The sequence below is a fragment of the Acomys minous genome (assembly GCF_964271855.1).
Source record: "Acomys minous genome assembly, chromosome: 1".
Classification (NCBI taxonomy): Eukaryota; Metazoa; Chordata; class Mammalia; order Rodentia; family Muridae; genus Acomys; species Acomys minous.
In genome coordinates, this window is record NC_140483.1 from 83,097,757 (window position 1) to 83,165,168 (window position 67,412).

The 67,412-nt window shown below is 37.7% G+C and overlaps 1 protein-coding gene across 4 annotated transcripts; it reads left to right on the plus strand.

The window, feature by feature from the left end:
- The first annotated feature begins 5,045 nt into the window (after positions 1 to 5,045).
- SERPINB7 (serpin family B member 7) lies at positions 5,046 to 56,893 on the plus strand. 4 transcript variants are annotated; one of them, XM_084794893.1, is made up of 9 exons: positions 5,083 to 5,142; positions 26,221 to 26,285; positions 30,390 to 30,575; positions 35,896 to 35,946; positions 36,507 to 36,623; positions 47,556 to 47,673; positions 49,550 to 49,692; positions 53,662 to 53,808; positions 55,353 to 56,893. In XM_084794893.1, the coding sequence occupies exons 3-9, from the start codon at positions 30,408 to 30,410 to the stop codon at positions 55,749 to 55,751; spliced, it is 1,143 nt and encodes a 380-aa protein (XP_084651019.1). In that variant the 5' UTR covers positions 5,083 to 5,142; positions 26,221 to 26,285; positions 30,390 to 30,407; the 3' UTR covers positions 55,752 to 56,893. The 4 variants fall into 4 exon arrangements, with proteins under 4 accessions (XP_084651018.1, XP_084651019.1, XP_084651020.1 ...); XM_084794892.1 differs by lacking the exon at positions 26,221 to 26,285 and having other exon boundaries at positions 5,046 to 5,142; positions 55,353 to 56,892; XM_084794894.1 differs by lacking the exons at positions 5,083 to 5,142; positions 26,221 to 26,285 and adding an exon at positions 11,893 to 11,912.
- Positions 56,894 to 67,412: the final 10,519 nt, after the last annotated feature.

Consider the following 67,412-nt stretch of genomic DNA (forward strand, 5'->3'; position numbering starts at 1 on the left):
TAAACACCTTCAGCAAATTGGCTGGATACAAAATTAACTCAAAAAAGTCTGTAGCCTTCCTATACACAAATGACAATCTTGCAGAGGAAGAAATTAGGAAAACTACATCCTTCACATTAGCCACAAGCAATATAAAGTACTTAGGAGTTACTCTAACTAAGCAAGTGAAGGACTTGTTTGAAAAAAATTTCTAAACTCTAAAGAAAGAGATTGAAGATGACATGAGAAGATGGAAGGATCTTCTTTGCTCATGGATCAGGAGAATTAACATAGTAAAAATGGCCATCCTACCAAAAGCAATCTACAGATTCAATGCAATCCCTATGAAAATACCTACACAATTTTTTAAAGACATTGAAAGTTCAATTCTGAACTTCATATGGAAAAACAAAAAACCCAAAATAGCTTAAACAATCTTGTACAATAAAAGGTGCTCCAGAGGAGTCTCCATACCTGATCTCAAACTGTACTATAAAGCAATAGTAATTAAAACAGCATGGTACTGGCACAGCAACAGGCTGGTTGATCAGTGGAATCAAATCGAAGACCCAGATATGAATCCACACACATATGGTTATTTGATTTTCAACAAAGAAGCCAAATCCATTCGATGGAAAAGGGATAGCATCTTCAACAAATGGTGCTGGTCTAACTGGATGTCTATGTGTAAAAAATGCAACTGGACCCATATTTGTCATCTTGTACAAACCTCAAATCCAAGTGGATTAAAGACCTCAACATAAAACCAGAGACACTAAGTCACTTAGAAAAAAAAATGGGAAAGAGCCTGGAACATATTGGCACAGGAGACAACTTCCTGAACAGAACACCAACAGCCCAGGCATTAATGTCAACAATTAATAAATGGGACCTCATGAGGCTGAGAAGATTCTGTAAGGCAGGAGACACTGTCAAGAGAACAAAGTGACAGCCTACAGACTGGGAAAAGATCTTCACCAACCCCACATCTGACAGAGGTCTAATATCCAAAATATATAAAGAACTCAAGAAATTAAACACCACCAAACCAAATAACCCAATTGAAAAATGGGGCATGGAACTAAACAGAGAATTCTCAACAGAGGAATATCAAATGGCTGAGAAACACTTAAAGAAATGCTCAACCTCCTTAATCATCAGGGAAATGCAAATCAAAACAACTCTGAGATTCTATCTTACACAATGGCTAAGATCAAAAATTCAAGCGACACCACATGCTGGCGAGGATGTGGGGAGAGAGCAACACTCCTTCATTGCTGGTGGGAATGCAAACTAGTACAACCACTTTGGAAATCTATCTGGTGCTATCTCAGAAAGCTGGGAATAGGGCTTCCTCAAGACCCAGCTATTCCACTCCTTAGAATATACCCAGAAGATGTTCCAGCACACAGCAAGAAAATTTGCTCAACCATGTTCATAGCAGCCTTATTCATAATAGCCAGAACATGGAAACAGCCTAAGTGTCCCTCAATAGAAGAATGGATAAGGAAACTGTGGTACATATACACTATGGAATACTATTCAGCTATTAAAAACAAGGAATTCCCGAAATTTGTGGATAAATGGATTGAGCTAGAAATGATCATAATGAGTGATTTAACCCAGAAACAGAAAGACTCAAATGGTATATACTCACTTATATCTGCATATTAGCCCAAGGGGCATGTCCTATGAAAGCCTTCACTTACCAGGAAACTGAGACAGAGGGGAGGACATTCTAGTGGGACTCTAGATGAGAGAAGCATGGGAGAATGGCAAAGTAGAAGGATCCAGAGGGTCCTAGAAGCCTACAAGTAGAACATCATGATAGGCAGATTTCGGCACAGGGGTCCCGCTCAAACTAAGGCACCAGCCAAGAACAATACAGGTAGTAAACCTTAAACCCCTACCCAGATCTAGACAATGGACAGAACACTCTCCACAGTAGAGAGGAGAGTAGGATATTACTTTCTCACATACTCTGGTGCCTCACCTTTGACCATGTCCCCTGGAGGGGGAGACCTGGTGGCACTCAGAGGAAGGACAGCAGGTTACCAAGAAGAGACTTGATACCCTATGAGCATATACAGGGGGAGGTAATCCCCCTCAGGAACAGTCATAGGGGAGGGGAATAAGGGGAAAATGGGAGGGAGGGAAGAATGGGAGGATACAAGGGATGGGATAACCATTGAGATGTAACAAGAATAAATTAATAAAGGAGAAAAAAAGAACAACAACAACAACATCAACAACAACAACAACAACAACAAAACCCTGTTGAACAAGTAGTACCAAGCCAGGGGGAGAGCCTGCCAATTCTTATCTCCTCACTATATGGACAGTTACAGTGAAAAAAAGGCTCAGGAAGTGGTCAGGTTCCAGAATCGTAGGCTCATTCCTGAAGCCCAAGAGAACACCAGTTGTACTCTTATCTCAAGGACTAGCAGTCCTGAAAGAATGACAACTGTCCTGGTCCTTGTATAAAGGTGCTTACAGAGATATGCCCATTAGAAATAAGACCGCAATAAACGTGGCAGAAAGATAAATGGGAGAGTCATAACAATAGGTGACCATAGCAAGTGACTTACAATCAGTGCTTAAATTCCTTATTAAACCAGAAGCTAAAGAAAGCAAGAAAAACATGGTTCCTTAAACATAAATAAATAAGCAACAATACACTGAAATATTGGAAGGGATATATGGGGTTTCCTAATACTTACCAACAATATTTAGTCTCTGTATCTTGATTAGGGTCAGTTCTTTATAGTCCTTTCTTCTCAGGCCAAGCCAAGAAAATGGATGATATGAAGAAACACGTTTTCAAGTTTAAAAAATGGAAGCTCAGAAAGATTAATCAACTTTCCCTGGTCACACAAGAGGGAAGTATCATAGCCTTAGCAGTTCCTGTTTCTGTTATTGCTGCTTCATGTTAGAGTGTCTTCTTATTCAGTGGCTTAATGACGCGCATGGGTGGCAGCTCTCCTTTCTATCAGCAGATGGCAGCCATGATCTCAGGAAGGAGATCATTGGCCGGTCCTGTCTTGAATCCTCATGATAAAATAGGTTATGTGTAGTTTCAACTCAATATTACTGATTTCAATTAGAATTATACTAAAATTTAATTAGCTTCAGTTTTTCTCTTGATTTTTTCGTGAACCCAAAATTTGTTAATGGCTTCTTGGCTAGCTGTAGGGAAGCTGGCTGTCTCCCTTTTGAACAGTATCTGGAGTACAGTAGGGCTCTATCTTTAAAACCAGGCTCTATTTTGAAGAATTTCAATTTTCTAGAAGCCCTTTGAAAGTTGCAGATATTAGCTGGCCGTGGTGGCACACACCTTTAATCCCTGCACTCAGGAGGCAGAGGCAGGTGGATCACTGTGAGTTTGAGGCCAGCCTGGTCTACAGCATGAGTTCAGGACAGCCAAGGCTACACAGAGAGACCCTGTCTTGAAAAATAAAAAAGTTGCAAATATTTATGCAGACAATTGTGATGTGTTGGTGCATGCAAACATTGTGTGATGAACAAATAAAGCAGGTAGCATGCCTACCACTTTAAATCCCTGTCATTGCTTTGAGGTAAGGACATTCAAAATCTTCTACTTTTGTTTTTTAAAAATATTTGATAGTTTGAAAGTTAGGCATAGCAAAAGACTGTGTAATTTACTCTGCATAGGTATGTTGAAAACAATAGTGATCTTTAAGTATGAGATGGAAGTTACTTAGGATGAGAACTTAAAGTTATTTATAACAAGTGGGAAACTGAGGAATTTACATGATGAAAGATTAAAGAAATCAGGGGCTCAAGAGATGACTCAGTTTTCAGTAACACTTGCTGCACTTGCTGATGACCTGAAGTAGCTTCTTAGCACCTATATTGGGCAGCTCACAACTTCCTGTAATTCAATATCCAAAAGCTCTGACACCCTCCTCTGGAGTCTGTGGATATCAGCACAAATGTGCACCTATAAACAAATAATACACACACACACACACACACACACACACACACACACACGCGCGCCAAAAAAAATTTAAAGAAATTGTTGTGGTTTTATACTAGTAGAGAATACATTGGAAGTTATGAGACTTGAAGTAGTCACAGAGTAGTATTTTATATAAAGAGGCATGTTAGAAGTGGGATGTTTACATATTTTGGAATTTCCAAGACTGTCTCAACCTATTATTATACTAATAGCAACATTCCCTAAGTGCTTAGTCTGCATGAATTACTTTACATATTAATTATAATCATTTCAGCCATAAAGCTACTAAAATTCTCTACATTTTTCAAATAAAGCACAATGTAAAGTCATAAAATAACTTGATCAAAGTCACATGGGATCAAGGTGAGTGGCTGGAGTTTGAACCCAGATATTATAGCTCATGTTTTGTGATCGAGATCACTCTTCAGGGAAATGTGTACTAATATTTGGCTGAGAATATATGGTCTTTGCTTTGAGTGTGAGGTAGTTATCTCTCTTCTTAGTTGCATATTTGTTACTTATTACTGCCAAAATCTATCCAGATGTTGCAAGCTTATCTTGGTATCTGGGATTTGAGTCATTTAAGCTTTCAGGAAACCATATCAACTTGAGCTAACGACAGCTCTTGAAATGAATAAAACCCAGATACCTGGTTTTAGTCCTGAGTAGAGGACCAGCTTCTCTCAATTTGTCTCTTTGTAGAGCCTGTTCTTCTGGCTGTCATTGCTGGTTTAACTTGTAGTCTTCCCTATGCCCAACTACACATGGCTTAGATGGGCTTGTTTAAGCACAACTCTTAGAAAATTTTGCTTCTCTGGTTTGTTGAGTTTACTTCCCAAGATCAGTGGAAGGAGAAACTATGTGACACCATACCCTGAGATAAGGTTCCTGTGTGGCAGGACAGGGAAGCCCATATTGAACTGCTCCTTCGTATCCCTTCTATGAACATGGTTTTCCTCTCAGTGTAGTCTGGGAAAGAGGAGGGACTTCATTCATTTCTGTCATGGCTGTGAGGTTCTTGTAGCCAGCCTCTCCCTTGGGAGTTGAGCCAATGGGAAGTCTGGTGAATCTTCCCAGTGCCTTGGCAGAAGTGTGCAGGGAGGAGCTGAGAGTCTTAGGAGGAAGGAGGCAGGAGGAACTGGAAGCCAGCAGTGAAGGCCCCAGAGCTGCAGTGGGAGGAGGTGAGTGACACTCTTATGATGCTCGCTTATTCTAGGCTTCTAAGTATGAGTGGCTCGTGCTCAAGACTCTGTATGTTAGGAGTATTCATCTATTGCCCAAGTGACAGCTGAGTGTCTAAGACCTGGCAGTCATACACTCCATTGCTCTAAGACAATTATCCCCTTCACTCTCCTGAGGGTGTCTTAAGATCCCCTATCCCAATCCTGTGGTAGAGTGATCTTCAGGACAATGACAGTGGACGGCAATATCTGCTATACCGATCAATAAGCCCTACTTAGAAGAAGCACCTTTATTCTTTACTTTGTAAGAGTAAAAGCCCACCACTGCTGACTACTCCTGAAGTTTATAAAAGAAAGCCTGCACAAGAAAGGTAGTGGATATTCAAATACCAACATCTAGGTTTTCTCTCTCTGAGAATTATGGCAATATAGAGTAAATATCTGTGAATGAATAAATTAATGAAAGGTTACTTTTACGATACTCATTTCTACCTCTTTTCCTAAATCAATAGGTTAAAAATCCTACCATAAGTTACATGCCAATGTCAGGTCCACAGGCCACAACACAACAATAATAACTAGCTTAAAAGTCTGCTAAGAGTTGGGTAGTCCATATTGAATATATTTTTGTTCTATATAAACAAACATCCAGCACCTTTTGATGGTATAATGTATGACTTTTATTTAAAAATATAAAAAATGCTTTTGAGTTCTTGATTTCTCCAAAAGACCCAAAGCAGATGCAGTGAGCTTTGAAATACTTCTGAGCTACAGTTGTCTTCTATGATTAGTAGACTCAGCACCTCTGCTCTTGTTTTGCCACAATAAAACCAGCTCAAGACATGCTGTTCATGTGGGGAAAAAGCATTAAATTTTTTTTTATTAGTGAGGTCCTAATATCTATGGTGATTAAGACACTAACAACAAGAAATCTTGTATTTGTTCATGGTCATATCTGAAAGATTGGGATTCCATGTTTATAACAGAATTTTAGGTGTTAATCCATGTTCACATTTAAGTAATATTAAATCATCTATAGGGATTTAGCAAAACTGTTCAATTATTCTGAAAAAAACAGTGTCAAATTTTCAGTTTGTCTGCAGATTGCTTTAGAGACCAGCAGATGGCAGACACAGGAAGAAATAAATCGCACACCAGGAGATTACACAGTGTTATCTCTGCTTGATGAGCAAAGCTAGGTTTATTTAGGGTGAGTTTGTTTCTGAGGAAAAGCAGATTTCCTAGTTTGTTCTCTGAGAACAAAATGGTGTGTGCTTTCCTTTATGAAATAGGTTGTGCTGCTCCTGGATCTGCTAAGTGGAATATAACCAGAGGAACATTCCTTCATAAGTGACACTTAGTAGATACAAGACCTGGAGCCTCATCATTTTCCTTGGGGGAATAAAAGATGGCCACATTGGTCTTCAAGGCAGTCCAGAGAGAGGTTGGAGTGATGAGGACAACAGCTGGGTGGCCCCTAGTCCGGAAAACAGCTCTAGCTTCCCTTCTTTAGGCCCAACTTCTGTTCAGGAGTGTTGTACAGTGCCTCCTTACTGCCTGTGCTGTTGTCCAACTTCTAGATTAAATTACAGCTCACACACCACTGGGCGTGGGGGAATGTATGCCGTCTTACAGGTTTCTTGGTACTGATAATGCCTTAGCTGGACGTATTAGATTAGTGGAGAGTGGGATATGACTTTCTCACATACTCTGGTGCCTTACCTTTGACCATGTCCCCTGGAGGGGGAGACCTGGTGGCACTCAGAGGAAGGACAGCAGGTTACCAAGAAGAGACTTGATACCCTATGAACATATACAGGGCGAGGTAATCCCCCTCAGGAACAGTCATAGGGGAGGGGAATAAGGGGGAAATGGGAGGGAGGGAAGAATGGGAGGATACAAGGGATGGGATAACCATTGAGATGTAACAAGAATAAATTAATAAAAGAGAAAAAAATAAAAAAAATACAAATGGTAAAACAAACAAACAAACAAACAAACAAACAAACAAAAAGTTCTTAATTTTTAGGAGCATTTAATCCAGGCCATAGAAGATTTAAATTGCTTTTTCCAATTTTTTTCTGAAATAGTGAAATACTTCTGCTGCTTTTCTTCTCATCTTCCCTGCTTTATAACTGTATTTTCCCTGTAAGAAGCTGATAGAAACCTAGGAGCTGCAGATGGCATTAAAAAGACAAATTAAATGAATCCTACTTTTCCCAAGAACTAAGGAAACCTATTATATATCAGAGGATGGTGGAGATCAGGGATGCGCTGAACAAAACTCACTAGGAAAGCATTCTATCAGATGGGTAAAAGGCAAACTGTGGCTAATGAGCAAGCCTGCATCTTGAAAAGCATCTGGAACACCACTTGAACAGTTTACAACAACCATATCACTCTATGAATAAAAGTGTAAGTTCCTCTTGATAAAGCCATTAACTATCCTGTTGCTATTGATCATGAAAGGCAAAACTAATAGCAATAGTGTTTTTATACCAAGTTTGTCACCTACATCTATAGGTTCCACTCATCCAACAACAGATCCAAAATATTCACTGAGGAAAACAAGACTATACTGAACACAAACATAACATTACTTTTCTTGTCATTGTTCTGTACAAGTATAAAACAGCAATTATTTTTGCATAGTGAACATTGCATTGGATATTTTAAGTGATCTAAAAATAATTTAACTTTCAGAGAAGAATGTGGGTAGATTATATACAAATCCTACTTTATGGAGGGGAACTTCAACAGCTAAAACTTACTAGAACCCATGCCAGTGAATTTGGTAGGTTGTTATGTACATTTAAGGTTTTAACATGAATGACTTCTGAAGTCTTAAAGTAAGATGCTTTTGTTCCCAAAAGTATGTAACAAGAACATGCCCTAAGGCACACAAAGTGAAAACCAGAAATATGTTCTGCAGTGTGCTTTTTTTTTTTTGTTTCAGTGACATATCCTCAGTTCTACAGTAGGAGGTCACGTGGAACTACCACACTACATGGTTGTGTGAAACATTTGGGAAAACTGGCTTAGAGAGGTCGCTCTGTATTAGGTAGGCAACTGTCAGGCTGACCTGTAAGACTCAACAGGGGATCTTGAAACACATTCCTGTCGCTCTGGGCTCAGATAGGTTACCTATGAAAGGGCTTTTAAAACTGTGCGAAAATCTCTTCCCAGGGACATAGTGGCCTGTGTCCCACTTCATTCATAGCAATTAGGGTGGAGACTCAGAACTCTCCTCTTTGTGAGTGTTGGGTCTTGAAGTCTCAGTGAAGAGGATGAATGCCTTGAAATATGAACTATTAAATATGTATCCAGGCTAGACAAGGCTGCTGCTGACTTCTTTCCAAGCATCTGTCCTATATTTTGGTTTAGCCAGTGGAAATAGGAGCCCAATCAGCTTCAAAGAGAAAATTTGCAATTTTATTAGTTTTGTAAAGTCAGAAACTATGTACCAACTGTGTTTCATGTTTACTACACAAGGAAATTATTGAATAGCTTGAAAATTTCAATTATCTTCTGACAAATGGGAATCACAGTCATAAACCAAGTAGCAGCAGTGATGCTGTCAATGCCTGTGAGGGTCAAATGATATCTTAAATTACAAGATCAAAGCATGGAGGCATTTTTATGGGTAAATCTAGGTACATGTCTATCAAGAATTGACTCTGTGGTTCGTCAAATATTTTAGACCATATTTGACTTCCAAGGGGTATTTAAGACTTTATGGTAGGTTTGGCAAACTCTGGCCCTTGGTCCAAATCTCCCTCAACATCTGATTTTGTAAATACAGTTTCGATGGATTAGAGCCATGCTTTATTTTCTTGTTCTCTGCTCGTTTAGACATCACAACTGAAAAACTTAGTGGCTACAGGTGACTTCCTTGATCACATGTCTTTATGAACCGGAGGACCAATTATCTAATGGTGAATGAAACAAAACGCTACAAGGCCATTTCTTAAAGATGCTCCCCAGTTCATTGTGATGCACAGGATCTAGCTGGGTCTAGAAACTCAATGAAGATAACAGTGATATGTATATTTTTAGCCTTTTTCTGATCTGTGTCTGGACTATGGAGAGGCAATATCTGATGCTAGAAAGGTGTTGCAGGGTCAGAGGTATGGAAAGATTTCTCAGGACCTGCTCCTCAGTGCCCTGTCCCTCACATCACCCAGGTCTCTGAGGTCTATTACTTGAAGAACAAACTCATGGTATTCCTGGTGACTGTGTGTCACTAGCCCACACACTTCTAGCCCTTCATCTTCTCACCAGGAAGAGCAAAAATGATGAGAGTTTCAGTCTCTGTTTGGCAGAAAGCCAAACTCTCTATCAATGTCTTCATGGAATGCAAGCACATCAAGGAGTGAGGACCAGAACTCCCTATGTGGCTGGTGTCCACTTGTTGAAAAAGCACAGATCTCTAAATATTTAAGAAAAATTTAAAGGGTTGTCAAGACTTCACTGAGTCATCATTGAACGTGGAACCAGGTCTTGGGTGGTGGCTATTAAGTAACTTGACTCATGACTTTCAACAACATTGTAATTGTATGTGTGAATATTCATTTACAAAACAATTTGTTCCCTTACTGATAGCACGCTTGAAGATCTATTGTACTGTATCTTTCCATTCAGATCTGTCTATCCCATGCCATCCCACCTCCCCCACGCTGTCCCACCCCCCCCACGCCGCCCCCCCCCCACGCCGCCCCACCCCCCCCACGCCGCCCCACCCCCCCACGCCGCCCCCCCACGCCGCCCCCCCCACGCCGCCCCCCCCACGCCGCCCCACCCCCCCCACGCCGCCCCACCCCTCCACGCCGCCCCACCCCCCCACGCCGTCCCACGCCCCCCACGCCGTCCCACCTCCCCCACGCCGCCCCACGCCCCCCCACGCCGCCCCACGCCGCCCCACGCCCCCCCACGCCGCCCCACGCCCCCCCACGCAGCCCCCCCCACGCCGCCCCACCCCCCCCACGCCGCCCCACCCCCCCCACGCCGTCCCACGCCCCCCACGCCGTCCCACCTCCCCCACGCCGCCCCACGCCCCCCACGCCGCCCCACCCCCCCACGCAGCCCCCCCCACGCCGCCCCACCCCCCCACGCCGTCCCACGCCCCCCACGCCGTCCCACCTCCCCCACGCCGCCCCACCCCCCCACGCCGCCGCCCCCCCCCCGCGCCGCCCCACCCCCCACCCGCGCCGCCCCACCTCCCCCGCGCCGCCCCACCTCCCCCACGCCATCCAATCCCATCTATCACATGTCATTTCACCCATCCCATCCCACATTACCCATCTTCTCCCATCCTGTCCTGCCCACCTTACCCCATTTTGTCTAGTCATATTAACTGTATTTCCTTGTTTTTAAATGTTGATGTTCATCACTAAATGTATTTTATTTTCCCCAGTGAACCACAATCTACAGTTTGAAAATCAATGCTGTATATAATAGTAGCATTATTGATTTTTGCTTAACTAAACATGATATTAGGGAAACACTGTCCAGTATCCTTTACACAGAACCATGAAATAATCCAGAGCGTAAGGAAGAGAACTCAAGCCTTTCTGGGTACATACATTTTTTAATTTTAAAATAATTTAAATATTTATTTTATGATATTATATTACTTTGTTTCCTTTTCTTTACATTGTCCTCTACTCTGTCCTTTTTGAAAAATTTATTTTTATTTTTATTTTTTTACTTTTACTTTTTTTTCACTCTGTCCTTTTTTCTCCATGTCTAGACACCTTCCTGAGACTCCAGTCTCAGTTTGCTTCTACTTGTTCCTCAGGTTCAAGTTTTTGCAGAACTACTTCTCTTTTTTTCCCCTCTTTATTGAAAATAGATAGTTTTCTACTGTGAGACAGAAGTGGACAGATCTAGTTAGGAGGGGAGCTGGAGAGGATCTGGGAAGACTGTAATTAGGATATTTTATGTGAAGAAAACAAACAGGAAACACTTCTTCCTTCTATCACTCCTGATTACTCCTACTTGCCTGGTTTTGACTAACATCTCTTTGTGACACTTCTCATCTTTCCCCATCAATTCTTGTCACTTGTCTGTTAGTAGATTTGGGCCCAGAATGTGTCATTACGCTCAGTGTATCTATAACATGGACAAGGCCCAACTTCTCCCATGGTAATACTGAAAAAATGTCCAAATAATAGGTAGACGGGAGAAAGGCTAGTAGACAAATGATGTAAATGACCAAATTTATTAAGATAATTTTACTATAGTTTATACTTATTTTTGGTTCTATTGGAGATTGAACCCAGTGCCTAGAACTGTCCAGGCAAGTGTGTTCCTACTGAGTGATGCCCTTTGTCACATTTTTTTTTAGTTTATATAAAAATTATATAACAATGCCAAACTGTCTATAGGATTTCCTAAATAAGAAACAAGATTGTAAAATAAGATTGTGTATTTTTCTCATCTCTTGAATTCTAGTGTTTGTGTGATAATTCAAATTTCACTTGACAAGATTTTTTCATTTTACTGACTTTGATTCTGGGAAATAATGAAATATCTTAGAAATATATAAAAGTTAATAGGAAATGGTAAAAGATTTTGTATATTAAGAATCCAGCTGTACACACACATGTACACACACACACACACACACACACACACACACACACACACATATACACACACACCTATAGCAACAACAAAACCAAATATGCTCCCAACACACACATATATATATTTCCGGGACAGCAAGAGGGAAATGAAAGTGTCATGAGGCTCACATTCATGAAGATCGGGTAAGAATCCTGGTTGGATTGTTTCTTTTTATAGGTTCTTATGATTATATTCTGTCCCTTTCATCTGCCTCTGTCTGTGTCTCTCTGTCTGTCTCTATTTCTATTTCGTCAGGACACTTGCGTTGCATTTAGACTCTACTTGAGTATTTCATGATGATCTTATTTCCTTGCCAAAGCCTTGTTTTTATTGAGGCTACTCAGACTTCACACTCAAAGAACTAGCAGAACAGAAATACCCTTTCCTGCAATGAAGACATATGGGAGAGAAAGATTAGGAAATTTACACATTTCTGCTTTAATTTAAGAAGTTTAAGACTCCTATGGGACCTCAAGGGGCTTGCACGTGTGTTGTTACTAGTGACAATGCTAACAGTGAAAAGGCTAGTGATTGGCAGAGTTGGACCGGGATGAATACAAAATACAAGGGGGTGTTCAGATAATTAATAAAGTCTACATTGTAATAATAAAAAAAGAATTACTGAAAAATCTCAACGTAAAATCATTTCATGTTTAAGTTGGTCTAAATACTTTAATATTTAAACAATTAGCAATTAATCTACTTTGTGTGTGAGAAGACACAAACTGCATTTGTTAGTTTTAAGATAACCCTGATGAGTTGTGTCATGACCTGATACCTTATGTAATGAGCTCTAAATTCCTGAGACATTTGACCTGCAGGAGACTCACTGGCCCAAAATGTTCTCTGAAGAACTATTTTAGGTATTAAAAAGCCAGAGGAGGAGAGTGGGAGGCACCTTCCTTTAAAGCTGTGGACTGTTTTCAGCAAAGCAGAAGGCACTGCCACCGGGTGGTGTGCTTTCTTCTGCTTCATCTCTATTACTCTGTACTTCGAGATTTCAGAGGCATTCCCTACGGGATAATCCTTCTCATTATGCACTTATTTCAGTAAGTCAAGCGACCATTTCTTGACATTTTGAACCCTCACATTTCACACGTCATATTTTGTGAATTCCGTAAACTGGGAACAAGTATATTCTAAGCTGTGGAATGCAAGAGAACAAGATTGACGCGTGTTGCTAACTAGGTCACTGTCGAGATTGTCTCTGCAATCTCCCTGCTGTTGAGTAGTTTCCCCATGTTGTGAAAGCAGAAACTGACCGTGCCACTGTGGCCTTTGAGCTAAGTTGGCAGCTGTCTCTAGAATGAAACTTAACCTGTTCTCATTGGGAAAAATGTCTCCCAGGATATAGGTTCTGAGGAGTGTTGGTTGGCATGGTATGCTTGGATGACATTGTACCGGTCATTTACAGCCTTGGTTCTGAATCTCTGAGGCAGAGTGACAGGGTGCATGGGATGGTAGTGTGGCTAAATCTCCCAGGAGGAGCATTGCCACTCTGCTGCAGAACTATGACACTGAAGGTTTCGATGACAAATTTGCTTTTGGACTGAAAGAAAGGGGGTTAATTTGTATCCTTTCTTTTCTGTCTTTTCTAAGCTACAGTGTAGCATATGATCATTTAAACATGTATATATTTCTAGATTTCTTATTTTTACTTGATTTTTTCAACGTAATGTCATTGTGTGTCCATGTTTATGTGTGAGAGTAATGCCGCTGCTTGTGTAGAAGACAGAGGAAACTTTCAGGAGTCAGGTTTTTTGGTTTGCTTTTGTTTTTGTTGTTGTTTGTTGTTGTTTTGCACTGAGAGATATGGGGATCCAACTTGGATCATTCAACTTGCATGACAAGAGCATTTCCTGGTTAAGTGATCAAGCCTGACTTTTGTATTTTTAAATCAGCACAAAATTGATATATTTTATTATGGAACTTTCATACATGCTTTTGCTGTTACAATCTTTTCATTCCCTCCTTCCCCACTGCAGTGCCCCTCACCAATGCCTATTCATTTCCTTCTTCCATCAACCCTCTTTCCACTTTCATGGCATACGTGTTTTCTCTCCTCCACCACATAAACACTGGCACTCACAGGGGCTGTAGTGTGTAAAGTGTAAAGGTGAAAGGATACGTGTGAGAGTTCTTCTCCTTTTACCAGGTTCCAGGAATTGAACTCAGGTCCTGAGGTTCAGTCAGACAAACACTTTTACCTGGTGAGCTCTCATCTAGGTAGAGGTCATCTCAATATTTTTCAGGATCAATAATATCTATCACATTTTATTGTGATGCAGTGTTGGTTGTCTGAGAAACACCACAATTACCCCCTGAACTATATCCTCTTCCAAGGGACATTTAATCTCCATAATCTCTATTGAGGCAAAACCTTTTGAACAGTAATTGAGCAATACTGTCTTTATATCTTCAAGTTTTGTTCATTTTTCTACCTTTCCCATTGCATCCAAAATACATTGCTATGGTCCTCACTTACCTATAGTCATGCACAATAGATATTTCTCAGTTTCTATGTTCCCAGGACTGCCCTTCCACCTTCATCAGTCTCCATGGGCCACCATTGATAACTCCACAATTTCCCAATGATCAGTGGTACCACAGACCCTGTCTTAGTCTGCTCTCTGATTTCAGTACTGTGACTTTCCAAGAGTGTTCTCTTTTCTTTCCCAGCACTCACAACCATGGATTCAGCTCTTACATGAGCTGACAGGCATGTCAGACACAGATCCCCAAAACTCAGCATCTTTTACAGAAATGTACATCTTAGTATTGTGAACACTTGTTTAGTTGTTATTCAAAATTCCAAAAGATATCTTCTTTCATGTTCTTTCCTTCCTCTCTCAAATCCATCCCATCCATTTGCCCTGAAGGTTGATCAGGTTCTATTTAGGACTATACATGTACATATATGCTTGCAACAACAATTAATAAACAAAGAGGCCATGGAATTGAAAGAGAGCAAGGAAGGGCAGATAGGAGGATTTTGTACTCTTACCTCCTACACACATTTGAGTTTTACTCTTACCTTTTAGACCAGATTTTGGATGTTTCTATTTCCTGGGGGGAAAACATCCCTTGGTAATACAATGTAAATGAATTATTATCATTTCATTATATTGTTTCCAGGATTCTGTGGGTTTTTCTTTATTACTCATCAATAATTAATATGAATATTTTATGTGCATATTTAATGTGTTAAATATAACTTGAAACTAATTTGAGAAGTTCCATACAACTGAGAAATAACCTTTAGTCTTGAGAAATAACCTTTAGTCTTTTGTATAGCGGTTCAGTTCGGTAAGTGAATGGTTGATGGCATTTCACTAGGAGGCTCAAAGTTACTAGGACACATGCCTCTGACCCTTTCATTCTTTCTTTGAGAATTCTCTCTTGAACACAAGGAGGCTTCTCTGTATCCCCAGCATGCAGGCATGCCATCATCACCTGCAAAAGGAAGAAAAAAAAAGACATAAGACTGACATATAACAAAGGAGTCAGCAGTGTTTTTAAAGCTTCTCAGAAGCTCCTTCAAGGGTCCTGCTGGAAGGACTCTCAGGAAGTCCTAGATACATAATCTTTCCTATCAGCACAGGACATGAGAAATGGATTTTTAATGGAAGAAAAATGGTTCCACTCCAAATTAATTTCATTTTGAATAAAGATAGAAAATGAATATTGAGTAGGTTATTTAGAAATTGTCTACTGCATGAATGTTAGTTTAATGCTTATTTTCCTTGCCAGGCCCCAAGTTCCTTAAGGAAGAACTATGTTTTATTCTTCAATAAATGGAAACATTCAATAAATTGTGGAGTCAGTGAACCTTTCTGGTAGTTGTGGGGTAGAATTTTCTGAACACTCCAGTTTAATCATAGTGTTTTATCACATAAATATAATAGTAACTAAAATATGATCAAAATTTATTTATGAATTATGAAATTCTCAAAGATTTAATAAAATGTATTGTAAAAGGCTGGTGAGATGGCTCAGTGGTCAAGAGCATTTGCTGCTATTGCAGAAGACCTGGATTCTTTTACCACAACTCAACACGGAAGATCACAACTGTCTGCCACTCTAGTTCAGGAGATCCAATGTCCTCTTCTGGCCTTGTAGGCATCAGGCACATACATGGTGCACAAACATACATATGGGGTAATATTTCATATATTAAAAATAATAAAGTTTCCCTACATTTCTCTGAATTTTAATTTCACTCTTCTCTTTCCTTCTTCTAAACTTTTCCCTACCTTCTCTCCTTCAAGCTTATGGCCCTTTCTTTCATATATATATGGATACATATATATATATATGTATATATATATATATATGGATACATATATATGGATATATATATATATATACATACATATTACAGATATGGATATATATGGATATTACTAGAAACAACCTGCTCTCTCAATATAGTGTTACTCATATGTATGTTTTCAAGCCTGAGCATACAGACAAACCAATTGCTGTGCTCTTTCCTGGGAGATGATCTTTATTATCTTGATTTGTGCTCCTATATACTCATACCTGTGGGACCATCCACTAGAGCATGGTACCTACTGGAAATGGTACTGTCCCTCCATCAGAAGCTATCTACTGCCCAAGGATACTCAGGGGTGGGGCCTCATGAGTCTTTTCATTCTTTGTGTTAGAAAGCTCACTAGTTTGAACTTGTGCAGGCAGCCATAGTGGCAATGAATTCATGAGTGCAACAGTTCTGTGATACTCAGAAGACACTTTCACCTCAGGGCCTCTGGCCCTTAGAAACTTTCTTACCTGTCTTTATTGTGGTCCCTGAGCCTTGAGCGAGGCAGTGTTATATAGATATGCCTCTTATAGCACTGCAGAGACACTTATTCTCTGGACTTTCACTCATTGGGAGTTTCAACATTAACCTTCATTCCTCATCCTCCTTAATTGTTATGCATCCCTCTTTCATTTTTCTTTGTTTTTAACTTTTTAATTTCCTTCACTGGTTTTGAAACAGGTAATTTTTCAGACACTGAATTGTGCTGGATGGTTTTATGTCAACTTAACTGTAGCTAGAATCACCTCAGAAGAGAGAGAGCTTCAATTGAGAAAATGTCCCTACCTGACTGGCATGTTGGCAATCTTGTGAGGCATTATCTTGATTGATGACTGGTGTGTGTTGGAGGTGGGGTGGGGGATGCTTACTGTGGGCAGTGTCACTCTTGGTAAGATGGTCCTTTAAGAAAGTAGGCAGAGCAAGTTGTGAGGAATAATGCAATAAATAACATTCCTCCATGACTCCTTCTTTAGTTTTTGCCTCCAGGTTCCTGCCATGTTTGAGTTCCCACCCTGTGACTTCTGTTTGTGCTGGACTGTGATCTGTGATGTGAAATAAAATCCTTTCAAGTACAAGTACTTTTTGGTTGGTTCTTTATTACAGTAATAAAAAATATAACTAAGACAGAAATTTGGGATCTGGAGTAGGGTATTACTGTGAAAAACTTGACCATGGGTTTTTGGGAGGATTGTGATGGTGTTTGACTTTTGGGCTGGAAAATCTATTCAGTGTGCAGAGTTCAGTTGATTATTCTGTGGGATTTTGGAAGATATGCCTGTTGAGAGCCATGCATGTGATGGAAGGTTAGCCTGTGAGGTTCCAGAGGGATGTTTGAGAGGTCCACAAAGGTTCTATTAGGCAATTTGTTATTTTGAATTAAGAATTTGTAGTTCAGGTCAGCTGGGGCTGAAGAATCAGCTATGATGCGGTTCAGCATTATTGAGGCAAATCTGTAGTTCAGGTCAGCTGGGGCTGAAGAATCAGCTATGATGCGGTTCAGCATTATTGAGGCAAAATCTTCTGGGGAGCATTTCCTCAAAGCCAGCACACAGAAGTGTGCTCCAGAGGCACCCAAAGTTGTAGCTCATCTTAGAAGCCAAACTTAGTAATCTATAAGAGTTTATAAAGTGGTACTGGCTTTGAAGGTAAGTAGCAGAAATGCCAGGATTAAAGTGATCATGGGGAGAAGTTGAGGCTTGGTACCATGTGGCAATGATAGAGGCCTGGGAGAGATCCTAGAGGAAACTAATGGTGAAGGAAGGTAGTGGTAATCTCAGGACCACATGACAAATTCCAAGGACGGCAGCTGCCATAGGGTTGAACTGGCCTAAGCTGAGGACACAAGCTGCTTATGTTACAATGGGTAGGGCTGGAGAAGTGGTTGGGTACCTTGAAACCCAGAGGATTATGCATATATTCCAGATTTCAAACACAAAATAATTTATATTGTTGAACTTTTGTTTTACATTTATTTATTCTCCACAGTTGAGTGGAGAGTGGGGTATGACTTTCACATGAACTCTGGTGCTTCATATTTGACCATATCCCCTGGAGGGGGAGACCTGGTGGCACTCAGAGGAAGGACAGCAGGTTACCAAGAAGAGACTTGGTACCCTATGAGCATATACAGGGGGAGGAAATCCCTCTTAGGAACAGGGAGGGGAATAAGGGGAAAATGGGAGGGAGGGAAGAATGGAAGGATACAAGGGATGGGAAAACCATTGAGATGTAACATTTATTTAATTGTAGATGTGCCCTTATTCACCCTTATTATAGGAAAAAAGTAAGTTTTTTAAAAATATGAGCTCAAAGTTAATTGACTTTAAAAGTTCAGAGAGACTTGGATATTTTCAAGAAACTTTGAGCTTTAAAAGAGTCTGGACATTTTAAAGATGCTGAACTTTCAAGTGTTTAAAAATTTAAGTATTGTAGGTCTTTAGAGGCTGGAATGATATGTACTTCCCTCAGTGATGGATGGCAGTCTGTGAGGTGAAACAAACCCTATCTTCAATAACTTCGTTTTGGTCATGGTGTCTATTTATCACAGCAACTGAAATCATAACTAAGATAGAATTGTTCCATTCTAGCATTTTCAATCCTTCATTCTTGCTCTTCTGGAAGTCCAGTGATATGAACATTAGATCTTTCATCGTTGCCTCACAACTCCTTGAAACACTGGCCATTTGAAAAAAAGAAGACATATTTTCTCATTTGTTTAATTCAGAAACTAGTTGTTGATTTTTGAAAGTTTACTAAATTTTCTTCCTGTTTTTTTTTCCATTATGCTATTTTCAGGGAAGTTTCATTAACTTTGTGATATTTGTGTGTATGTGGGGTGAGGAATGGTTTCTTCTTTTATTTCTCTTCATATTATTTTTTGAGACAGTCTCTCACTTAACACAGAGCCCAGAGCTGCTCCTTCCTCCACCTCCATAGATTCACATGGCTGTTAGAGCTCTGAAGTCAGGACCACAAAATTACTGACTGAGCCACTTCACCAGTTCTCAATTTTATTTAAATTTTTGATTCTAAATATTCTATTTGGTTTTTTTTCCCACTTATTTTAAGAATATTTTAAATTGTTTCATCTAATGTTATTTTTGTTATTACTGTTTCTTTCAATAAACAGAATGTTATGGTATTAATAATTTGTGTATATTTAGGGAAGTCATTTCACTAATCATTAAGTTATATAGACAAACTCAGGGTAAGGGAAGCAACTATCTAAATAATGTTTGTAATGGTTGATTTTCTGTGATTGTAAATATAATTACATATATAAACATAAAGCATCCCCTTCTCCATCTCCCATGTATGTGCTGTCCTTCCCAAACTCTGTACTCAGTAAAGAAAGATTTTAAAGTCTATAGGTATCATTGGAAGCCAGAATAAAACTATTAATGGATTGAAAAGGGATAAAGTAAATATATCATGTACAAGGAACTTTGTGGCTGGACTTGAAAGAGTCATGATAGATAATGATCTCAGTACATCAATAAAATATTCCAGTAAGCCAAATCAAATGGATTAAACATTTATTCTAAAGTAAAAAAAACCTTTTTCTTCTTAAGAAACTAAGGTTGGATTTTGTTTCTGAAACTCTCATCATCAGTGTGTTCATAATTGTCACCAGTTTAAATAGAGGAGGTGGTTAAAAGGCACTAAGGATGACTCTGTTTTTTGTGCATTCACATTTGTTGTTCATTACTATTCTTATGGTTACCACTATGACAACATGATGAAATAACATGACACAAATAAATGGAAATCAAAATAATCTTCAGTATTTGGGTTTCTGATTAGAGGAGATTAGAACATCTCAACTATTGCATTCATTTAAATGTCTGAGAAGATACTTAATCATATTATTTATTGCCTAGTGAAAGCTAAGGCTATTTATTCCATAAGTAGAAGCAAAGGGGAAGAGGGTGGAAGAAGTAGAGGCATGGTAAATATTTACACAAAACAAACTATGTAGACTAGTTGAATTCACTGGTGCCCTGCCCTCAAAACAGAGACAAGAATGTACTAAGAAATAAAAATAGACATAACATGCAATCACTTAGAATGAATCTGTCCTGGTACAACATGCAATTAAGCCTTGGAACTTGCTCCTACAAGATTTTATTCAAATAAATAGCTCAGAACAACTGAAAGGATTGGATATTTCAAACACAGTTTATATAAAAGAGTCTCAAAGCTTCAAATTTGGAACAAGTAATGTGTTAAGAAAATAAATAAAATGCAAATAGCTTAGTCTTCCAGGCAATGTGTTAACATGTTTTTTTTTTTTTTGATGTGCAGAATATTTCCCTTAATTTGGGAAAGTATTTCAATCAAGTTATATCCTTTTCATTACTGTGCTTTTTGTATTGCTATCCTCTTACCAGGGAGATTTTCCACTTTCAACCTAACTACAATTCTTCTTCTTCTTCCTTTTATCTTTCTCTGTCTTTTCTCCTCCTCTTCTTCCTTCTCCTCCTTCTTTTCCTCCTAACATGTGGAAGTGAACCCAACATCTCATTCCTGCTATCAAGCACACACACAAACCCATCCCCCTCAGCATAACTATACTTACAACTGTGCTTGATAGCTTAGCATTTTTCTCAAGAACATTACTAGCTTTCATGGACACCATGTTTTCAGTGAACATACATAATTACCTATCTTCCATTATACTCATTTCAAAAGTGTCATAGTCTAGAGTTTCTTCACTTCTTTTTGTGAGCCCATAGAGCTTGCCATCTTAACCAGTTGCAAGATTGGGAAGCAATTGGGCTGATGTCTTGTTTCTGAAGCAAATACTAATTTTGGGAAACAGTAAAGAGACTAGACTCATTTGTTCTCTTTATTGTGCTGCATTTAATATGAATTTAATGGTTCACCATTTTAAATGTACACTTGTAAACACTAAACATGAGCACATTACTCAATACTCATAGTTCATAACCTAACAATATTTATGATTTGTTCTCTGGTTTTAACCATTGCTATAGAAAAAATATAACCCTGCAATTTAGCACCTAGAAATATTTGTTTTTTCAGACAGACATAATTCATTAATCCTTAGTTAATCCTCATTAAATCTATCCTTTACACATGGGAATTTTCCAAGGTCTCTTGCCAGCATGTTTTTCTCTTCTTTTTCTGATTCTGTGCCCTTCCTATGGTTTAACTATCCCATATAAATGCCAAAGATTACAAAATTAGCATCTCTTTCCCACCAAGCATTTCTTTTACCTATAGAATTAAAATTCAAGTGTGTAATCTATGTGCTCTTAGTTCCTTATAAAGTTATTCTCTAACTGTGGAGAAAAGAATTACTTTGGGTTCAGGTAGGCTATGTTGTTTTATTTCAAAGTCTTTTAGTTTAAAAAGGTGGGTACTTGACATCTTTATATAAGAAATTTAAAGAGAATTCACAGGTAGTGGTTCACTTGGAGATAGTGTGAGAATGAATGTCAGATAGAAGGTGCAGGTACAATAAACATTATCCTAGGTGCTTGACAACCAAGCATAATAAGATTGTGAGGAATCTACCTTTCCCCTCATCCTTCTTCATGGGATGTATGTTGATGGTGTTGAGCTCCAGTCAGGAGGCATCTGGAGGGTTAACTCAAAATAATATTCTTGGTAAAGATAATGGTACTTTTAAGGATTGAGAGTGCAGATAAAGAACCAGGCCACATGATGAAAAACATGGGGGAACTCTTAAAGTTATTTTAGCTGGAAAGGAAAATTCCTTGGTGGGGCATGTCACACACATCTTAGTAAGCCTTTGGTGAGTGAGAATAACCAGCTATAATATTTAGGTCATTTCTATATGTGTGGTCTCATATCCACTTGGAAACTGGCATGATCAATAGAAACTCAGGTTATAATTGTCTGGCAAGAGATAATAATTGACATGACACTCCAGTTGTATTCTCATAACTGAATTTCCTTCTTGTACTTATATTACTTTGGGATTGGTTGGTTGTAAATAAACTGTTGTAGATGCTCCAGTGGGAGGGATTTCTGACTGTAGTGGAGAAGACACAATAGCAAGAAGACCTTTAATTAAGGTTGACTTGGTAATCCCAGAAGGATTTTCCAGTTGGTATGCCATTTGGGTCACTTATCTTTACTTAACTTTCTAGTCATCTATCTAAGTTTATCCTTACAATGAATATCGAAGAAGGGTATAGGCATAAAGAATTTTGAATCCCTGTATTCAATTTTCATCATAAGTAAAACAGATAAAAGGAAAGCCCATTCATTTTAATTTTTCATCTTAACAGAAACCTCCATCAAAAAGTTTACTGCAACAGTTAATTCAATGATTATTCATTATTTTATTAGTCTTTACTGATACAAAGGTAATAAGGTATGATGAAAGTAATCAATAGTTAATTGGATTTTAGTAGACAAACTTTCTTTAGAAACAGCCAACAATGAAGAAAATAAACACCTCTATGGCAATGGTGCTGTCTAATTCTGGTAGCCATTTAAAATAGAGGACTAGTCACCCTGGCAAGCATTAATTGTTTTTTGAAGCCACTCAGCTGGAAGAACTTGAATTATAGTCCTTTTTTGTATGTAGTGGCATGTGGTGGTTATAACACAAACCTAAATGCAGTGATGAGATGTCCTTGAATTAGATGCTGTCCTTGTTTGTGTGGCATGTTCTACAGGCAAATGTTGAGGAGCTGATTGGACACTTTGAGTAGATTTGTCACTTTTCAGTGGATAAATCCTTTTGAGTGAACTCTAGCCTGTAGGATGGCGTGGCAAATCTGGGCGGGATGGTGTCGCTTTCCATTGCAGTCAGTAGGGTGGAGAACATGCTGGCAGCATGACAAGAATGGACTAACGCACCCAGTTTCAGGCTACCTGAAGCTTTCTTGTTTCAGAAAAGTATCTTGAGAGGTCAAGTGCAATAATGAATTCAACAGACACTTCCCTGGAAAATTACAGGCCACTGGGAAGAAGAAGAAGAAGAAGAAGAAGGAGTAAGGAAGGATAGAAAATGATACAAAAAGAAGCCAGACAAAATTAGGGGTACTGGGCCGTGTTCTACTTAAATGAGTGATAGAAATCTTGTGTTAATTTCTGTCTTAGATTGTTACTCTAGACAAATATTCACAAGGTAGGGTGAGAAAAAATTATGTCAAGAAATCAATGCCAATTTGAAATAAAATGGACTATTAAAGTCATAACCACAGATGTTTTAATCTCAATATGGTCTTCTTATAAAGGGGACTGTTATAAGATGGGTTAGCAAACACTATTGTCTTAATATATTTGCATGGTAATATTTAAACCATTCTACTATAAAGAATAAAGATGGGAAAATTACCTTCTTAAATCTGATTCACATCCAAGCTGAATGAACCACATAATGATTGTCTTAGTCAGATGCTATTTTGAAATGTGTGGAAAGCTAATGCTTGTAAATGTGTATGGAGACAGTGCTGTGCTCTGAGTCATGGAGGGTCCACCCGAGATGTGACATCAAAGCATCAGTAAGCAGGCACATGGGGGCCTGCACCCAGGGGCAGCCTTAAGACCCAATTCTAATTTTTAAAAGCAAAATTGGTTAGAAATTGCCACTTTTGTCTTTTAAATAGTGGTTAAAAAAAAAGTTCTTCCTTCTGCCTTCCTGCTTCTTTCCTAAGTGCATGGCATAGATGGAGAGTACAGACCAAGGTGGAGAAGCTTTGTTTGTAAATAAATGTGATCACCATTACTGCTTCTATGTGTAGGGATGCTGTTGTAACTACCTTGTTGTTTTCCGTGCTCAAATACGCCTTTCTTGTTGATGACAGCTGAGTTCACTACTGAATCTCACGCCACTTGTATATAGCCAGAGGCCATGTGCAGAGTTCTAAAAGCTCTCTAGGTTGCTTCATAGGAAGGATGCCCCTTCTGGTAGTGCAGCTTGTATGATGAGCAGTTACTCTGCTTAGATTTGGGGCTTCAAAAGGGAACTGTCTTTGCTGCAGGCATAGCAGTCGGCCCTCTCAGCGTCTTCCTCATGACTTGTTTGTCCTTAACTCAAGGTTCCAGTCCACCCACTAATAAAACTTTATACAAGGACTAGAATGCTAATCAGCTATGTAGGTTGAGTTGTGGACTTTGATGTTCTTCTTTATTTTCTTGTAGTGATTTGAAAAATTATGAGCCATCACTCAGAGACATAAAGTTGCTCTAGATGTATTCACATAAGTTCACACAAAGAATTTTTCCAGGCTTACTGACACCTCTATGCTAGTTATGTGCTCAAGAGAGCCTCTCTTCCATTCATGTGGACTAAGTCAACTATTTCCTCTGAATAATGAGTCCAACCACAGAAATATCCTCCAACACATACTCTACTTTGATTGGTCTTTGGTAGGACATCATACTGTATTCATATTTTTGTTGTGACTTTTTAGTTTCTAAATCTCAGTTACCAGTACCATGGGAGCCTTGTGTATGGTTAAAGATATTTTAGTCAAATGATAGCATAACTGGGGACCTAAAATATCTTTAGGTAAGAATTGGATTTTTCTGTGTGGAGCATGATCTGGATATACACTGGTAAACAGAGGCATCTTGAGAGGACTTATGCCAGAAGGAAGTGGATGAGTGTATACGTGTCCACTTTAGACTGAGGACTTTCAAAATGCTGAAACCAGGAAGCCCAAGGAACACTGGATCAGATTGGTGAGGCTTATTCTTTCCTTTAACAGCATCCTCTATGTTTCTCAGCCACTGCTTCTCCCTCATGTTGAACTCCAAGGTTTGTGAAATCAAATACTATATAAGAATAGATGAAGTGAGCTGGGCATGGTGGAGCATACTTCTCATCCCAGCACTCAGACTGAGGCAGGCAGATTGCTGTGAGTTCAAGGCCAGCCTGGTCTACAAAACAAGTCCAGGACAGCAAAGGCTACATAGAGAAACCCTGTCTTATAAAACAAACAAACAAACAAACAAGCAAACAAGCAAACAAACAAAATAATGGATGAACTAATCAAGACTTTCATTGTCATAATATATGACACACTAGAAAAGGACAAAGGTGTGGCAGAATGAAGGTAGAGAGGGGGTCTGGAAATTACTAGGGGCTTATCCTATAGGTAAGATGTTGTTTCACGTGGCAAGCTTGATGGTCTAGTAATTTATTTTTTATTTTATCTCCAGGTTACATATGGTCTAAGTAATGAGGAGCCCAGATGCAAGCTTGTCATCTGAAAGGCCACCAAGCTTGTCATGTGAAACAGCACTTCACACTTGCCCACTTCCTACTGTTCCTCATGCTTACTGCGAGCAACCTCATTCAGGGCTTTGAACTGTTTCTTCTTCTCCAGATATCTAACCAGCATGCTAATGCCACTCAGTTTTGCCTTTTGCTCTTGGTGGCTATCTCATGAAATCATTGCCTTTCGTTTACCTCAGTATACAGCATTTATCCCAAGTAAGAGAACTTTACCCATAAATGTTCTAGAAGTTGCCTTACGACACATGTTTGTTTCATGTTAATGGTGACATTATATTTTACTGGGTTTGTTATCTATTTTCCAATCACTGATCTATTTCTGTTATGAGGAAGGCAACTGTCTCCTCTCCTATGTTCCATTAATTAGTAAGAGATGATATTCATTTTAGAGAATTTTGAATGACCAAGAGCCAAGCAATTAAAATGAAGACAAGAATGGAATAGCAGGAATTATGGGTGAGGTCATCCCAGAATCACTAACTAAAACATGAGCTTGCTCTTCCAGAAAGAGTGAACTCACTCTTCCTCAAATACAGTTTCCCTAGTTCCCAACTCATTAGAAAATAAGTCCTTGAAGGAGACATTGTAAGGGGAAAGGGATAGAGAAGTCAGTAATATCACAGATCAGCCACTGAAGTTCATATGTAAAGTGCCATGTACATATACTCACACATATTTGATAAATAGTATTTTATAATAATATTTAATACACTCAAATTAACAAGAAAATGTCTATTCTGACAACTTCGAACTGAAACCATAGTTAATTATAGATTTTCTTCAATTTGCCTGAGCATAATTTCACTTGAATGGAATAGTTTTAAAACTATTGTGGTCATCACAATAGAAAACAGGGAGTGTCTGAGTCAGAGGCTTTATATTTCAGAGTAATGCAGGGAACTCTTCCAGACTCACCCAACCAGCTGCAACTTCCTCTATGAAGACAGTAAGGTAAATGCTTCTGAGAGATGTCCACGATGTGTGTGTGTGTGTGTGTGTGTGTGTGTGTGTGTGTGTGTGTGAGAGAGAGAGAGAGAGAGAGAGAGAGAGAGAGAGAGAGAGAGAGAGAGAGAGAGGGTGAATACTGGGTAATTTTTTGTCCATGAGACATTAAATACAACAATCTTTCAAAAAACTCTTCAGTTCTCAGACTTATGGGTTCTCTTGACTGATTTTGACTAGTGACATGGAAAACGGTATTTGCCACAGGGTGGGAGATAAGCTATCAGCTAAAATCTAAATTTAATTTTTGAACAGATAAATGGGCATATATGTACAAATCTATATTTTGTATTTCCAGTGTTCCTATTCACATCGCTTATTATTTGCTGAAATTAACCAAATATTTAAAATTGAAACAAAAATAATGTAACACAGTTATATAATTAGAAGTTTATCAAAGTTTGAACTTTTTTTTAAAGTAAATGGAAAGCTTTGAGGATCCTTCTGGCAGCAGCAATTATCTCTTAATATACTATTTGGAGTATGGATAAATAAAAATAAATCTGTTTAGTAGTTATTCTATTCTAATATATAATTTAAAATCAGTAGTCAAAAGCTTTCTGCCAAGAATTAATTATTAAAAACAATTAATTTTTTGCATAGCAAAAATTGCAGAATAATTTCAATTCCATGCTTTATTGAAGATGTTTTATAGTTAGCTTTTCTTATGCTTCATTTTAAAAGCTGTTTTCTTGATAGATTAATTAGATTATTAAAACAAATCTTTGGTGAAACCTATAGCCTTTAGGTAGCAGTGACTTTCATCTAAAGTTTGGGATTTATGAACGTTCAAGAAAATTTTCTATATTGTATTAACTTTTAAATTATAAACTATTTTTTATTGTTGTGTAATTTTATACTAAAATGAGTCCATGCAAGAAGCAAGAGGAATGTGGCATTTAAAAAATCCTCTCTGCAGCCAAATTTCTTTTTTTTTTATGATTGAGAAGTTTTTTTGCCATTACACTATGCCAACAATAATGTTCTGGGTGATCTTCAGTGGCTCCTCCGTAGCTTGAGCCCGAATTGCTTTCCTTTGCAACTGCTATGTAACTAAGTACCAAATGTTTGGCATTTTGAACAGTTTATTTTTGTTGGCATTTAACATATTTATTTTTAAGTTGCTGTGAACTTTTTTGAGGATAAAGGAAAACTTTTTTGATGACAGTTTTTATCCATCTCTCAGCATTTGGGACTTTGGGGCATAAAGTCCCCGAGTCAGCATTAAGCTTAGTGTGCTTACATCTGGAACGCAGGCTTCAACCACGATGAAGAGTCTGCCTTACTTTCATTTCACAAACATATAGTGCACTTAACATAGAGAAAGTTAATAAAGTCTATTATGCAAAATGTAACTTTTCTGGAATTTTTCTCCCACCTGTGTGAGCCTGTTCGTCTAAGAGTGATTGAGTGTACTTAGTGCTATCTGTCATTTAGAAGTTAGAGTTTCAAGATTTATTATTGTCTAGGAATGCCTTGGCTCATTTTGCTCTGTGATAACTTTTTATCAGTATGATTCCTATGCTCTGAATCTAGCTTTTCTGATGAAATTAGTTACACTAATTTCTTTAAATGAGCAGATTCCTCTGTTAGTTTTCTTTTTGATATAATAACAATTTCATGAAACATTGCCATATTGATGAGAAGTTTAGAAAAGAAAAGCCTTCGTTTGGCATGTAAGGAAGAATACCGTTGAAAAGTCAGAATGCTTACACTTTTAACCTAAAAGTATAAGTTAGCAAGACATAATTTGTAAAAAAAAAAAAAAAAAAAAAAAAGGGGGGGGGAATTAGGTTTAACTTGAGGTATAATTTCCCAGATCACTTCCATTGGCTTAAAAACCCTTTTAGTTTCATTTTAATCTTTCCAGCCCACTTCATGTAGGTGTGTTAAAATGGATGCACATACACATTTTCCTGTGAGATTTAGAAAAGGTTTCTATGCTTTTGCTGTCAAGGTTGTTTTCTAAGAGGGATTCCTTTCATTTACACTGAGTTTCCATTGCCAGCTCAGAGTCCTGAAAACTATTCTGAACAGAGACAGACAGAGAGAGAGAGAGAGAGAGAGAGAGAGAGAGAGAGAGAGAGAGAGAGAGAGAGAGAGAGAGGGACTCTAAATACACCTTTCTAGTGGAAGTGAAGAAATTCTTATGCTTTTAAATATAAGGAAAAACATCAGTGGATGTTTTGTTTTTATTAATTTGGTTCATAATTTTTCAAGTTTCAGATGTAACATTTCCAAGCCTAAAATATAATTGAGTTCCTAAATGAATTTGGAACCATAGATGCTGCCAGTGTCACTCAGTATGCAATGGGGGAGGGCTGTCACTACCAAACCCATCCAGAGGCCCCATTTGTATTTTTCTTTTTCTCTTTTGCTAGAATTTTTATTTTGTAGTGCCAATGGTCATTACCAGTGTTCTTTATCCTGGATGAGTTGATTGAGATATGAAAATTAATTAAGTATTTTTCTGGATAGGTTTCAATCTGATTTTAATTTTGACATAGTAGAGAACTCAAAGACCATGTGTTACAGGCCATTGAGCTACACCCTCAGCCCCAATTAACATTTCCCCTTCCTTCCCTAAATTAGACTTTGTTTTGTTTTTGAGACAAGGACTTAGTGTGTATCCGTCCCTGACTGGTCTGGAGTTCACTGTATAGACTAGGCTGTCCTTGAACTCATAGAGGTCTGTCTGTCTCTACCTCTGGTGTTTAAAGGCCTGACCCACTATACCCAGCCTGCTAAATAATTTACGTAAGAATGTAGATATTCTTTCTTGGAATAAAGTGTGTGTAGTGTGACTGATGTTCTTACTGCATGCTCCTGGAATGTAAACTGTAAAAATGGCGATTTTAGAGTATTTCTTTGGGCTACATGCGTTTTCCTCCTAGAGGTCATCTTCATCTCCCATACTTCTGCTTCTTCCACCTGATGACTGATATACAGATTTCTGTCTTTTATGGAGTGAGTTTTGTTGCACATCACAGCTATAGTTCCTATACAAGGTCATCTCATGGCATAAGCTAAAAGTTAGTTTCATAGAGTGAGAAACTTGCTCCACATCATGTCTCTATCAGGGTCAAAACAATGCTGGGCCTCCTGAATATCTGGCATGTGCCACATGAACTAATACTCAAGGAGAAGCAGTTTGGATCATACTTGAAAGTTCATTCAGCCTGAGCCAGGTCCCCTGTGATGCTGGAACCACTAACCTGTGGAGAAAGTCTTCAAAGAAAGACTGAGTGGGTCCCTGAGGAATTACAGGGTGGTATCATTTCTCTGTATCTGAGGAACAATGGTATGAAAATTCTAAGATAAATTTCATCCCTGAGTCTTTATTTGCTACTATAGCCTAATGGGCTTATCTAGCAAAATCTAGACTTCTGTGTTGGAAAGCTTGAAGAATATTCATGATGCCTGTAATGATAACTACATTTTTACTACAAAAGCAGACAGTGGCTTTTCCAAGATAAATATATTTACAGGACCAAAGATGAACAGTGTTTAAAATTAAGATGGTGCTAAAAGCATCGTGGCTTTATGGATAAGTATGGAGGCCATAAGAGACACAGTGTGAGGAAATGATGTGATGAAAGAAACAATGGCTCAGGAAACAAAGGCTATGTTGTAGAGCCTTTGTGATGATGGAGTGTTCCTTGCCATCAGTCATCCTTCTGTTCTACCTAAGTTTAGAGATTCGAGGCTAGTGGAGAATTAGTAAGTTCATGAATGTGCATCTTGAAAACAGGTCAGCAAGGGCCATTGAGGACAGAATAGTCCATCAAAGAAAGTCAGGATTATGCTCCCAATGTAAATAGGAGAGTTGTTTTGCTGACATGTTAGGGTGAGAAAAATGAATGTGTGCTGTATTGCTGCCTAACCAGTTTTAGAGCATTAGACCCAAGAAGGCAGGACCAAAGGAATCATCTCTGTCTGTCCCAATCTACTTGATGATGCAGAAAAAGTTGAAGAAAATATTAGGCTTTGAATTAATTATAATAAAGAAACAGAATGTTCTCTGATCTAATTTAACTCTCCATTGACCTCTAGGCAACACTTGATTTCACAATGGTCTCCCTTGCTGCAGCAAATGCAGAGTTTGGCTTCAACTTATTCAGAGAGATGGAATGCAGTCAAGGAAATGAAAATGCATTCTTCTCTTCTCTGAGTATCTTCACTGCCCTGACTCTAATCCGTTTGGGTGCTCAAGGTGACTGTGCACGTCAAATTGACAAGGTCAGTGTTGGCTTTTTCAATCAATCCTAGGAGTAATTTGTTTTCTGCAAGAGAATATTTCATGCTAAACATTGGGCTTCACCTCCATCCCTTGGTTTTCAATTGGGAGGAAGCAGAAATAAACCTCAGATAGCTTTACTTAACACACTGCTTCTCAGAGTCCTTTCCTTTGACAGTAGCAGCACCAGCATCTGGACAACTTAGTAGGAAGGTAGATTCTTAGGCTGGACCAGAAACTACACATGTGGGTGTGGGTCACCTATCTGTGTTTTAGAAAGCTCTTCAGGCATATGTTTGAGAGCCACCAGATGTATAGATATGGCTACAATAGAACTTTACAGAGTGTCCTAGTTTTGTTTTGTCTTGCTTGTGGTGCTGGGTATGGAACCTTCACACTTGCTAGACAAGTGTTCAACCACAGCCTGATGTCTTAATTTAAACATCAGTTACCTGAACACAAATGACAGTCATATAAACCTAGATAATAGAAGGTTATCTGAACAGTGTTTGGCATCACCACCTTCTTCAGCATCTTCAGAAGGCACTTATTAACAATCCCCATACATGGCTCTGAAGACCGATGGTCAAGATTTCCTTCATTCCTCCAAGGAATCATCATAGGAATTCGTCCATGCAACAGAAGCTGCCATGCCAGCTCCAGCTGTTTCCATGGGCTCAGAAGCCATCTATCCCTTTTCCATCCCAGTTGTACCTATTATTTTAAGCCAGTTCTGTTGAAGGTTGTGTGTGTAATTAAACTGCAGCGATTTTTCTCTATTGCTGCATAACTCAATGGATTGTTGCAAGTGGGCAGCTGAATGAAGAACTGCCAATTCATAACAGGGAGATAGAGGGGCCGCGGAGGGACACACAAGGTGACAGCAGTGCCAACTAGCTTCTGATGACGTCACCCACTCCAACCCCTGGGACAATCCCTTCAAACATAATTTTATTTGCTATTCTCAATACTAACGTGTTGAAATGGCATTATTATCTTGATTTTATGATGGGATTACCATGCCGAGTGTGTGATGATGGATGTAGGCCTGTGACTCAAACTCTGTGTTGCCTTTGAAAGTAAGGTTTCTTAACCATGCCCTGGTGCACTGAAAAAGCTACTCTTTGGCTAGAATAGTCTCTCTAATACCCATGGCTTCATCATTCACTCTCATGCCTGACTTTCTATATGTGATGTTGTCCTAATAACCCACAAGAAACATGAGAAGAAAACATGACCAAATAGTTTAGTGTTACAATTAAGCTTAGTTCTTTAGGGGATAAGTTGTCTTTAGGTCTAGAGATGAGATATAATAGATAGTGATTTACCTTCAGAATTGTAAAATCATCTACATAGGAAAGATTCTTTTTTTCAAGGTTGCCAAATACAAATTGGCAAAACACTACGTATGTTACATTTATATTATTTCTAATTGTTTCATGGTTCTTCTTCCTATATGGAGTTTATTGTATATATGTGTGATAATATAAATGTACATGTAAAAGTGAAAAGATAATAAGAGAATTTTAAAAAAGAAAACACAAACTATAGTCATGAGGCCATTTATAGTTCATTCGCAAAGTTTTAGTCATTTGTCACACGTTGATTTGAGAATTAATTTCCAGATTCAGTCCTGCCCTAGTTAGTTTCTCTTTATAGTTCATTCCTCTTGGCACTATGGATCACATGTACATTTCATGGAAACTTGGGTTCGATCAATGTAGTCATAATTTATGTGTCTCTGAAAAGCACTTTATAGCAACCGATGGTCATTATTCTTTGGATGTTCGAAGTATCACAGTTTAGTTTTGTACTCTTATATTTTATTTTAAATTATATTTTGAAATCTTTGTCTTGTGTGTATTCATGGATGTAAATGTTGGGGCACATGAGCCACAGCATGTATGTGAAGGTCAGAAGATAATCTGAGGTCCTCAGTTTCCAATTGTTTGAGATGGGATCTCTTGCTTGTTTCTTCTGTACAACTCTTGGCCAACTGGCTTTAAGCATCCAGAGATTCCCCTGTCTCTACTTTCCAACTCCCTGGAGAAGTGTTGGGACTATAGACTTGTAAGCTTCTCTACCCCGGTTTTATGTGGGTCCTGGGGATTCACATTCAAGTTGTCATGTTTGTGTGGCAAGCCCTTTACCCAGTGAGCCATCTCCCCAGGCTAGCAGGACTGCTGCTGTCCGTAACAGTAGAAATGCTTCTAGTCAAGCCTGTGTTTTTAGGTAATCATGTCCTCAAACCTTAACCTCATTGCTTTCTGATATACTGAGGTTGATATTATTTACAAAGTTGTCTATTTTGCCTCAGTTATTTGCTCAGTTATTGCTGCACTTTCCTATCTACCTCTTCCCTAACACTGCTTTCTTAAAAGCTGCATTAATATTTATTTACCTTAAAGCAGAAATGTAGATTATAATATTATTTACAAGTTGTACAAAGTTGCATTTCCTAAAATCCAATTGGGTTTTCCCAAAAGAATTTAAAAATCATCCTTGTAACATACATTTCTGTTCTGGCAGGAACAGAATGGCAGGAAGCCATGGCAGTTTCATGATTTGTGTGAATACTTAGGTAGGAGCCTGAGGGAAACTATATCCACAGCCCCCTCTTTACCTAAAGCTCAACATGAGGGTCTCGAACTTCACATTGCAGAGTTTTCGGTCCTTGTCATTATCTGAATTGACTTGATAACTAATTATTAAAAAGAAAAAGAATCTCTGATCTTCATGTTCACAACTGGCTGTAGTAACATAATACTAAGTTTCATGTGGAATAAATAGGACTGTCAGATACTAAATCCATGTAAAAATGCAATATATCCAATTGCCAAAACTTTGTTAAAAAATTAAGAAAAGTATCTCTTGAATATTTGTATAATTTTCATGTTTAGCTCAAAGAATATATTACTAGTAGCAAGTTTGAGTCCTAACATTTCACCATAGAATTATTTTTTCTTTCACTAGAACATTCCAAAATAACAGTCTACTAACACTTGTTTTAGGACTCTTTTTTCTTTTAAATAAAGGGAAACTTTAAGAAGAGACGAGACATTTGCCTTAGGACAGATGTTAACCAGATGAGGTATTTCTCCTTTTCGCATCATTGACTAGCATTTATTTATTTATTTATTTATTTATTTATTATAAATAATGACCAAAGTAGCATTACGATATCAACAAATGCCACCTCTACTTCATCCTTTCCATAGGATGGTTAAACTTTCATGTCATAATACTGAGGTAGTTAGTGCCATCCCTGCCTCCTACTTGGTTAACTATATTTTCAGTGTTTTTTAAAATATTTGCCTAAGTTGAGTAATTAACTATTAAGTTGTCTCTCCAGAATGTACAAAAATAGTTTAAAACTCTTCATTTTATACTCACTGAATTTACTCCAATTTCCAGTTCATGGTACATATTCCCATGAGCAATCTGTGCTTCACTCAAGTCAACACTACAGCTATCTCTGTCCTCTGAGCTGACAAGCAAACACAAGCAACCAAAACCATCAGTCTCAACTTCATATTATTATTAGAAAATCAGGAATATACTCAAGTAACTTTAAGTATGGTATTGTTAATAACTTGAGAATTGGATGAAATCTGTATGTTGAGAATCTCAAGACAGGGAGCAGAAAATGAAGGAATAATTCAACATTCAAATGGTAATGATACTTTGGGGGAAATGACAAATTAAGGCAAAACTTAATAACGTATTATAAAGTAAAAGTATAAGACATGTAGAGATTATAATTGATATAACATTCTAATGGATTTCATGATTGCAAAATTAGTATAAAAATGGGGAAGGGAGCCAGAATCTGATAAACAAAATTTAAAGAAACATTAAATGAATCCATGAGTTAGTGATCAATTGAGTACTGAACCAATGCTCCAATGAACCAAAAGATCAGGTTTGGTGTTCCACAGGTCCCCAAATGGTATGTTTTGTGTTGTGCAATGCCTGCAGTGAGTCCTGTGATATGTTTCATATTGAAAACTGTTGTGCACTATGTGCACCTCTGTTAGCAATTTCCTGTTGCTGTGACAAAATACCCAAGAAACCTGATTTTAGGGAGCTAATGTGTATCTGCTCATGCTTTTGGAGAGTTCTTTGACTAATAGTTTGGCAGTCATTCACCTCACAGCATCAAAAGAACGAACTGAGAAAGCTGTCTCTTGTAACAAATTCATTTCCCAAGAATCCATGGACCGAGGAATCCAGCTAGATTAAGCTACAGAGAGGCTTCAGAGCTCTAATGATTTAATCCCTTTTCAAAATTCTCACCTCCAGCAAAAGCATTAGAGACTAAGACTCCAAGACCTAAACTTTGGGGACTTTTTTTCCCTTTTTAAAAATTAATTTATTCTTGTTACATCTCAATGGTTATCCCATCCCTTGTATCCTCCCATTCTTCCCTCCCTCCCATTTTCCCCTTATTCCCCTCCCCTATGACTGTTCCTGTATATGCTCATAGGGTATCAAGTCTCTTCTTGGTAACCTGCTGTCCTTCCTCTGAGTGCCACCAGGCCTCCCCCTCCAGGGGACATAGTCAAAGGTGAGGCACCAGAGTATGTGAGAAAGTCATATCCCACTCTCCACTCTACTGTGGAGAGTGTTCTGACCATTGGCTAGAAATGATCATAATGAGTGAGTTAACCCAGAAGCAGAAAGACTCAAATGGTATATACTCATATCTGCATATTAGCCCAAGGGACATGTCCCACGAAAGCCTTCACTTACCAGGAAATTGAGACAGAGGGGAGGACATTCTATTGGGACTCTAGATGAGAGAAGCATGGGAGAATGGTAAAGTAGAAGGATCCAGAGAGTCCTAGAAACCTACAAGTAGAACATTATGATAGGCAGATTTGGGCCCAGGGGTCCCGCTCAAACTAAGGCACCAGCCAAGGACAATACAGGCTGTAAAACTTTAAACCCCTACCCAGATCTAGCCAACTTTGGGGACTTTTGAGATTAAAAATATTGCAATGGCCATATGCATACTGAAAATTTATGAACAATGTCAAGGTAATATTTACTAAATTATTACAAATGCCCTACTCTTGGCTAAGATAAGTTGGTATGTGGAAAAGGAAGAAAAGGTACGAAAGATGGAAATTAGAAGTTGTTTTTCTGCTCCTGACGTGGACATTCATTTGGAACCATGAGAAGAGTGAGCTCTGAGACACTTGTGAAATTGAAGCGACACTAGATGAGGGCTTACGGAAATAAATTTTTATTTTCAAAATCTCTTCATAACTGATGCCTTCCTATGCCATGATTCTGACAATTTTTGTATCATATTTTCAGGTGCTTTATTTTAATACCTCATCAAGACAAGGGAACTCATCTAACAATCAGGTAATGACAACATATTCCTTACAGAAAAATTCAATTAGAAATTAAATAGAAGAAAATCCAATATTTTGAATATGTTTGAATGTTTTCTATCCTAACAAAAAAAGGAAATTCACTTTAAATCACTGTTTTCAGATATAATTATATAAAAATATAACATATAACTTGATATATAAAATTATCAAAATGTAAATTTTGATAATTTAAGTATTAATTTGCCAGTATTTTGGTTGCTTTCTAGGTTGTAGTAAAATATTGCTTGTAACCTTTCTCTTCTGTTCTTAAAAGTTAAGTGACATTGGTAAATTAATTTCTTAACTAATTAATTAGTATGTATTTTGGGCTAATGAATACTTTCCTTCTAACAACCTTTTCAGTTTAATTACAAACAATATGTGAGGAAGGGTAATGACATTGATGTGGATGAGGAGTTGCTTGCTGCTCTTATAGCAATATTTTCCAACTCTTTAATAGAATAACGTACATGACTTATTTCTTGTATAAGCGATATTGTACGTCCATGTAGTATGAAATTAAACTTGAATGCCTCTGTTTGATAACAGCCAGGACTTCAGCACCAACTGAAAAGAGTTCTTAATGACATAAACTCATCTCATAAGGATTATGAACTCGGCATTGCCAATGGAATTTTTGCAGAAAAAGTGTTTGACTTTCATAAGGTGGGTAAAGTTTTTTCTCCCAGAAGGTTACATCCAGTTTAGATTTGAATCTTGTCCAATCTACCATATGAATAATGTCCTTTACCTTCCTATGAGTCATAAAAAGAAAGAAAAAAGATGCAAGTATGCTTAGCATGGTAATATCCAATTTGTGCACAAGTGCTATATGCATGATTTTGTATGTTCTTTTGTAATGAGATTTTCTTTTTTAAAATGATATTTTTCATAAATTTCTGTTTATTGAATAATGAAGAAGATTTTTAAAAGTTATTTTATTATTGTTGTTGCTACTATCGTCTTCATATATCACTTTTAAACCCAGTGAACCCACATATTCAGGGTTGTCCAACTGATGGATGAACTTCAAAGATAGAGGTCATTGGCAGTATCAGTGATGAGCTGTAACAGGAAGTGCTAAGGGAAAGATGTGGGGGAGCCTATAGTCTCAGAGATGAGTCACTGCCTCCTTTGAGCTAAGGTTTACTGAGACAGTGTGGAATTCCCAGTGAGTTGTTTCTATTTGCAACTATTTTTCTCAACTATCCTTATTGTTCCTTCAAGTTGTTTGTTCTTCAGTGAGATTGTTTATACATGAGTTCTTCTCAGGAAGGTTTAGCTAGGTAAGGACAGACATTGCAGACATTGGTAGAGGAGAAGCTCAGATTCGACATGACTTAGAAGTAGGTCAATTGACTAATTTTTCTGAATGACATTGGTAATCAACGCATCATCACAGCACCTTGCCTACTAGAAGGCCATGAGCTCCAGATAATACTCTCCAAACTACTGTACTCAACCTACTTTGGAAGCTCATTACTGTGATGACCAAAAGCTGGTCATGTGGTTAGGACTATTAAGCAGGCATACTGCCCATATTTCCCTGGGAATTTATCTCTCTTTTATTTATCCATTCTTCAAACAGCCACCCATAAAACTGTGTCCTAGTGACATCACTGGGCTAAGTTCCTGCATCTTTGCCAACTCTCTGTGTTCCACCCAACCATTACTGTTCCCTCTGTCACCCACTCAAATTCTTTGTCCCTTCCCAGAACCACTCCCAAATCCTTTGGTATCCTGATAATTAGGAAGTATTAGGCCACTTTTTATTTTTCCATCATATCAAAAGGTCTCTATGAAGTTTTAAGAGAGACATTCTGTGTGTTTATCATATTTGATTTTCCTATTCCACATGGATTGCTAACTCATTCCTAAGGGAATGCTTACTCATTTGAACTTGGAGTTGACTTGCCCATAATGTTATTATTTCCAGTAGATCCCCATATTCTCTTTCTTTACACATATGTTATTAAAAGACACTGCAGTAAGAATTACAGGATGCACAGCAGAGCCAAGATTTGATCAAGAACATGGAAAATGGACAGATCACTCTTTTTAATTGAAATATAATTATGTCACTTTCTCTCCTCAGTTTCCTCTCTCTAGCCCCTCTTTTGTCTCTCCCACTCTCAAGTTGATAACATCTTTCTCTTTGATTATTGTAGTTACAAATATATATATACACACATATATATACATATGTACATGTATGTTGTTTGTATGTATATGATTTCAGAGCTGACTTCTTTGTATTGAACAACCAATAAAGGGGCTAATCCATGGTAGGGGCTCATTTTCTTTCCTCAGAAGTTGTTTATTACCTATGGTTCTTTTTCTAGGGGTGAGTCCCTTCAAAAAATTTTCCAAGTTAAAATCCTCACTAATATTGTCATTGTTTCAATCTTCTTTTGCAGTCTTTTCTAGAAGAGACTGCTTCACAAAAGACTTCTTGGTATTCTGCCTCTTACAGTTGTTCCACCCACTCTTTCTCAATGTTCTCTGAGCCATCGATGCAGAAGCTGTGATGTCAATGTTTCTGATGGGGCAAGGCTTCCCCCGATCTGATGATCTCTGTATTACATGTAGTTGTGGTTTTCTGAGATAGTCTCCATTTGCTGTAAAGAAAAACTTCTTTGATGAGCTTGGTAGTTAACACTTATCTGTAGGTATAGGAATAAGATTTATAATGTCATTTGGAACTATGCTTGTGTAGAAAAGTGGTATAAATAGATCCTCTTCTAATGTCTATGACCTCACTACCTGTGGGAAGGTGGTTAGGTTGGGCATGATTTTCTTCCTGTTGGAGGCAGTCCTAACTCTAAATAGAAAGCTCTTTTTTACTGCCAAAAAGTGAGTGCGATTTATTGAACCTTGCATAGCCATGCATATGGCCTTGCTGGTCATTAGCTTGGTTCATAGGTGTTGCAACCTTGTCAATCTGTTTAACTTGTTTTCCCTCCCTTGGTAGCTTGTGTAGTATTTTCTGGATTGATGAAAGTTAGACTGTAGGAAGAAGACTTTCAGCTCAGATCCAGCTAAGATCATCTGAGTCCTGTGTCCTGAGTTTGTGGTGTCCTCATTAATAGCAACCAAACATCAACCCCTGGCAGACAAGAAAAGAATACATCAATAATTTATATTGTTATAGGAGTCACCTTAAATACCTTGACCAGCTATTCAAAGGGCAGTTTTTCATGACTGGCAGTGGGATATTTGTTAGTTCATAGTTTTTGTGGCAAGCATTGTCAGATGACAGCTGACAATGTAAGTTAACTACTTTATACATTGTACATGTATATATTGTATACATTTATGTATAATGTTAGGTTAAAATAATGATTCTATGAGGCTTTATATAGCAACTTTGGTATTTGTCATCTCAAATATGTATACGTATAGTTTATTATTCTTACTTCTCTCTCTCTCTCTCTCTCTCTCTCTCTCTCTCTCACACACACACACACACACACACACACACACACACACACACACACATATATATATATATATATATATATATATATATATAATCTTTGTTGGAATATGTACACACAGAGATCATTAAATTTCCTGGAATTGTAGCTACAAGGTCGTGGTTCACCCATCATGGGTGCTAGGAACTGAACATAGGTCCTCTGGAAAAATGGCAAGTACTCTTCAACTTTGAACCATTGATACTGTCCCCAAAGTTAGTGATTCTGAAAATTATTTTTGAACTTAAATATAACAAAGTTCATTATCAGTTCAAAGATAGATAATCTCTATTTTTTACTTTATTAATGTTCTTTTTGACATTTGAATATGACTAAATGTTCATCTGTTAATAAAACATTATCCATGTAAGGAATATAGCATTTTAAAAGATCCAACCATTACTTATTATTATTTAATTTCTTATTTTTCTAACTTATATTAAATAGTTAATTGGGTCAGAATTTTGGAAATGACATTCCACATGCCTCAAACTTTTACTATAATTTGGCCATCCATCTTCAATGTTACTGTAGATTGGGACCATTTACCCCAGTGGATGCTCTTCCCACATTTGTTTGTATAGTTTTTCAACCTTCTCCCAATGATGCTTTAGTGATTTAATCACCAAATCATACTTGAAGCAAAGCTAATTTCCTTCTGAAATTTACAATGGCAGGTTACTATCCTGTGCCTGCAGGATCCCATGCTTCTTATTCTTTCAACATCACCACAAATTATTCAACTATTTTGAATTATTTAATCATTTGTCTTTTCTCATTTCTCAATATGTTTAACCTATAGCTCACTCATTATGGATCCGTTCTTTAATCATTATTTGAGCAATGCCATTCTTTCCCAAGTAGCCTTGTAAATCCAGATAATTTCTGCATAATTTCCCAGTGATTATGCCTGGGATACTAAATGATAACTAGAGAAAAAGTTAAGTGTACAATTGTTAACACATCAATGACCACTCTATCACCACAGTCTTCTGTCTCATCTAGATTGTCACTTGTGGCTTCTCCTGAATAGTTAACACACTTTCTAGAGCTTTCTCCTTTTATAAAAATAGATTCCTTTTCCTGATTTTCATTCTTTTCCAACTGCCTTATATGTGTCTTCATATGTATCATTGTTTTCAATTATCCATGAAATTGAAGTTGTTTGAGAATTCTAATTTTATTACATTTATTTTCAATCTACTATCTTTATATATAGAGAAGTCATGTACTTGTGTAGTTTTTATGCCTTCAAAATAGTCCTTCATATCTCTGTGGTTATCCATAGTTGTGTGATGGGTCATTCTCAGCCTCAGTGCCGGTCTCAACATTATGTAGTGTAAATCCTCAAGTCATCATCACGTTTTATGCTTCTAGACTCTCTTCTTTTTTGTTCTCATAAAATAAGCAATACCAACAGTCACTAGGTTATTCTTCATGCCTCTTTCTCCTTCCACATTCATATTCCATCACTAAATGTGATCAATTAGGTCTTCTTCCACTTGTAACATTAATTTTAAAGAACCCAGTAGTGCAAAAATAATCAAACTAAGAAAAAGACAGATCATAAATGATATAGAGCTCAGAGAGAGAGAGAAGAAGGGAGATAAGTTAGGATAATTCCAGTAAATATTATCACAATATATTGTGTATATGCATAGAACTATAAAAATTCAAATTCAGAATAGCTCCAGATAGTAGCTAATGGAGGTTTTCCAGTCAAGGAGTAAAAAAGGAAATTACAAAGTATAATTAAAATTAAGTTGAAAAAGTATAACATATTAAAACATATGGTATACATAAAGGACAATTTAAGACATAAATTTGGGCATAAACACCTACTACAAAAAAGCAAATATAAACCAGACATTGCAATCTGGCACTTTCTCAGGATATTGAAGATAGCTCTACCTAAAGACCCAGCTATACCACTTCTGAGCATATACCCAAGTTATGCCTCATCATAAAACAGGTACATTTGCTCAACTATGTTCATAGAAGCTTTATTCATAATAGCTAGAAAAGGGAAACAACCCAGATGTCCCTCAACTGAAGAATGGATAAAGAAACAGGCACATTTACACAATGCAATACTACTCAGCTATTAAAAATAAGGAAATCATGCAATTTGTAGGCAAATGGATAGAACTACAAAAGATTATCCTGAGTGAGATTATGCAGACCGAGAAAGACATGCATGCTATGTACTCACTTATAAGTAGATTTTAACCATACAATGCAGGATAACCATACTGCAATTCACAGACCCAAAGAAGATGAGTAACAAGGAGGACCCAAGGGAAGATGTTTAAATCTCACTTAGAAGTGGATATAAAATCGACAGTAGAAGTAGATAAAGAGGGAGAACATGGTAAGAGAGGGAACACAGAGAGAAATGAGAGTGCCATTTGCTGAAAACTAAAAATTCAAGCATATGATACTATCATGGCCATTCTTATTCAAAGCACCACATCCTACTCCCTGGCACCCATAAGCTTGTAGCCATATCATCATGTGAAAATGAATACAGTCCAATTTCAAAAGTTCTATAGGCCATCACAGTCATAAATCTGTTTAAAATCCAAAGTTCAAAGTCTCTTCTGAGACTCAAGGCAATCTCTGAACTGCAACCCCCTGTAAAAGTCAAAATCAAAAAGCAGATCACGTACATTTGACCTACAATGGAACAGAATTATAGGTATAAGGTTATTGCAAAGTTTAAATGCTGATATCTATACCCTCCATGTCTGGTTACAAGCTTTGTTTTGAAATTCTACTGTCTAAATGTTTTGTAAACTTTGCTTCCCAATTGTCCCCCTGTATGTCATTAAAGCAGTAGGAGAGTATAGGGCTTGATTTCACACCAGCCAGGGGAAGAGGAGTTAGGAGAAGAAGCAGGGGATTCAGCCACAGGTAGAGATCCAAGAAAGTTTAGGAGAAAGGAGGTGGAGCTGAGGAAAGCTACAAAGTGCAAGTGTTGCTGAGATGTTTGCTGGGAGTAAAACAAAATAGCACAGAGAGTTAAGAATAGACTTAAATTGCTCAAGATTGTGTTGGGAAGCCTTGCATTATAACTGAGTCTCAATTATTTGTGTGATAGCTGGGATAAGAAATAAGCTAAGAAAACAAACATTGTTTTATAAAAATAACTGTAACACATATATTACCATTAGAAAAAGGATGAAAGGGAGCATAATAATTAAATACTGGACCAAAACAAGGTCTAAATACAGCTGGGCAGACTTCAAATTTCACAGCTCTGAGTCTGATGTCAAAGTGATCTTCAGATCTCTAACTCCTTTCAACTTTGTTGACTGCAATGTATTCCTCTCTTGGGCTTCTTTCACAAGGATGCTAGCTATCCTTGGAATGTATCTCATAAATCTGATATCTCCAATATTTTGGAGTCTACACCACAATCCAGGCTTCACCTTTACAGCTTAAACACAATGGCCTCTCTGGACCTTCATGAGGGAATATTCCAGACACAAGCTTAGCCTCACCAGCTTTTATTAGCTGAGGAGGGAGATTTTATACCTCTCTTCTTGTATTCTTAACTCTAAAGCCCCAGTATCACATTGCAGAAGCTGCCAAGCTCTGTGGCTTGCTGGGGATGGAATTTGGCCTCTTTGGTCAATTAAAATGGCCTCAGATCTGTTGTAGGTGCTTTCCTTCACTGCTTAAGATTTTCTTCAGTTCCTTTCCACAAGTTGGAGGCTTAGCTGCATCTGGCTATGCTCTAGGTCACTACTCCTTTTATTCCATTTAGCTGTGGGCTCTTCTTTAAACATTTTATCTCCTTGAGCATGGACTTCGCTTCATTATTCTTCCTAGTGCTCTTTTTTCTTCCAACTGTACATTTTGTATTTTTCTTCCTTAGCCTGCTCTATTTCTGTTATAGGTATGCATAAGAGTAACCATTACTCTTATAACAAAGCAACACAGCAGATATTGGAATGTCTTGAAATCTTCTCTGCCAATGTAGTTAATTCAGAACTCTTCAATTCAGCCTCACACAAATTTTTGAATAATGAGGGAAAGCAGCAAAATTTCCCCCCAAAATATCACAATAATTGGCTGTAGGCTACTTACTAATATTCTTCTCTTATGAAACCTCTTGAACTAGACTGCCATAGTCTATCTTCCTCTCAGCACCAGTCTTCCATCATGTTATTAGTACAGCCCATTAAGCCCTGCATAAAGCATTAAACTGATTTTTTAATCAAAGGTCCCAAAGTCCACATTTGGCTAACAAGGACAATCACAGCAATACCCCAATCCTGGTACTAACTCCTGTTTTAATCAGTGTTATATTGCTTTGAAGCAACAGCATGACTGAGGACTATAACAAAAGAAAACATTTAATTGGGGACTTACTTAAAATTTCAAAGGTTTAGTCCCTTGTCATCAAGATGGGGAGCATGGCGCTATGCAGGCAGATATACTGCTAGAAAAGTAGCAAAGAGTTACCATATCTGCTGGCAGAAGGAAGAGGGAAAGCTAATATGCCTGCCTTGGGCTTATAAAACCTCTAAGGTCACCCACAGTGCCACAGTTCTACCAACATGGGCATACTCACTTTAACAAGGCCACACCTTGTAATCATCAAACATATCAGTCTATGGGTTACCATTCTTTTTTTTTTATTCATTTGTTCATATTACATCTCAATTGTTAGCCCTTCTCCTGTTTCCTCCCATTCTTCCCTCCCTCCCACTTCCCCCCTTCTCCCCTCTCCTATGTCTGTGATTGAGGGAGACCTCCTCCCCCTATATATGCTCTTAGAATATCAAGTATCTTCTTGGTAACTTGCTATCCTTCCTCTGAGTGTCACCATGCCTCCCCATCCAGGGGACATGGTCAGAAAAGGGGCACCAGAGTTCGTGTGAGAGTCAGATCTCACTCTCCACTCAACGGTGGAGAATATCATGTTCGTTGGCTAGGTCTTGGTAGGGGTTCGACATTTACTGCCTATATTCTCCTTGGCTGGTGCCTTAGTTTGAGGAGGACCCCAGGACCCAGATCTGCCTGTCATAAAGATCTTCTTGTAGGTTTCCAGGACCCTGTGGGTCCTACAATTTCCCCATTCTTCCATGCTACTCTCACCTAAAGTCTCCATAGGATGTCCTCTCCTCTGACCCACTTTCTTGGTAAGTAAAGTTCTTCATAGTTCATATCCCTTGGGCTAGTATTTTGATATAAGTGAGTATATACAATTTGTCTCTTTTTGCTTCTGGGTGAACTCACTCATTATGATAATTTCTAGATCAATCCATTTGTCCACAAATTTCAGAAATTCCTTGTTTTTAATAGCTGAGTAGTATTCCATAGTGTAAATGTACCACAGTTTCTTAGTCCATTCTTCTACTGAGGGACACTTAGGCTGTTTCCATGTTCTGGCTATTATGTATAAAGCAGCTATGAACATGGTAGAACAAAGCGACAGCCTACAGACTGGGAAAAGATCTTCACCAACCCTTCATCTGACAAAGGTTTAATATCCAAAAATATATGAAGAACTTAAGAAATTAAACACCACAAAACCAAACAACCCAATTGCCAAATAGGGCTTGGAACTTAACAGAGAATTCTCAACAGAGGAATATCAAGTGGCCGAGAAACACTTAAAGAAATGCTTATCTGCGTTAGTCATCAGAGAAATGCAAATCAAAACGACACTGAGATTCCATCTTACACCCATCAGAATGGCTAAGATCAAAAACTCAAATGACACCACATGTTGGTGAGGATGTGGAGAGAGAGGAACACTCCTTTGTTGCTGGTGGGAATGCAAACTAGTACAACCACTTTGGAAAGCTATCTGGCGCTTTCTCAGAAAAATGGGAATAGGGCCTCCTCAAGACCCAGCTATTCCACTCCTTGGAATATACCCAGAAGATGCCCTAACACACAACAGGGACATATGGGTTGCCATTCTTATACATATAGTTTGTATACTGAAAAGTATAAAACATTCATCAAGGAAATAAAATAAAAGAAGGCCATAATCAGCTTTTTTTGATAATAAAAAGTGTGGAAAATCCTCTTGTCTCTGTAAAGTATGTGGCAGAGGAGTTGGGAAAGACAAGAAGTAGCTGGATGTCATTCTAGGGAGTGTTTCCACTAGGATGAAAATGACAAGCTAGAGAGATTTATTACAAGGACTCGACTCACTTGACTGTGGAGGCAAAGAATTCCTAACATATGCAGTTGACAAAACATATGGGCCAGAAGCCTTAGGTAAAAAATTGTCTGTATCCAGATTAAAGAAAAGTCCATGTTTTAGTTGGAGTCCGAAGGTCAGAATGCTCATTGCCCCAGGTATAGCATGAAACCTGCAGGATTTCCACCTTCCTTTGGTGCTACTTGCATTTCACTTGTTTGGCATTGGTTACATGAGGTCGACGTACCCTGGGGTAGAAATTTTATGTCATTAGTCTGTTTCAACTTCATACACTGTCCCAGACATATGCTAAATAAAAATTTTCAAGTTGATGCATAAAATCAGCCATCACAGAAAGGAATAATAATAGGAGGTTTCTCCTGGGAAAGAGTGGAGATTATACACAAAGAAATCAATCTGGAATAATTTGTGTCACAGGTGAATATAATACTGTTAGCACATAGTGATAGATATAATGGAGTTAGGGACCTGGAAAAGTACCAATTTGTTTGGACAAAGAATATCTCCTTTTAAATATGTGATACCCTTGGGAAGAGATTGGTATGGCATGTTAATTGAACTTAAAGAAGAATATATCAATGTTGAAAAGCCTGTAACTCTTCCAGAGCTGCCTGGAAAGTGGTAGACTATAGTAGTGTCTATGTAATTTCCTAGGCCCTGCCTCTCTTAGTCTTTTTTTCTTACTGACAGCTTACATTTATATTAACTTCTCTGAATGTGGATTGAATTTTAAAACTAATCTTTATCATTAGTGCCTATAAGTGGATAGATAGATGAATAGATGAGTAAATGGATGTATAGGGGAAAGTCAATCAGTAAATGAAAAATGTCTGGTCATTAGACAAGAGATTGCTAGTCAATCCTCATCATTAGTATAGATGACTGTATAATATTTTTAGAATAACTACTAGGATAACTACATTGATATAGATCAATGAAAGTTATATTGAATATTTTTATCCAAAATATGAAAATCTTTGTTACAAAGTATTCATGTATGTGTTTGCTGTATTCCTAGAATACTGATAAATTGGGCAACTTTCTAAAATTAAATTTATGTATTTTTGAAGTTCATTAAGGAGAAGTCAGTGTGTTTTGTGCTAGGAATGCAGTAAAAAGTGAAACATGCATCGTCTCAACTTTACAGAATTTGGTGTCTTATGGAGGAATTGGAATATCTCAAATACAAGTAAAATGCTTTGTGACAACAGCTGTGATTGTCTTTGAAAAGATGGTGGTGCTTATAATCATGATTTGGTAATTCTATAGTAAATGTATGTATCATATTATCATAATGTATTCTATGCAGATATTCAGATACTAACTTCTTTTTAAAATTAAAAAATGAAAATGAAGACATTGTTATAAGGAACAGGAGGGATGTAGAAAAGATGGCTCTCAGGGAGAAACAGTAAGTAATGCTTGAAAAAACAAGTAGGAAAATTGGTGACAATAAAAAAGATTAGAATGGAGAGAGTATTGTTCAAAGGTTTGAAATAGGTCAAGGCACATGGATTACATTCTACAGGAATTATAAGGAGTTTGGTATCACAGATATATTGTGAAGAAGGAAATAACTGAAAACTAGGAAAACGAGGTGGAAAGCCTTTTTAGATATGTTTGGAGTTTTTTTGTCTTATCTTATGTATAAGTAGCCTTGAAAGGCTTTTAGCTAGAAAGGGATATAATGAGGACACTGGGATATTTATGGTGTGACAAAAGTGCCAACATGAAGCAGTAAGCTTTAACCATCATCTCCAACCTAATCCAGGAAAAGTAAAATCAATAGTCAACATCAAGGTCATAACTAGCCTGTTTCTATAGCTCTTGTCATAAATTCACATTTTGGAGGCGGTGGAAATCAAGAATTAACTTCCCATTTCTTTTGTACTTGGTTGGTGGTATCTATAGTTACAAAATCTATATTGTTATTTGCAGAACTATATTGACTGTGCTGAAAAATTATACAACGCCAAAGTGGAAAGAGTTGACTTCACAAATGATATACAGGAAACCAGATATAAAATTAATAAATGGATTAACAATGAGACACATGGCAAGTGAAATACTTTATTCTTTTACATTATTTTGTCAGTTATATGTAAATGATAAGTCTACTTAAAATTTGGGAATTTTTATGCATATAAAAATAGTTGATCCTAACCCAAAGTACTGATTATGGCTGTTTTAGATTACTTGTTTGATTTCAATATTTTAAAAATACTCTTTATTGAGTAACTTCAGAACTTTGTAGTACTTTTGATACTTTTCACAACTGAAATCTCAACTCCAGACAAACTTCTTCTTTAATACAAAATACAGAAATCTATTAATCTTTTGTGTTGTTGATCAACCTATTCTACAGTAATACTACTTATTCACTTAATGGTGGGTTCTGATTTGAACTGTGAATATTATTCATGTATTTGAGTTTTTTTTCCACCTCAGAATATGAGCCGTGTGACTTACACTCCATTTAGCACCATACAAGTACTCCTGGGAATAAGGACACAATTTTTCCATTTCCTTTGCTCATTCATCATTATATCATTGCTGTGTCTTGGCTTACTCCCAATTACACATCTCAAATGTAATGTTTATGATACTTACGAATCAATTGAAATGACATAACTTGGTTTGGGGATAACTAAGTGGCACTCAATACAACAATAGTCAAGAGCCTTTGATTTGTCCTCCCATTGGAAACATTTTTACAGAATGGAATTAAAGTCTACTTGGAGTTGCACAGTTTCAGAGAGGTCTGGTCTGTGCCCCAGAGGGACTTTGGGAATCATGTTGTGATTTTTTTTTTTTTTTTGCTTCTTTGGTGACATTTCCATTTCTTTTCACTAAAAGTAATAGATTTTTATCTCTTACACATTACTGGGTCTAATTTTGTGTTTAAAACTCAGTCATAAATAGAACTATTGGTTTACTAGGTAAAGTAACCGAACACCTCAGAAAGGACTCAATCTTAAGACAAATATTGGTCTTCTCACTTTCACTGATCAACAATTTGATTGACTAATAATAATCCTGACTAGTTTTGGGGAACACTGAGTTGTTTCCATTCACCACATGATTGCAACATCTGGTGAATGAGCATTCCCACTGCAAGTGCTGCTGGTAGCACATCAGGGAAACCCACCTACCAGGGCTTCTCCATTTTTGGCTGATGAGTCCTGCTTTGGCTGCTAAGGTTTCATACTTCTGCAAATGATATTTCTGTAATCTCGTAGTTTGTTTGTTTGTTTGTTTGTTTTTGACACTTAAAAGTGTTTGTGTAAGCAGTTCCCAGAACAGGGTCCTTGTCAAGTTTCACTTCTCTTGTGAGATCTTTAACAGCCCCAAGGAATAGACTTCTGTAAGTTTATTATAAGTTACAAGGAATCCCTCAAACTGCTCCATCTCATCCGGTGTTTGTGCATCAAATTGCTTTCAGTATAGTTATCAGTCACCTTTTCTGATGTACAAATTTCTGTTTCATTCTGTAAATGCAAATCTGCAGGCTTTGCTTGTGGCTGGACTTCTTCATCACAGGAAGTGTCATCTCACAGCTATATGAGACTGTATTGCCGGTTGAGTCTCGGATAGCAAGGCTGCATCTCCCACAGCCACAGTGATGGTTGCAGTTGCATTCTTGTTGAGTGACAGTATCAATTATCTGATGCTCCTGTTCTTCAGTTCCCTTAACAGGAAACTAAACCAAGAGCAGCACAGATTTCATAAACACTTTATGAGGCTTAAATAAAATACTGTCTTTGAAGAGTTGAAAAAATACCAAGCATGTTTATTACTAATGTGTTAGTACTGATATCATAAGAATTTATATGATAATATAAGAAAAATTATGCCCATTAAGAGTCTGTAAGTACACTTAAGAATTGTTTCAATATAGATGAGCCTTGTTCCTTTCAACTTATTTTCAAAAGGTAAAATCAAGAAGGTGTTAGGTGGCAACAGCCTCAGTTCATCAGCTGTCATGGTGCTTGTGAATGCTGTTTACTTCAAAGGCAAATGGAAATATGCCTTCACCAAGAGTGATACCCTCAGATGCCAATTCAGGTCTCCCACGGTATGTACAAATATGTTAAGGGATTCCCCTAAATTATTCCCTTATTTGAATTGTGACATTTGCACAAATTTCATCTGCCAGATGTGGTAAGATCCCTCACTTGCTTTCAGACGTCGCTTCGCTGTTCTAGACAAGTGTAAATGTTGCTGGACTCCTCCTAACTTGAAGTGATTAAGTTATATGACATCTAAAATTTATTCACTTAATATTTTATGCTGAAAAATAATGTTGAATACATTTAAATTTAAGTTTTAGTTTTATTTGTTACATATCACAAAAATAGATTGAAATCATACTTACACATTTTCCTATGGCTGGAATTTTAGATATAGAAGTGTTGATAGCAATCAGCGTGGCTTGCCTTCGGGAGCCTAAAATACAGTCCGAAACATATTACAGAGGTCTTGTTAGCATTTCAGTGGCTAAATAGACAGGATTTGGAAAGAAATTTTTGTTCTGCACCACTTCCATGCACTCTTCACCTCATAGATTGTATGGGTTGCCTCACTTTCAGCAATAAAGACATAGCGTGCTGCCTTCCTGCCTACTGGATTATTTTTTGATTCTATCGGAGCTTTTAAAAAAGTATCACCATGTAATGGCCTCTTTTAAAAAACCCATCCTATTGGCCCACATCCCTTTGTGTGACAGCTTTGCAATCAAGAACACTATGCAGTCTTGATTGCTGATTTCACAGTTGTTGCTGTTAGCTTACTAGCTAGTGAAAGAAGGTCTGTGGTAGAACACAGGTAATAAAAGTAACAAACAAAAGCACTGGTGAAACACCTTTGTAAGATATGTGACTCTTTCTCTGTCCATATACAAATGGCACTGTGTAGCTGAGCCATCCCAGTCCTCACTTGGGACAGGCCATCTCTCCCTTCTTTTGATGGGTACATGTGTTTTTTATTGCTTCCTGTGTGATCTTTCTGAAGCTCAAGAGGACACAGAATTGACTGTTATTCTATGAAAAAATTTGTCCTAAAAAGGGATATTATTGAAATGTTGACTATTTTAATATTGAAAGGAAAAGAAATTTGTTATACCTCTGTGGTATTTTAAAATCTATAAATGGTATCTTCAAGATAAAAATTAGAATGTTCATTAAGTTAAAAATAGATATAATCTGTCACTTTACATTAATTTTTAATTTTTCTAAAACTTCATTTAAAATTTTTTAATTAATTAAAACATTTACATATATATTTATATTATTACACATATACACAATGAGCTACCTACAGCACGAAGAGCCATGAAACAATCAGGAATTGTATAAATGTTATATTCTTAGTGTTTTTGGCTATTTGTATTTGGCAGCCTTGAAGAAAAACTCTTTCCCATCTTGGTGCATCTAAAATTCTGAAAGTAAATCATTGTCTATCATATCTTATCATTATCAACTTAAAACATCTGTCTAGACCTAAAAATATCTTAACCATTAAACAACTAAGTTTAATTGTAAAATTAAACTATCTAATCTTCAATCCCATCAGAGACTCGAGAAGGAATAAAATTAATTACCTGAGTATTCAAGAGGTGCAGGTTAGCTGCTTCCCAAATGAGAAGATGACAGAGACAGTTTGCTACCTGAACAGTCACTCAAAACTCTGCAATGTTCAAGCATCATCTTCAGCTTTCTGGCCCAATATATCTGACAGGCATATTTGTGAGATAGAAACTATTGAGGACTTGCTTACCCTGTCTTGGCAGAGTTTGGCCATCAACTCTGCCTGCATCCAAGCTTGCCCTTTTTTAGGCAGAATTCTGTCTGTGGTAGAAATGAGGACATTATGCCCTGTGGCTTGTTTGTCACAATTGAAGCCATCTCCATAAGGAGGTTCTTTGATGCTTATCATCCTCTTTGAGGTAGGCTAGCTGTTGCCAGGAGTTAACCTGTCTCATTGTTAATGAATCTTCAAAATAATAAAAAACATTTTAAATGCCATATTCTGTATGTCTCTGAGGTTTTTGAAAAGACCTTCTCTAACTATTTAACTTTATCTTTCTACAGAATCATGTCTATCTGTTGCAATTAAGATGTACTTCTTGTGATAAAAATAGACTAGTAATTGATATGACCATGATTTACTCAACTAACAATTAACTTGTATAGCTTACGTATCCCAAGCAACCTGCAGTAGCACTTATTGGAAGTAAATCTTGTTTATTAATTGAGTTATATAAGTACAATCCACGTAGTAGAGTAGAAATATATATAATGTACATGAAGAATAATCTTAAACTTTAATTATATACCAATATATCTAAAATTAAACCTATTTTGCATCTATACATAAATTTCTATTGCAGTGAACTAAAAATTACCTTGTGAGTAACAATTAAGGCATTAAGTTGAGGAGTAGATTCAATAATATACTTTTTCCCTATATATTTCTATATCCCTTATTTCTTTTCAACTCCTATCTCCAAACCTAAGAATGGAAGATAAAAGAAAAGGGACACATCCCTGAGTCCAATTTTGTTTTCTCTCTAAATAAAATCAATAAGAACTTATAACCAACTCCCATTGAAAATAATCCTGTATAGCCCATGAAAGCAACCAAAAACCTACCTGATCTCCGTAAAGGAAATGGGGCATCGTTCTCTTAAAGTTTCTTCCTTCTGATTTGGGATGGGTAATACCTTTGTAGGGGCCCAAAGAAAATTGAAGAAATGGTTAAACAAGCTAGGAATAGCATTTGTGGAGTTTCTAAGTGTTGAGAAATTTCAGGCTGAAATAGAGTCTTGTGTGGGACAGTCTGAAAAACTGCACCAATTGGGATTGGAAGCTTTCTTCAAAGGTGTCCTGGGAGCTGTCCTGTTCTGATGAAGAACAGCAACTGAAACACTTGGTGCTGGAACATGAAGGATGCAGGATGTCAGTGTCCAGCATGCTGAGATGAATGAATCCTATCAGGCCTGATCCAACGTCCGTGTCCAGTTCTTTTGTTCTGAAAATATATTTTTTTTAACAAGCATTATACAGTCCTAAAATTATAAGAGTATAAGTTGTGCGGGATATACAGAACAATTAAGGCTGGTTCTCTGCTCTTTGTATAAGCAGAAAAAAGACATCTGTAAATCTTTATTCATGCCATATAAAGAATAGCATCTAATGGTAATTCATAGGGGTTCTGTAGCCAACAAGAAGCACTGTCTGTGCCTAGACATTCATGTCTCATCCAGTCTCAGAGCTATTCCCTTATAGTGGGATTAACGATATAAGTTATCTGCTTGTTCTGCAGTTTAAATCCTTCCACATCCCGATTGAATCCCTCTTCCTCATCCCATCCCAATCCCCCCTCCCTCTGTCATCCCCTCCCTCCTTTAGTCCTCAAAATGGAGAGCCCTCCTCCCCTAACATCTGACCTCAGTCTATCAAGTCTCATCTGTACTGTCTGTAACCTCTTCCTCTGTGGCCTGGCAAGGCCACCCTGCCATGGGGAAGTGATCAAAGATTGGTGGCCAGAGTCCATGTTGGAAGTAGTCTCTATTCCCTGTATTGTGAATTACATGATTTTGATAGCTTTAGTCTATATTTTGTTTTGCTGTGAAGAAAAAAACCCTACAGTATTCACTCTTTATTTATTGTCATTTAGTATTTACTCATTAGTTTTAGAGATTGTTCAGCTAAAACACTTAGTACAAAGCACTTCTACTTAGTAGTGATATTAACCAATAAAACTGTCACTACACTGTGCAGTGGGTATCATGCTGTGCCAATCATACTGATAGGATCTGGAGGAAGAGATGTGAAGTACTACTTTACACAGCAGACACGTTTAAACTAAAGGACTAACTCAACTTCTGTAGGTTTACAATTAAGATTAATGCACCCTAAAACCAACACTTGAAACAGATCAATAATTTCCAAGGTCTACTGAGCAAATCTTTAGTTTTATGTGTATTTGGCCAGTGAGTAAGTTATTGTGGGATTGTAACACCTCTTTGTGACCTGGCATCCAGTGTCCCGGAAAAGCTGTTGCTATGATGCATCAAGAACGGAGGTTCAATTTGTCTACAATTCAAGATCCACCCATGAAGGTTCTTGAGCTGCAATATCAGGGTGGCATAAGTATGTACATCATGCTGCCAGAGAATGACTTATCCCAAGTAAGTTACCATTGTCCTTTCCACATAGGGGTATATTGTATGCAGAACACTGTTGGTTATGTTTGTTTGCTTTTCATGTGTGTGTGTGTGTGTGTGTGTGTGTGTGTGTGTGTGTGTGTGTGTGTATGTGTGTGTGTGTATGTGTGTGTGTGTATGTATACATGCACATATAAATACATGTTACATAGTGAGAAAGATGACACCATAGAATTCCATAACCAAGGAGAAAAAGTTAAATTCAGAATAAGAAGTTATTATAGATTATCTAAAAACTAGATTACTTATCACAGAAATTTCAAATGAATTAAATTTTACTATGTAAATTCTGGTCCTTTATAAAAATATAAGTTTGATGTATATAAAAATTAGTTTTTAGAATCACAGGCATCTGAATTTAATAGGTATCCATAGGTAAATTTCTCCTGTTTATGAAAATAAAAACTTTCCCATTATAAACCAGGCAGTTTTTATTTGTGAATTGTTCCAAGTAGCAATGCTGTTGGAGATAAGTACCTACTCTATGTGTGAAATCAAGATTGCTTACTTTGCACATCAGGCATAGCTCCCTTTATTCTCTGGACTTATATTTCTTATGTGTTGAGTAGGAGAGCTGAGAATCCACACTTCCCTATGACAGTAAATATTGTTTTGGGAGAGATCTGCCGTTACATTCCCCAGAGATATGGTTCTGGGTCTTTTGTCTCAGAACATCTAGGTTTATTTATTATTTATTATTTCATTTTTAAGTTTATTTTTATTTTATGTGTATGGGTATTTTTCCTGCACACATGTCTGCATACCATACATGTGCCTGGTGTTCTTGGAGCTAGAAGACATCCTTCAAATTATAGATGGTTGTAAGTCACATGTGGGTGCTGAAAGTAAAGTTGGTGAGACAACTTTCTAGTCTTCCCTTGGTTTACTTTTCACACTATTCAAACATTTATACTTTATGTGTCTTTCATGATGGGAAAATAATTAGAAAACATTGGTTCAAATGACCATTATGCTTAGTGTTTTTTTGATAATCCTTTATTTCCAAATTCTTTTCTAAAATGTCTATGCCTGTTTTATTATAGCAATTTTACAATACTTCACAGGAATAATAAGTCCAATTCTATTTTTAAAGGATATTTATCTCATTCATTTTAATTATTTCTTTTGATTTTTTGAGAGCATGGTATAATTACATCATTCCCTCCTTCATTTTCTTCCCTCCACACCTTCCCACATATCCCTCCTTGTTCTGTTTGCCTACCTAATATTTCAGTTTGCCTCTGTCTTTTCCAGTGTGAGCAGAGATCAGCCATGCCATTGAACATACATAAATCATGGCTTGTTGTAGCATAGTAAGCTAAATAGGCAACTGGCTTACAAACTACTTGAACTGTTCACTTTCTCTTTGTGATCCCCTTTTGACCTAATTCACTTACAGAAATACAAAAACACAGAAAAGTGTCATTACAGACAATTATGTGTCATTGTAGTTTCAGTTTTATTTTTTCCCTAACTGTATGTTTCTAAACTTTTAAAAATCTCTGCAGATTGAAAGCAGGCTGAGCTTTCAGAATCTAATGAGCTGGACCAATAGGAAGAAAATGAAATCCCAGTATGTGGATGTATTTCTTCCTCAGTTCAAGATAGAGAAGAATTACGAAATGGGTCATCATTTGAAATCCTTAGGGTTGCGTGATATCTTTGATGAGTCCAGCGCAGATCTCTCTGGAATTGCTTCTGGAGGTCGTCTCTATGTATCAAATCTAATGCACAAGTCATTCATAGAGGTCACGGAGGATGGCACAGAGGCCACTGCTGCTACGGAAAGTAACATTGTCGAAAAGCAGCTTCCTGAATCCACAGTGTTCAGAGCTGATCGCCCCTTTCTGTTTGCCATCCAGAAGAATGGCATCATCTTGTTTACTGGTAAAGTCTACTGTCCTTGAAATTCCTATTGGTTTCTTATACAATAGTAGGCATCAAGAAACATCATAAGTGAATAGAATTTTGATTGGAAGTACATGGGTTTGTTTTGTTGTTTCAGCTTATTGATGGTCAGCAAGTGATATTGGTGACTTGACCCTTTTCAAATACCATGTTTATAGTCTCAATCCCTGCTCTCATCACATCTACTCCTATTTACTTCTCTTTGTATAATATTATTGGATTTCTATCCACAATCTTCACTACCATTATTTCCAAAGGCCATTCTGGGAACATGGGCTCTGCACCAGTAGCAAGAAGATGCAGAAGTTGCCTGGACAATCTTTTATGTTTAAACTCAGTTTTCAGAGACACTCCTGCTTCATGATACTATAATTGAAAAATTAAGCCCATTTGTTTCCTAGAAATCAGCATGAAGAATAAGACATCCTTGCTGACCAAAAAGACACTAGAATTTACTTTAATACACATGCATTCCAAGTGAACGTGTAATCCAGAGGCTCCAAAATATAGAATTTGCATTCATAAGCAACCAAAATGTTTCACTAGTAACTTTAAATGTGTAGCCTTTGGCTTTTCTTGGTAAGACTTAATATGTACATAGTTTTTAAATATTAGTTTTAAGTGTTGGTAGTTGTTATTGACAGCATATTAATTCATATTCTTTCAAGATTATGGGTTTTCTCATATTTATCAGAATAAAGATATACAACACCAGTACAGTGTGACTGTTCTCCTCTGATCAGTTTTGAGCCTATCATCTCTTTATTTTCTAGACCATGGAAAAGCACAGTAAAGGAAAATAATACTTATATAACATAAGACTAATTTGGTTCAATGGTGTTTATTTATGACACACAGTTTTATTTTTACACACTTACTAATGGAGGAGATAATTGTGAGTATTAGGATCTAAAGTTGGAAGTAAGAGACAAAGATAGATCCAAGTAGGCCACCTGTGCTTTCCCTTCTTTCTTAGTCCATTCCATCTGGTTAGATGGCTTCTTTCTTTTGAGACTCACCTGTTCCCAACCCTGTTACCAAGGACTTTGTATTAACCACAAGTGGGTAGTGTAGACCCTGGTAGGCTACTTCTACTGACTTCTTTTATCATTCTAGATGTCCTAGGCTCACAGCTGCTTGCCAGGGATAGGCCCCTCCCCAAGCCTGTCTCCTGACCTGAGGATATTGCTTGATCCCAACCCCACTTACTACCAAAGGCTCTGTAGCCACCTTATATTGCACAGACCCAATTAGATTCCATTTATGTTTATCCATTCCTCTTCCACTTCAATTGTCTGAGCTGCATCCAACTCGCAGGCCTTGTCCAGGACCCACTCCATCTGTCCATCTCTGGTCTGATGAGTTTTCTGAGCCATAGCCCAATTTAAGCCTCTTCAATCTCTAAGCTTAGCCTGAATCAAACCCTTTGTGCAGCATCCCAGTGTGATCAATCCTACCCCAGCCAGTTTCAAAGACCAGGAGTTTCCCCATCCAGCATTCCATAGGCCAGTCCAATCAGGTGAGGGGTCAGACCATAGCCTACCTAAACAATCCAACCTGTAGGCATAGCCCAGGTTGTACACCTGGGCACAGAACCAGACTGCTGAATCCATGGAAACTCAACATCCTGCACCTTGCCCCATTTTCAAGCTTTGCCTTTGGTGAAAAATCCAAAGAAACCTTCTAGAAATTATCACTAAATCAGCAAATTAGAAGGGCACAAAATCATTACCTTTCTATGTACCCAAAATAAACATGTTGAGAAAGAGATCACACGAATATTTCCACTTACAATAATACATATGTGCACCAAATAATATTTGACGCAGCCACTAGACATCTTGACTTATGGTGCTAGGAAAACTGGATGTTCACACAAAGAAGAATGTCTTAGACAAATATCTATCACTCTGCACAAAAATCACCTCAAAATGGATCAAATACCTCAATGTAAAGACTGAATCTGATGAAAGAAAACATAGGCAGTACCTTGCATGATACATGTGTGGGAAAAGCCTTTCTGACTAGTACTATATTCTCTCAGCAACTAACTCCAACAATTGAAAAATTGGTTCTCATAAAACTAAAAAGCTTCAGAACAGATAAGGAAACAATCAACTGAGTGAAGAGGAAATCCACAGTGTGGGAAAAATCTATTTCAGCTAGGATTCTCATAGAGAGAGTTCTGGCATCTAGAGTATATGAAGAAATCAGTAAATGAACCATCAAGAAAACAAATAACTCAAATAAAAATGGGCTTAGAACCTGAATAGAGATCTCAAGAGAAGAAATAAAAGTATCTAAGAAATATATGAAAATATGGTCCAAAACCAGTGGCCCTCTTGGGACCATCAATGTTCATTGTTGAATGTTATGAACAAATCTTGGATTCAAGGGTAATGAAGGCATAGCTACTTAGTTCTACTCCTTCTGTTGGCTTGAATCTGTATGCCATATCTCTAGAGTAATGTGGCACAGGGAAGCAATTAATATGCATTCACAACTTCAGTCCAGATAATATTTGGAAAAGACTCATGGCCCTAGGACCATTTTAGTATCAAATAAAGTTGTTGGTTCTATAATGGAGTTCCCTGCATATAAACATGGAGTTTTAGCTTTTACATTCACATTTATCCAGTCTGCTAATTAACTGCAAATATCTCTAAATATTATTCAAACATTTCTCTCTCTCCCACTTTACCTCTTCTCCCCCATCTCCTTCTCTCATCTTCTCCCTTCCTCTCTCTCTGTGGCGCCTGCGCCACTGGGGTACTGAGCTAAGGTTGAGGGACTGTGAATTTAACACACAATAAAACAGCAGGTCCTTCCTGCTAAGATAGCGGCAGTCTTTGTTCAGTGTCCAAAGAGCCTTTTTATAGGCAGCAAAGCAGGAAAATGAAAAAAGAATGCCACTTGCAGGTGAGATCCCTAAAGAGGTGATTGTGCACATGAGGGAAAGTCCCAAGGAAGGGAGTGGTAACCATGATGAGCTAACCAGCATAAGCCCAGACATGAAAGCTGCTAAAAACAGGACATGCAACAGCAAAACAGGCAGGCAGCCCAGTCAGGCCTGGTTCCTCTGTCTCTGTCTCTGTCTCTGTCTGTCTGTCTGTCTGTCTGTCTGTCTGTCTGTCTGTCTGTCTGTCTCTCTCTCTCTCTCTCTCTCTCTCTCTCTCTCTCTCTCTCTATATATATATATATATATATATATATATATATTCTCCTTAATAATATTGGTGACATCTATCTACATGGTCAATATCTTCACCAAGTTCATAACTGCCTCCAAAATGAGTGAATCTGAGTATCCTACAGTCAAGAATAGACATTTCCATTATGAAATACATCAGCATCCTCTCTTGTTTATACATTACACTTTCTTGGGTGCCTTCTTTTAGTTGAGATAGACATAATCTAAAAGCCCAACAGTAAATAGTCATGTACTTCCCTCTTCACACTGGAATGGTTTCTTGGCAAAACATACTAAACTGCTTCTTGAATGTCCCACGTTCCCCTTTGCATGCTTATCTGTAAACATGATCATATTTCTGAAGCAAATAGGGCCAAGACTGTTTCTTGGTTAGTTTGTTTCTCTGTGTAGCCTTCATTCCTGTATTTGCTTTGCAGATCAGGCTGTCCTCAAAATCACAGCTGTCCACCTGCATAAGTAAGACATAGATTTAGAGACATGTATATTCACACACAGAAATCCCATCAAGACACAAAATCAGAAACCATAACTCTTTTTTGTCGTTATTTATTTGTTTTGTCCTATTCAGCTTTGTTTTTATTTTATCATATTATCTATCATTAGTCTTTAAAGATGCTTATTTACTTTATAAAGAGAGAGCAAGAAAGGATATGGATTTGTGTCAGAGAAGAGGTGAGGAGGATCTTGAAGTAGTTGTGGGGAAACCATACTCAGATTATATTGTATAAAATCCACTTTTAATATGAAAAGTCAGAGTTTCTTGGGCTTAAAGTAAAAAAAAAAACTCTATGCTCTGTTTCCTGGAATGCTTAAGTTGTTATATTTCCTGCTTGTTATCTATTGGCTTCTTGCTTTATTGTTTCCAAAAATTCTGGTCTCATCAATATTGGGTCACATTTTTCATGATAGCATTATTTAAAGAGCAAAGAAAGGTGAGCTCTAACAGCAGCAACACAATAATCTTGGTCCTTAGAGATTCTTTGTGATAGCTGTAGGAAGAGAGGAAAAAGACCTTTTTTAAAAACAGTGGGAGTGGTTAAAATCCTGAGTGCTGTTAACCAAACTACAAATTCCCTCATTTCAGTTTGGCTCTTCTTCAGCCTACCTGTTTGCAATCTCGAGCCCTGCTTTCATATTTTCAACTTATAGCCTGTTGAAAATTCATTGAATCTGTATCTGGTTTCAGTGAGACTGAAACTGGAGGCTGCAGTGGATGGGGAGTTTGAATGAAGAAGAACCAGCCCTGCATGCCTACCAGTGCATGGTGAATGTAACCAGAAGTTTGTAGCCAGGGGAGTCCAGTGGCACAACAGGTTAGTGTATGGTACTTATAGAAGTGTGGAGTTAAAGCTTCTGCTCTTGAGGCCAGAAGAGGAAATCATGCTCCACATGAAAGTATGACTTTCACAGGAAAGAACTGGAAAAAGGATCTCACCTCTAAGACAATTTGCCTCCACTTTCCCCTTCCCTTTCTGAGATGTGTGATCCTATGGAGAAGATATTACTCTTTTCTAACCCAGTGTCTATTTTTAAATTAAGATTGTTTTATATTGAATCTGAAAGTGTTACAGATAAAATGAGAAAACACATGTAAAACTTTTGGTGAGCTCTAAGTGCCCAATATACAGTACTTGCATTCTAATTTTCACTGGGTAAAATTGCATGTGTCACAGAAGAGAGTAATTGATGCCCATGCACTGAAATAAATGTGTTTCTTGTGTATTACAATGCAAGGCTATTCTTCATTTTAATATGATTTTTCATACTCATGTAGAACTGTGTTGGTGAGCATATAGAGGGGGAGGTAATCCCCCTCAGGAACAGTCATAGGGGAGGGGAATAAGGGGAAATTGGGAGGGAGGGAAGAATGGGAGGATACAAGGGATGGGATAACCATTGAGATGTAACAAGAATAAATTAATAAAGGAGGAAAAAAAAGGATTTCCCAATATTTGAAAACAATAAAGCTTATTTTTACTTTTTTAAAGAAAGAAATTCATTCCCTTTGAAGCTTGATGCTGAAGCTTTTCCTAGCTGCCTTTTTCCTGCACAGCCCATGCTTCTTAGCAGGCCACACCCTGTCCCTGCTTCTTCCCTCTTTTAAGTGCTTCTTTTCTAGAAGTATTTCTCCCAAGTGTGTTGCAGTAGGCTGCACTGGATAACTGGATTAACTAGTTTTCCTTGAGAACAGAGTCCATCCTTGTATGTCTATCCTTAACACCATGCACGGTGATTCCTTTTCTGCAAATTTGATAACCCAGCAGGGCCACCTTTCAACTACTCTGCCATTTCTCTTTCATAAATCATTGTGGAAAGTTTTCTATAACTGACAAATTACCCTCAAGGTGGGCTCCTTTTCCAAGTTTTCCCTGTGAGAGTCATAATTCATGCATTCAATCTCATGTGCAGCATTATTTTATAAGCTCCGTTATCATTTCAGTATAGACATATGTAACAAGGACTATTGAAATTGTGTCCTGTTTAACTGTGTTCTTTAATACTTCCATATCTCATGAGAAATTTTAGGAAAATATAAAGCCCTAAATTCTGCCCATTTGCTTTTTATCTGTCTGTTTTTAATTAATTAATTTGAGAGGCCCAAACTCACTCCATTTTAAATTGAGCTTCATGTTAGGCCTAAAGTCTCGGTTTCCCAGAAAAATCTCATTAGACTTCTCAAAAGGGATGCAGAAAAAGGACATTCAACAACTTCACCAACATCTGGTCTGGGTCTAAACCAGATATGAGGTGACCAGTCCTTCCCCAAGGTGATAACCAACCAGGAACAAACAAGTGCCCTTTACCATGAACCCAACCAATCCTAATAAAGGTTAAATGACCATGGCTGGAAATACTCCAACTGGCTTTAAAAGGAGCCTGTGAGTTCATTCGTAGTTGCCATTTTATATGACTGGTTGACCCCTGCATTCTGGCTCTTTCTGCAGAATAAATGCTCTTTGCTTTGGCATACTGTTTGAGTCTTGGGTTCTTCTTTCATTAATTCTTGGACCCTTACACATTAATTAATTTTTATTAAGCTATTTTTAAACTTTACATCCTATTTACAGTTTCTCATCTATAAAATGCAAGGTCTTTTCTATGCTTGCCCTTCTCGTGGTATAGGTCTCAAGCTGGGCCTCACATTGGTTGGCCATTCCCTCAATTTCTGCTCCATCTTTTACCCCTGTACCTCTTGTAGGCAGAAGAAACTGTAGGTCAAAGGTTTCTTGCTGGCTTGGTGTCCCAATCCCTTTATCTCCTGTATGATTACAGAAGATGACCTATTTAGGCAAGTGGTTGGAACTAGAAAAGATCATCCTGAGTGAGGTAATCCAGCCCCAGAAAGACAAGTGTGATATGTACTTGTAAGTGGATATTAGTCACAAAGTACAGGATAACAAAAAGAAGCCATGTAACAAAGAGGGCCCAAGGGCTTCTTATCTGTTTGAAGCCTTTTCTTCTTTCTCTATTTTTGTGGCTTGGAGACCTGAGTTCAATTTTAATTATGTTCAACTAGCATTAGCTAATGGTTTGTTGGAAAAGATTCCTCATGAAAAACACAAACTGTAACTATAGTGACAGAAAAATGAAGGCATAGTACTTAGATGAAAATTTTAGGCTCATATGGAATCCATAACAAATTACTTAATTCACCAATTTGGTTAACAGAAACATAGAGATAAAATTCCTTGATTTAAATTAATAAAACCACAAAATTATTGTGCATATAAATTAAATCCATGTCTTAAATTACTTAAGAAAACAACCATTTCTATTTTATTTACTACATGAAATTGTGTTTGCACTGTTTAGACTCTAAACTCATCCGGCATTTGGGCTGTATCAGTATTTCATAATCACTGTGTGGGACCTCTTAGCATGTTCTAAAAATAATTTAGGGACTTTCCATGAGTACTTAATTACATATTTTTAACTCTGTATGCATTTGTATTTATGTGTTTTTTAGGGAAGGAGTACACATGCCAAGGTGTATTTGTGAAGGTCATAGAGCAACTTGTGGGGGTCAGTTTTTCTTTTCTATACTTGGTTCTAAAATAGAACATAAAAGTTTTCAGGTTTGAGGGCAGTTACTTTTAGGTGCTGATCTTATTGCAAGACCACTATTTATTTCCAAATTTTAAAAATACAATAAGAAAAGGCATATCACTGGTAGAAATAATGGCTTATTTCATGAAACTCTTCTTTCTGTTTTGCATTTATATTCTGGATTACAATTGTAAATTTGAGGGGTCATTTTTTTTCAAGACCTTTCAGCCACTTACCTTGCATAATATTGTATTTGGTTCTCTCAAAGTTGGCACTACTGTTGGTTTGAAGGTTTCTTTGAATAGGATATTCTCTCCAGGGTGATTCTTTGCTGAAAGAACAACTTTTCATTCATAATTCTTTTACTAGAATTCATACAAGTACTAATTAGATACAGATAGGAAAAGTAGATAGAATGTTTTCCACTGACGCTTCTTTCCTGAAAGAACACTGTTCATTCATCATTGTTGTACTAGAATTAGATACACTTTTGATTTCTTGGCTTTTAAATACCAGTCATACGTTGTCATAGACAAAGAGAGTGTGTTACATATTTTTAGGTGTGGAGTACATTAAAAATTTAAAATATTAAATATATGTTGTAATTTAAAATAACATTCAGTTAATTACATAGCATTTAATGTCTTTCTATTTCTCTTGTACCTACCCAAGGAAATGGTGTCTTCTAATGCACTTGTCAGGCAGCCCATTGATAATCTTTTGTATAAGTACTAAAATAACTTCACAGTCCAAGAAAAGGGGACCTGTGAGATCACTGTGTTCTTAGAGGACAGTATAGGAGCAAATGCCAGATGCTGAGTTCAGCTGCTCCTGGAATTATGGATGCAGGCTTGCCCAAGCAGAATGTGGATGCTCTCCACCTGCTCTTTCCAGGGTAGGTCTTTGTCTGGTAAATTAGGAAGAATGACGCTGGATGGTGAATCAGGGAATTGGGATTTTAATTATGATTGGGGTCTTTTCTACCTGTTTAGACCCATGCTACTTAGTAACCCTTCAAATAACATGTCACTTTTATTTTCTCATTTGTAGAATGAACTCAGAGATATACTCTTTTATTCTCAAATCTGTGTGTGTTGCTTGAATTAAATTACCCACATTTCTCAGGAGGATGAGTGAGGAAAACATTTTGAGAATGGTTTGTACTGAGATACTTCATATTTCCTCTCATATTTACCACACATGATCACTGTGCTGGCTCAGAGATGTGAAGTAATTTACTATCTACAAAAACAATAATTCATATTAGAACTCAAGCTATTGACTGAGTACTTACTGAGTAAAGGCGGGGTATTCCACCCAGCCTGTAGATGCAACTGGAAGGAACTGAAATGTTTCAGTGATGGTCTTCTATTGTGGGATGGCTGTTTAGTAATAGGAGACAGTCAAGTGAGGATCCTCATATCACAAATGCTCAGAAATAGGAAGGCATCGTTACTTTTCCTTATATGTTACTTTGCTATCAATTCCTCCAGACCCCTGAGTGAGGTAACCCAGGCCCAGACAGACAATAAGACATGTATTCACTTATTATCTATTAAGTCAATGATGACCAGTCTACAATCTGTACAACCCCAGAGGGTAGATATAGAGTAAGGGAGTAGGAAATATAGATTTATCTCATTAGGAAGGGAAAGTAGAATTGATAGTTATGGATGGGGGCCTGGAATGGGAGAATCAAATGAGGAATGAAGGAGGGGATATTTGGAGGGTCAGTAAGAGCCATTTCAAAGGTAGGATGGAAACTTAATATGATAAAAGTTTCCTAAAATATATACATGTATGAAGGTGATCTAAATTAAGCTAACAAATAACAGAGGAGACATAGCCCAAATTGGACATTTTATGTCACTAAATGAATCTTCTAATACTAGGATTGGGTTATATCTAATTGAGTTTTTTTTTAAATCAAAGTTCTCAAGTGAAACCCAAAACAATACAGACTGTGGCCAAGACTCTAGGTTGTTCCCTACAAACTGCCAGTAAGACCCCCATTGCTGAAGACAACGCCTACACAATTCATTGAACATGGAGAAGTTGAGCTGGTGCCTAGATAGAGCCTTCTCCCCTATTGTCTAGTGTCCTTGGTACAGCAAGGTATTCTGCATGATAATGAAGGAGAATCAGAACACCAACTAGCCACAAACTCACCAAGCGAAGCCCTGCTAGAAGATATGGTAGTGCATTAGTGGCAAAATGCTTATAGGTGTAACCAGCCCAAATCTGGTTTGATTTGAAGTCCACTGTACAGGATAGGACCCATAACCTGACACTAGTTTTACCAAGAACTAAGGCTAGATAGCCCAGACCTAGGGTAAAATCAAGTACTACTATTCTAAGAAAAGAAACAAATAAAACATGACAATAAAATGACTCTAAATGGCATTCTGCTATAATCATTTATTAGTTACTTGTTCATCCATCATCAGAGAAGCTTCCTTCTGCAGCATATGTAATACATGTGGAGAACATTTAGTCCTAAGTGGGATCAAATTCCTCCCTTCAGGTCTCAGGGAACCCTGGAAGAAGGGGAAGAAAGATTGTAAGAACCAGAGGGCATGGAGGAATTAATTAACCCTTTCTAGATTTCCCAAGGAAACAAGGACCACTAAGTCAATAGGATCAATGTGCATATGAACTCACAGAGACTGAGGTAACACGTACAGGCTGACATGGACCTGTACCAGATGGGTCCTGGAATTGAAAGAAGTAGACACATGCCCCCACCCATAAGACAGAAGCTATCTCCAATTGATAACCACTTGCAAATGAAAACTCAGTTTTACCCAAGAGGTCTCACTGGAGAAATGAACTACTCTTATGAGTAGGCTTCATGCCAAGCAGTAGATGACAACAGAAAAAAACTCAATGGCATCTTTGGAGGTTCCTTGTCTCACAATGTCATGTCAGGTCTTTATAAAAATGTATTTTTTATTACAGACACAGACCTAGACACACACACACACACACACACACACACACACACACACAGATACACACACACACACACACACACACACACACACACACACACACACAACCTGTAGAGTATTCCAAGATGGTGCTGTTCAATGTCTACTGTGTTAGGGAGGAGATGATCAGAGGCTGCTAAACTGACTAAAGGGAACAAGCGAGGAGTTAGGGAGGATCAGAACCAGCCCTCTCCTCATCATGGCTGGATGTATCCCCAGTTCAGGAGCCACAGTCCCCGGGTACCCTGCACTCTTCCAAATACTTGAGCAAAGTGCAGGTCCCCTGAGGAATAGAGGATTGTTTCAGAGAAACCAGTGGATGAATAGGCTGCTGGATCCAAAACACCAAATTTGTTGCTCCTCAGACTGAAGAGGACAATGTAGGGGCTGGGGAGGATCAGAACCAGCCCCCCTCAGACCGCCCCCACACTTCCCACAACCAAACATCTTTACCTGGGCTTGGGAATCAGGAACTTCTAGCAATATGGACTCTTTGCATACTTGAGCTGAGTGCAAGCACTCCTCAGGGATCAGAGGAACAGATGCAGTGAAACTGGTGACTGAACTGGCTGCTGGGTCCAAAACAAATTTGGTACTTCTCAGTCAGGAGAGGGCAAACTGGGAGTTTGCCACCATCCCCTGGTCTGGGAGCCATGAACTGTGAGTTACCTGAACTCTCCACATGGGGACCTTCAAGAACAGCATCTGGATCCAGGGTACAGCTTTTGCCACCAAGCCACTGTTCTACTCTGCTGCTGATCCCCCTGAGGAAACCAGTTAGTCAGTGGAACCCTTCTGAATGCTGGATCTTAGGTAGCAGAGATCAGATGAATCTATATTCCAGGAGGGCAGTGTCCACCAGGCCTGTAAATCAAGCAGCTGCCTTCCGAAGGGTCTTGCCCCTCAACTGTCAGGTTAGAAAACCTGCGCTGTTACAGCAGATGGTTAAGGAAGAAGACAATCAACAAAACCCAGGACAACATGGCCCCACCAAAAAATCTCCCAAACAATGGATAATCTAATGATCTTAAATTGATGTTTATGCAGTTATTTGAGAAACAAAGAGGAATGAACAAATCCTTCAAAAGATTAAAGGAAATTACAAACAAATGAACAGAGGCCATTGAGGAAAAATAGAAAACCACAATAGAAAAAGTGAAAGAAATTATTAAAGCTGTTCAAGACCTTAAAATGGAATTAGAATCAATTGAGAAAACCCTGGAAATGGAAAACTTAGAAAAGAGATCAGGAATCATAGAAGAAGTATCATCAACAAAATATAAGAGATGGAGGAGAGAATCTCAGGCAGGCACTGAAGATACAGTTAAAGGAATTGATACATTTCTTGAAGAAAATATTAAAACAGAAAAAATTGTGACACAAAATATCCAAGAAATCAAGGACACTATGAA

Bases quoted from the DNA above. Each gene is read 5' to 3' on its own strand.
- SERPINB7 (XM_084794891.1), top strand. The intron at 30,576-35,895 runs GTCAGTGTTGGC...TCATATTTTCAG, and splicing joins GTGCACGTCAAATTGACAAG to GTGCTTTATTTTAATACCTC. The intron at 35,947-36,506 runs GTAATGACAACA...GTTTGATAACAG, and splicing joins GGAACTCATCTAACAATCAG to CCAGGACTTCAGCACCAACT.